The sequence below is a fragment of the Notolabrus celidotus genome, chromosome 9 (assembly GCF_009762535.1).
Source record: "Notolabrus celidotus isolate fNotCel1 chromosome 9, fNotCel1.pri, whole genome shotgun sequence".
Classification (NCBI taxonomy): Eukaryota; Metazoa; Chordata; class Actinopteri; order Labriformes; family Labridae; genus Notolabrus; species Notolabrus celidotus.
The window spans coordinates 299,644-371,732 of record NC_048280.1 but is presented as its reverse complement, the minus strand read 5'-3'; the positions used below and the strand labels follow the sequence as shown (position 1 = coordinate 371,732).

Sequence of the window (72,089 nt, the reverse complement as noted above, 5' to 3'; positions counted from 1 at the left end):
CCTTCCTTCCATCTTTACACCCTGTTCCTCCTCCTCTTCCTCATTGTCCCTCCTCCTCCTCCTCCTCCTCCTCCTCCTCCTCCTCCTCCTCCTCCTCCTCCCTGCAGGCTGTTGATGGAGAGGATTTCGAATGTCAGCCGGGACAGTGGTCATCGCAGGAGGAATTCTGGCTACAGTCATCTTACTGACCATCATCGCTGTACTGTGTTTATGTAGGTTGCAGGTATGAATATTTAAAGGTGGGATGTATCACATTATAAGAAGAACCAGAGCTAGTGACGGCCCTAAAGGTGAAGTGAGTATGTGCCAATTGGACAGGACATTTGACTCAAAGGGTCAAACTTAAAGAACCCAGGGTCATGCAGAGTCAGAGGGATTCCTCCTCTCCTGTCAGGACAAACTTCATGCATGTCCAGAAAGTGAGTGTTTGTTTTGGACGGGGTCTCTGACCCGCTCTCGTCTCTGTCTGTGGTTTCAGTATTACTGCTGTAAGAGGGAGGAGTCTGAGAAGGGGGGAGAGGAGGAACCAGAGCTCTCCAGCATGTCGCCGTCGCGCCCCCTGGCTCTGCCCGCTCCCCCTTCGCCCCCGACACCGGAGCACTACCTTGAAGCGGAGCCATTCCGTGAGCCGTTCCGAGAACCGGAGCCCTACACCCCCACCTTCCTCACCGAGGCCAACGGCCCGACCAGCTACTCCGCCACGCCGCCGCCGCCGCCTCGCAGGTGCCAACGCTCACATGCCTTCTGCCCGTCCTGCGCTCGCTGCACACTGCCCTTCTACCTGCAGCACCCCGAGCGGCTGTGCAACGGCGGGCGCAGGATAAGCTACAGGACTGTGCAGCAGGAGGACCTGGAGCTCCCCATAGATCTGGCCAGCTTCTACCAGAAGCTGAACCTTATCCGCTCCGTCACAATGAGGGAGGTGGTCACACACAGCGTCAGCACCGACGTCTAAGAGCGGACAGAGCGGAGGCAGCGCCGGGACTAAACCTTCATTTATACAAACAGCGCTGTCTCCATTCTGTCTGCAGACACTCTTCTTCACATGTCAGTGCCTGCTGTGCTGTGGGTGCAGCACAGCAGGCACTGACATGAAACACACTGAGGGCTTTTAGCTAATATGGAACTTCTCCTGGCAGCCATATTGGACGTCTACAGCTCTGGAGCAAGTGCTAACGGCTGAATGCACTTCTGTTCAGTCTGATGGACTTGAACGACTCTGACTTGATATTTTCTAACCTAATGTCTGTTTCTATGTGTTTAGAGAATTAGCTTCTTTGCTGTTTAGCTAGTTAAGCTGCTAACCGACGTATGTGTAACAAAATGTAACCAAGATGATTTGAGCTTTGCCTGTAGAGCTAACACAGATTTTGTTTTGATTGCACCAAACTAGAGACAGAGGTCGCTGTTAGAGTCCTGGATGATCAGAAACAAGGCTGATGGCTTATGAGCTACAGACACAAATAATGAGTCTCAAAGAATCCCACATGCTGACCAAAACCAAGACTGATTTGATACATTAAGAATTATCTGTCCTGCAAAAATGGATCAAATGAAGCTTGCTGTATTTAATCCAACTGATGTGCAGTAGCAGTGAGTTGTGGTTGTGTTGTTTGGACATGCTTATCACAGCACAGATGGTCAGAAAGTGCAGAGGAGTGATGGAGGTGTGGTGTGGGACAGCTGGTCAGAAGGTACACAAAGCCACACCCTTATGAAGCAAGGTGCACTTATGAGGGCGCAAGAAGTCAACTGATCTGACTCGAGGTTGTGAGCCTGATGATTGTTACTGGACACAACAATCTGCAGGAGTGTGTCAGTAAAGGTCCCTGTCCCACTGTAGTCCTTCCTTCTCTGGAAACAGAAGACACTCAGTCTTGTACAGGTTGGGCTTCAGGTACTGGGAGATTAGATACTCAGAGATTGTGCTGCACCAGATTGGCCATGTGGGTTTGCAAAAAAAAGCCAAAGTTAGAGGACCCAGACCAGAACCCTGAGGGACGCCAGTAATGGTTCAAACACAGTATCCTCCTTGCTTTTGGTGGGATGAAAGCAGAAAGGGTGCAGCACCTGAAACTTCCAGCTCCAGGAGGATGAAGAAGAGACTCTGATGTGTCATCCTGCGTCATGTTGCTGAACGGTCGGGCGAGCTTGAGGCCTTGTTGAGACTGTCAGCCCTTATCTGTGTTTTGGCATGTCTGCTTTGTATTCAGACTCGTTAGAGAGAGACAGCAAACAAATGAAACCAGCACATTAATTAATAAGTGGTTTGATTTGTGCAGATTCGTCTCAGTGTGATCACTTGTACAGGATTTCAAAGCGTCTTTTGCATCCTTCACAATGCAACACAAAGCAACAACGTCACGTTCAGTTTGATGGAGGGGATCAGGAACATAGATATTGTTGCATCAAGTCTTTCTGGTAGAGATCAGAAGCCTGCACTGAGACACAGCAGTGCACATTTCTTAAAAAATGACTCACATAACCAAATATGGCCTCTGAAAATAGTTCCAGACTAATGCATAATATCCCCCGTTAGAATATAAAACCAGCAGCTGCTTTTTAGGAATCTACAGGTCCTAAATATTCAAACCAAACACGTATTGTCTTTACTATGAACTCATGGTTGTCGGTCTGAAACAGGGACATACAGTGAGAAGGTTCAGAGAGAAGGGGGCGGACACAGGGCTGGTTTTGGTCTTTTCACAGGGTTTGTTATAAAAAAAGAGAAAGAATGAACGTTACATTAAAGCGGTAAAGATGAGTTTGTTTCCTGAGCGTCAGAGAACAATACTTTAGTGTGTTCACATTAACTGTCACTAACTTCACTGTAGTCACTCAGAGGTTTTCAGTTGTAGAGAAGTTACTTGTGCACACAGATCCTCAATAGACCAACACTCTGCTGCAGACTGAAACACTTCTTTTACTCAGTGGACGAGTGTAGAAATTAATATTTACACTGACAAAATGTTCATTATCATTATTATTATTATTTTAATTTGTAACAGTACAGTGTTTAGATAATTATCTGCATCCTTAAGCTGCTGACAGTATATTAAAACACTTCATTAACTGAAGCTAAAGCTCCTGCATACCAGAAGCAACCTGCACAGGTGTTTCCACTTGTCTCCCTGATTCCACCTCCTCTTTGAGTCCTGAGTTTAATCAGTCAGACAAAAAACACCTGTGAGGTTGAGAGCAGCTTGCTGAGCATGTCAGAGATATTTCCACTTTAAAGCTCCCATGTTTTGGTATTTTAAAGCTAGGGTTGGTAGTCTCGGAAAACCAGCATGAATTGGAATGACTCCGTCTAACCCCTCCCCTCCTCCCTTGGAGCTCAATCAATCAATCAATCAATCAATCAATCAATCAATCAATCAATCAATCAATCAATCAATCAATCAATCAATCAATCTTTATTTGTATAGCGCCAAATCACAACAAACGTTATCTCAAGACGCTTTTACAAACAGAGCAGGTCTAGACCACACTATGTCAAATTATGAACAGAGACCCAACACCAAGACAGGGTAAGACTCAGTCTGACCCCACCTTAATCCATCATGAGCATTGCACATCGCAGTATTTAGCTAGTTACAGTGGAGAGGACAAACTTCCTTTAACAGGCAGAAACCTCCAGCAGGACCAGACTCATGTTAGACACACATCATGCCTCGACCGAGTTGGGTCTGGAAAGACAGATAGAGGGGAGTAAAATTATCTCTCCTCCAAAACCACGCCCCCCCGCTCACATCCACGAGCGCCGCTGATTCTCGACCATATGATGGTGACTGATTCCAAACCGGTCCTCACCAAAACATTCTCATAGTGAAAGTTAAAAACACAAACAAACATGGCTGCTGTTAGCACTCACAACTGTCATGCTAGCATTATCCAGTTGTCATGGTGACACGATATCAGGAGAAAAGTTATAACACATATATAACACTGTAACAGCTCTACTGTTTGTTAAACCTGTTCAGTGTAGATGTTCTTAATTCCTACAGTGTTGACAGTCAGTGAAGGCATCAGGAGAGGTGTTGAGTGTGTGAGCGGGAGAGAGGAGAGACAAGAGGAGAAGTTCTTCATTCATTCAAACTTTGATTGTTGTTTTGTTGGTTGGCGTGGTAACGGCTGACAGTGACCGGTTATTAAAACTCAACGTGTTCACCAATCGGACGGACGCTACAGTACATCTACATTTCTGTAGGACTTACTGAACGTCATTAACTCTTCTGCTTGTTGGTGAGAGCTTTTTAGACTCTGATCCGGACTACAGTCCTGAGCAAAGACCCTCATCGGGTCAGAGGGGACAGGCCCGAGGTGGAGCGAGAGGGGCAGTAAATAGAGTCAGGGGAAGCAGAGGCAGGAGATAGGGATGGGCGATACCAGACTTTTTCAATTCGATACGATACCAATACTTTTTGAATAAATTTTACCAATATCGATACCAATACCGATACCTTAATTTCTTGAATGGGTATGCGATTTTTCAAAATAATGGTAATTTTTAGAAAAGAGATCATTACACTTAAAGACAAATTACATGAGACATACCAGCCATTAGTAGCAAATTTATTACAAAAGAAAATAAATCAGTACAATTGAATTTCTCCTTGAGATTAATAAAGTATCTATCTATCTATCTATCTATCTATCTATCTATCTATCTATCTATCTATCTATCTATCTATCTATCTATCTATCTATCTATCTATCTATCTATCTAATATAGTTATACTTTTTTCTCTAAGATTATGATGTATGATTTAAGACAGACAGGGCAAAAATATATCCTCCACCACTTCATTGGCAGAGGTAATAACTACTAATAATGCCCCCTGTACCTGGATAATGTGCTTTGCCTCCCTGAAAACTTTCCTGCAACGTCTTCTGTCGGACAGAGGGTGGCGCAGGAGACTTTGATGAACGGGCTTCTTCTTGCTTTTTTTCTGCCTCCTCAAAACTTTCAGGGTGTGTCGTTTTGAAATGTTTAAAAAGGTTACTGGTATTGCCGCTGTGTGACACTTTCTTGTCACAAATGGTGCACCTTGCTGTGCTCGTGTCCATGGGTGAAAAATAACACCACACCGCGCTACGTTTTCTCTCCATTCTGAGGCTCTCGTTGTTGATGCATGCATGTTGCAGAAGTGTGCACAAGTGTGGCTGTGCGCCGGCCGCTGCGCACAAGGTGCTCAAGTCACCTAGGTCATGTGACACGGGTCACTGGCCTCAGTCACCACAGTCATGTGACACGGGCACGGGCCAGCTAAATATATTGAGGATTTTTTTGGCACAAATTAATGAAAACGTTTGGAGTTGATGCAGCCACCCAAGTTGTATAATATCGATATTTTTTAAAAGGAATCGATACCAAATGAGTAGCTTGTGAATATCGAAGTATCGATCCCGTGGTATCGATCCGCCCATCCCTAGCAGGAGACGGGGACTCGGAGGAGTGCACACCGGGGAAATGTACGCTCTGCAGGAGGCGGGCAGAACGGCTGGACGGGATTTGATTGGTTTAAAATTTGGGGAGCCAAAAAGCGGTGATTGGTTGGTGTTTTCCCAGGTTTACTCCGGCTGTAGATAGCAGCTTTTTTTCACTCTTTTTTAGGAACACATTATGTATTGATTACCATCAGGACATAAAGATCATTTTAACCAGGAGAACAAAAAGTGGATCTAAATCTGAACACCAACCCCAGATTTAAGCTGCTGACAACACGTCCTAGTCTTCTTTAAGGCAAGGTTTTAAATTCAGTTCTATATAAAAACCAGAAGTTCTGAATGGGCGAGGATGCTCTGAAGTTGCTGCTCTGATTGGCTGCCTGAGTTGTCTGGATGGAGAGGTGGAAAAACAAATATTTGGCGAGCGCTCCAGGAGAACTTTAATGAATAAAAACATGTTTTTAATTACAGGGAAACTTTATGAATAAAGTAAAGTTCAGTTCACCTCAGCAGGAAGGTGTCTTTGAGAGAGAAACTGAGTTTGGCAAACCAAGTCAAGGGAATAATTACAACTTTTTGCATACATCACAATTTGAAGTAGAGATTAAACATAAAGTAGATTTAACATTTTACAGACTACATCTGCAGAGTTGTTTACTTAACACGTGATTTGTTGGAGGAAACTAATTAGAATGCACAAATTGATCAATCAAGTACATAAGCTAAACATTTTATACACTTGTTCATTTTTAAATACACATAAATAATTAAAGTCAGCACTCAAAGTAGCATTTGCTGCTTATATGTTAGCATTTCTCCCCACAACATGAGCCACACTCTTTTACATGATGATGTATTTCATTCAGAATTTTTTTATCCTCAGTTTTAGTTTATTAGATATTATAAATGAGATTTTTATAGAATTATCTCTAATAATAATTAATTTAATTATCAGTGGTCGTCAATTTTTCAACCTTTTCTTTCTAGAAATGTCCAAGATTAACTTTAGACCTTCAGCAATGACAGAATAATGTACATTATGATCATTAAATCGTATTTAATACAGACAGAGATGTGATTGTTGTCCATAATTGTAAGTGGTTGATAAAGCGTGTCGTGGTGTTTCAGTTCGGTGTGGATTTGTCGGCACAGTTTCGTTGTATTTGCTAAAAACTCAGACGGTGCAGAGCGGCTGGAGAATCTGTCGGGGGTGTTTTTGCATTTTAAAGGGCTCTTCTGAAGCATTCAGTGACTGTGATGTCTTATAGAAGTCCTCCTGTGCTGTGAGAAGGTCAGGGGTCGAGTATTATATGAAGTCCAGAGCATTTAAGAGGTACCTGTACAGTCACAGTGTTTGGTGTTTGATGAACTTAGTGTTTGAAACAGGTCGGGTCCTGAAGCTGCTGCTGACTCTGTGAACTCTCTGATATCGTCATCAAACTGAAGCTGTAACTTCATGATGACATGTCTGATAAAAGTACGCTGCTCAAAAGAAACAACGCTTCACTCTTCTTTTATAGGATCCCTCAAACACTCAGCTGGGTCTGAAACTCAGACACACTCTGCAGCTGAATCTGAGTATGTGTTCATGCACAGATTCATCCACCCCGAGAGAAGACGTGGAGGAGCTCCTTGATGAATTTTAATTTTAGAATCAAGGCAAAAGAGAAGAGAAAAGCACTTAAAGGCACGTACAGTTTGGTCTGTGGATGTTACGGATTTGGGACATGACTCATGTTTATGCAGAGTCCTCAACAGAGCCTGCGGCTCTCAGCGGTTACAGGTTTAGTCATCCAAGCTGACACGACCTGCGTTCACAGGAAGCTCCTGAAAACTTCCTGAAGTTATCAGGGAAGAGCTGCATGTGTGAACGCACACAGCTGACTTCACCCCGCCTCTCTGCTGCCTCGTGAGCGTGTGCAGGTGATGACGTTTACATCATGCAATCAGCCGTTAAAAACAAGGCTGAAGGAGAGTCATTTTCAAGACGTCTGTTTCACATCCGTCTGTTTCCATGCAGCGCTGATTCAAATGTAAAAACTGTCATCACAGTGTCGGTCTCTGCTGCTTCGTCCTCCATCATGTCCTAAACGTCACACTGAGGCTGGCTTTAAAGGATTGTCCCGCCTCCTGAGACTCATCTACCCCCCCTCCCCTGACAGGGAGGACTTCACGCCGTGTGGGACGTGTGTGAACAAACAACTCTGGGACATTTCAGGGGCAGAGCTCGAGGTCGTGTGTGAGAGGATATGATTTACATGATAAGGAAAGAAACATGTGGATTTGTTCTTCCTGACAATGACAGCGCTCTAAACTCCATGAAGAGATTTCATCTTTGTTGAACCGTTTCCTGGAGATACAAGTGTTAATAATAATAATAAAAATGTTGTGTGTTTGAACTCTGCATGTGTGAATGTTTGTTTCTCAATGCAGGACGTGTAAGTCTGTCACAGTCTGCAGCTCAGTTATTTAGGTACGCAGATAATGAAGAGGTACTTTGGTATGTGAATTTCTTGTTGGATAAGTGTGATCACCTCCTCCAGATCTTTGCTGCTTTCGTCTGAACAGTTCCAATATACAGCATGTCTTTTCAAAGTCTGGATGTTTATAATAATGTGATGACTCTGGGATAACATCAGGAGCATCTCCTTATTGCTGAGTCCAAGTAGGAAGCACAGTTTAATAAGGCTGTCAGTCAATCAATCAATCAATCTTTATTTGTATAGCGCCAAATCACAACAAACGTTATCTCAAGACGCTTTTACAAACAGAGCAGGTCTAGACCACACTATGTCAAATTATGAACAGAGACCCAACACCAAGACAGGGTAAGACTCAGTCTGACCCCACCTTAATCCACCATGAGCATTACACCTCGCAGTATTTAGCTAGTTACAGTGGTGAGGACAAACTTCCTTTTAACAGGCAGAAACCTCCAGCAGGACCAGACTCATGTTAGACAGCCATCATGCCTCGACTGAGTTGGGTCTGGAAAGACAGATAGAGGGGAGTAAGAGAGAGAGGTGATAGTGATGAGACGAGTCGTAGAAGCTGTTGCCGCTGGAGTCCAGCACGTCCGTATCAGCTGGAGTCCAGATCGTCCACAGCAGGAGGACGTCTACGGCAGCTCAGAGGAATCTACGAGACAATGGAGCTCAGGGACTCCAGAAAGGTCTATGGTTAGTAACTTTAATGGGACAGGCAGAGTTAAAGTAAGTGATGAAGGGGTTGGGGGGAAGAAGGTGAGCTAGGATCCCAGTGTGTCAGTGTGCCAGTTCCCCCGGCAGTCTAGGCCTATAGCAGCATGACAAAAGCTGGTCCAAGCCTGATCCAGCTCTAACTATAAGCTTTATCAAAAAGGAAAGTTTGAAGTCTACTCTTAAAAGTGGAGAGGGTGTCTGCCTCCCGGACCCTGACTGGTAGATGACTCCAAAGGAGAGGGGCCTGATAACTGAAGGCTCTACCTCCCATACTACTTTTAGAGATTTTAGGTACAACTAGCAAGCCTGCATGTTGGGAGCGTAGAGTTCTAGAGGGGTAACAGGGCACTATGAGCTCTTTAAGATACGAGGGTGCCTGATTTTTAAGAGCTTTGTAGGTTAAAAGAAGGATTTTAAATTCTATTCTACATTTTATTGGGAGCCAGTGTAGAGAAGCTAACACTGGAGAAATGTGCTCCCTCTTCCTAGTTTTAGTCAATACTCGAGCTGCAGCGTCAGTGGATCCATGAAGCAGTGAACTGGGCAAAGACAGCTTGTGAACAAAATACAAATTCAAAGACTTTATAAACTCTGAGGTTTTTCTCAAACATTTTGAGTTTAATTTCTTGATATTTTTTGTTATTTCTCTGGTGGCCCTAATCCTCTTCTGTAGTTAGGAAACAAAAGTCGTGCTGCTCTTGAATATTTGACCTCTTCTTATAAGAGCCCTGAACTCTGACTGTCAGGCTGTGGTTCCTCTCAGGGAAATCACCGGCAACAACAAGAACATCTTACAGAATATTCTGGGTATGAAACAGGAAGTTTGTCTCTGACCTGACTTAGATAACACAAAAAAATTCCCTACAATTAAGATCCAATTTTATTTCTTTAAATACACATCTTTTATTTTGAAAATCTGTCCTCTCTCTGCCTCAGTAGTTGATGTTTTTTAATCATCCTGCAGGTTCCAGATTAGCAGTTGAATTTTGATGCTGTCATGTTGACCAGCAGGGGGCGTTGGCTGCTAACCTGCATCCACTGCAGCTGCTCTCTGTTTGAAAGTGACTTCATTTACAGTGTGAATACAATTATGTAAAAGTTGGTATCAGAGTGATGCATTCTGGGAGAAAACTGAGGGAACAGCAGAGCAAAGAGAGATTCACAGATAACAGTCATCGATAGGATCAATGAACCGCATTTAGAACATCTCCAGCATCACAACCTCCAACATTAATGTAGTCACCTGAACAGAGACTCACTGGAAAATTCACCCTCAAGACACGTCAGCTGAGTTTACATAGAAAATACTGAAAATGAAACATTAAAGCTCCTGTGAGGTTTTTTTAGCTGACTGTGAAACCGACTGAAATTAAAAGTGATGTTTCCTTATGAGCTACAAAAGCAAAGAAGACCATCAACATAGAGATTTATTCATTCTATAGAGCTTATAATAATAATAATAATAATAATAATAATAATAAAAAAATAATAATAATAATAATAATAATAATAATAATGATGATGATGATGATGATGATGATGATGATGATGATGATGATGATGATAATAATAATAATAATAATATTAATAATAACAATAATGATAATAATAATAATAATAATAATTATAATAATAATAATAATAATAATAATAGTAATAATAATAATAATAATAATAATAATAATAATAATAATAATAATAATAATGATAAAAATAATCCCTGTAAATGCTGCCGGGGGTTAGTGTTAGATGAAGTGAAGCTGAACAACAAGGGAAGCCAGAAACAACCTGATCACATGCATCACATCAAATCAACCTGCAGACATGAGAACTGAACAGAATGGAACTAGATGGAGACAAGCGGCAACCTCCGGTCTAAAAATATGAAGCCAATAAGGAAATGTTAAAAACTGCAGTTCATTGAGGAGCCGCTTGAGGCTGGCTCCGGAAGAACAGGAAACCACATACACACCAATTCAAAAAAGACGATCTTTACAGCAGAAATAAACCTGTTAACATGGGGGGGGCGAAGATTTCCATTAGGAGAGGCAGAGCTGACTTGATTGACAGGCGGGAACACTGTAGCTGTTGGTGAGGAGGCTCAAAGCCCCGCCTCTTTACCTCACACTAGCTCAACAGAAGTTTGGTTGAGTTCAAAATTTCCAATATGGCCTCTATGGATGGATCACATCAAAGCAGAATAGAACACTGACTCATTCTAGACTGAAATAGAGACACCAGGAACGACCTGATCACACGTCATATCAGATCAATCCACAGAAAGTAGTCCGTCACATTCCCCCCTCTGCCTGTTGACACTGTGGTTAAAACGTTGGTGTGGTCTCAGAGTGGGGAAATAATGACATCATTGAAGGGTTTTATTTTTAAGTTGTAAAAATCTTTTTTTTTAAATCTATCAAATCACCTTGAAATCAATATTTTGTGTCGGCTTGTTCCTGTCTTTGGTTGGTCGTTGGGTGATGTACGCATCATTCATGTAAAAAAGACAAAGCGGCTGATTGGTTGGATTGAACTGTTCTTTAATAGAAATACGAGTCAGTACCATAAGGTCTTCAGTTTATTATCAACAGTACACAACTTCCATACTTCTGTTTGTACAAAAAGAGGTATCAGTTATATAAAAACACAGTACTCAAGAGCTAAAAATGAGACATACATGTACACGTCTGAATACACTTCAACCATACTTCAAGTGTCAGGAATCTTCCTCTGTGTTTACATTAACTCCTCCCCCTCCTCCTCCTCCTCCTCCTCTTATGTCACACACAGACCAGGACCGGCGTCATGTGACCCGGTGAGCAACCGTCTGCTGGCGTCAGGAGCGTCGTGATAAATGAAAATGTGCTATGACTAATAAATATGCTTCCATGTCCCGCAGGCGACCCGGCGCGGCGCCAAACAGCAGGGGGTGGAATGGAAATCTGAACCTGTTACCTTCTGTTGGGCCGCGTTAGACGCCGAACTGAGACACAATTAAATAATCTTACATAGACAGTATCTGTATTAAATATCCGACACATGCAGTATAATCTGAGGAGGACTCATTTAACAGAGCTTCTCACTGCAGCGATGAAGAGACCACGGCGTCTGAGACCGTCTGAGTGTTGACTCTGATCAAGATCAGCTGATTCAAGCTCACTTAAAGGGGCCGTTTAAACCCTGGGCTCACTTAAAGGGGCCGTTTAAACCCTGGGCTCGCTTAAAGGGGCTGTTTAAACCCTGGGCTCGCTTAAAGGGGCCGTTTAAACCCTGGGCTCACTTAAAGGGGCCGTTTAAACCCTGGGCTCACTTAAAGGGGCCGTTTAAACCCTGGGCTCGCTTAAAGGGGCCGTTTAAACCCTGGGCTCACTTAAAGGGGCCAATCAAACCCTGGGCTCGCTTAAAGGGGCCGTTTAGACCCTGGGCTCACTTAAAGGGGCCGTTTAAACCCTGGGCTCACTTAAAGGGGCCGTTTAAACCCTGGGCTCACTTAAAGGGGCCGTTTATACCCTGGGCTCACTTAAAGGGGCCGTTTAAAACCCTGGGCTCACTTAAAGGGGCCGTTTAAACCTGGGCTCTCTTAAAGGGGCCGTTTAAACCCTGGGCTCACTTAAAGGGGCCGTTTAAACCCTGGGCTCACTTAAAGGGGCCGTTTAAACCTGGGCTCTCTTAAAGGGGCCGTTTAAACCCTGGGCTCACTTCAAGGGGCCGTTTAAACCCTGGGCTCACTTAAAGGGGCCGTTTAAACCCTGGGCTCACTTAAAGGGGCCAATCAAACCCTGGGCTCGCTTAAAGGGGCCGTTTAAACCCTGGGCTCACTTAAAGGGGCCGTTTAAACCCTGGGCTCGCTTAAAGGGGCCGTTTAGACCCTGGGCTCACTTAAAGGGGCCGTTTAAACCTGGGCTCCCTTAAAGGGGCCGTTTAAACCCTGGTCTCTCTTAAAGGGGCCGTTTAAACCCTGGGCTCACTTAAAGGGTCCGTTTAAACCCTGGGCTCGCTTAAAGGGGCCGTTTAAACCCTGGGCTCACTTAAAGGGGCCGTTTAAACCCTGGGCTCCCTTAAAGGGGCCCTATTAAACCCTGGGCTCACTTAAAGGGGCCGTTTAAACCCTGGGCTTGCTTAAAGGGGCCGTTTAAACCCTGGGCTCACTTAAAGGGGCCGTTTAAACCCTGGGCTCACTTAAAGGGGCCGTTTAAACCCTGGGCTCACTTAAAGGGGCCGTTTAAACCCTGGGCTCACTTAAAGGGGCCTTTTAAACGCTGGGCTCACTTAAAGGGGCCGTTTAGACCCTGGTCTCGCTTAAAGGGGCCCTGTTAAAACCCTGGGCTCACTTAAAGGGGCCCTATCACACCCTGGGCTCGCTTAAAGGGGCCGTTTAAACCCTGGGCTCGCTTAAAAGGGCCGTTTAAACCCTGGGCTCGCTTAAAGGGGCCCTGTTAAAACCCTGGGCTCACTTAAAGGGGCCCTATTAAACCCTGGGCTCGCTTAAAGGGGCCCTGTTAAAACCCTGGGCTCCCTTAAAGGGGGCCGTTTAAACCCTGGGGTCACTTAAAGGGGCCGTTTAAACCCTGGGCTCACTTAAAGGGGCCGTTTAAACTCTGGGCTCGCTTAAAGGGGCCGTGCAGACCCTGGGCTCACTTAAAGGGGCTGTTTAAACCCTGGGCTCACTTAAAGGGGCCGTTTAAACCCTGGGCTTGCTTAAAGGGGCCGTTTAAACCCTGGGCTCACTTAAAGGGGCTGTTTAAACCCTGGGCTCACTTAAAGGGGCCGTTTAAACCCTGGGCTCACTTAAAGGGGCTGTTTAAACCCTGGGCTCACTTAAAGGGGCCGTTTAAACCCTGGGCTTGCTTAAAGGGGCCGTTTAAACCCTGGGCTCACTTAAAGGGGCTGTTTAAACCCTGGGCTCACTTAAAGGGGCTGTTTAAACCCTGGGCTTGCTTAAAGGGGCCGTTTAAACCCTGGGCTCACTTAAAGGGGCCGTTTAAACCCTGGGCTCACTTAAAGGGGCCGTTTAAACCCTGGGCTCACTTAAAGGGGCCCTTTAAACCCTGGGCTCACTTAAAGGGGCCGTTTAAACCCTGGGCTCATTTAAAGGGGCCGTTTAGACCCTGGGCTCATTTAAAGGGGCCGTTTAAACCCTGGGCTCGCTTAAAGGGGGCCGGTTAAACCCTGGGCTCACTTAAAGGGGCCGTTTAAACCCTGGGCTCACTTAAAGGGGCCGTTTACACCCTGGGCTCATTTAAAGGGGCCGTTTACACCCCGGGCTCGCTTAAAGGGGGCCGGTTAAACCCTGGGCTCGCTTAAAGGGGCCTCTTAAACCCTTGGCTCACTTAAAGGGGCTGTTTAAACCCTGGGCTCACTTAAAGGGGCCGTTTAGACCCTGGGCTCGCTTAAAGGGGCCGTTTAAACCCTGGGCTCTCTTAAAGGGGCTGTTTAAACCCTGAGCTCTCTTAAAGGGGCCGTTTAAACTCTGGGATCACTTAGAGGGGCCGTTTAAACCCTGGGCTCGCTTAAAGGGGCCGTTTAAACCCTGGGCTTGCTTAAAGGGGCTGTTTAAACCCTGAGCTCTCTTAAAGGGGCCGTTTAAACTCTGGGATTACTTAGAGGGGCCGTTTAAACCCTGGGCTCACTTAAAGGGGCCGTTTAAACCCTGGGCTCTCTTAAAGGGGCTGTTTAAACCCTGGGCTCTCTTAAAGGGGGCCGTTTAAACCCTGGGCTCTCTTAAAGGGGCCGTTTAAACCCTGGGATCACTTAGAGGGGCCGTTTAAACCCTGGGCTCACTTAGAGGGGCCGTTTAAACCCTGGGCTCGCTTAAAGGGGCCGTTTAAACCCTGGGATCACTTAAAGGGGCCGTTTAAACCCTGGGATCGCTGATGTTTGGGGTCTGGATGACTCACTTCAGTTTTGGAATAGTTTCCTGTATGTTGTAGATTTCTTCAGCCTGCAGCGGGGACTCAGGCTACAACAGATCCTTTAAAGTAAGTTCCTAAAAGTTTGTTGTGTTCACACCAGACATTCATATTTACACCATGTTATTTCAAAATGTCATGTCAACAGTCGTTTTTAAATTTGTGAAGAAGTCAGACAGTGAATATGTTTCTTTACCTGTGAGGTTAAATTGATACTTTTAGGCTGTATTTTTAAATAAATGCAGAATCTGCAGAAATGAGAGTCCCGGCTGTCGGCTGAAGTAGTCGACTCGAGCACCTCTACAACTTTTTAAGATAAGTCAGAGCCGGACATTAAAATCACTGCAGCTTCCTCTTCAGCGCTCAGAGCTCTCAGTCCACCCTGGATGTTCCCATTAGTCTGAGCCGGTTCAGGGATGTACGGTTATTTGATCTGTTACTAAAGGCCTCTGTGGACTCAGCTGATTAATGTTTCAGAGTCAGAGATTATTTCTGGACATTTTTTACACACCGGATGTAACTAAACAAAACTCTGAGTGGTCGAAGAATTTCACTGAAAATAGATTCTATTTTTACTCAAAGAGCAAACCGGGGGAAGACGAGTTTCTTAAAGTTACACTAACAGGAGCGACGGATCCACATGACCGAATCCAGCTAAATTAAAATCTATCAGAGGACGCTCTTCTCTTTAAAAACCTCCCGCTGTCTTCGAGTTCTGCTGGTTTGTAAACGTTCCCATCTCTCTCCCCCCGCTGGAGGTGGAGTCTGCGTGGAGAGAGGCGGTGCCGTCCTGGGTTAGGAGGTCGGAGGTCGTACGGCGCGGCAGGAGTGGCAGCAGGCCTTGCTGTAGTACCAGTGGCTGCACAGGTTCACCTTCAGCGCCAGCAGGCAGTTAGTGGAGGGACGATCCTGACAGCTCTCATCTGAGACACGAGGACACAGAGCGGAGCTCGGGTTAGTATTTAAATACTGAGTCCACATTCAGGACTACAGCTGAGTTTAACATTTACAGGTTATTATGCTTCCAGTCAGAGGAGGAGCCGAGTGATGAGACACTGTGAGACCGACACAGGAACTGAACTCCAACTGCAGAAAATGATCATATAGTTCTATCTTACCGTAAGTCTCTAAAAGTAGTATGGGAGGTAGAGCCTTCAGTTATCAGGCCCCTCTCCTTTGGAATCATCTACCAGTCAGGGTCCGGGAGGCAGACCCCCTCTCTACTTTTAAGAGTAGGCTTCAAACTTTCCTTTTTGATAAAGCTTATAGTTAGAGCTGGATCAGGCTTGGACCAGGTCTTAGTTATGACACTTTTTGGTTGTGAGCTTCAAGTGTTCAGTGACGTTAGTTGATGTCATTATTCCAGGAGGGATGATATGTGCTCAAGGGCCAAATTAAAGCATCAATAGGTGATTTTATCCGTCTATAAAGAGTAAAATCAGGCTTTAAATTCTCATATTTGGTGAGAAGGTAAAACCTCTGACATGTAAAGATCTCATAGTGTCCTGTTACCCCTCTAGAACTCTACGCCCCCAACATGTAGGCCTGCTCATCGTACCTAAAGTCTCTAAAAGTAGTATGGGAGGTAGAGCCTTCAGTTCTCAGGCCCCTCTCCTTTGGAATCATCTACCAGTCAGGGTCCGGGAGGCAGACACCCTCTCTACTTTTAAGAGTAGGCTTCAAACTTTCCTTTTTGATAAAGCTTATAGTTAGAGCTGGATCAGGCTTGGACCAGGTCTTAGTTATGCTGCTATAGGCCTAGACTGACACACTGGGATCCTGTCTTTCCCTCTCTCTCCTCTCTCTGCCTGTCTCTCACTTTAACTCTTCCTGTCCCATTAAAGTTACTAACCATAGACCTTTCTGGAGTCCCTGAGCTCCCTTGTCCCGTAGGTTCCTCTGGATCTCTGCTGTAGATTCCTTTTTTGGGGTCTGTTATTCATCCTTTCTTTCTTTCTTTCTTTCTTTCTTTCTTTCTTTCTTTCTTTCTTTCTTTCTTTCTTTCTTTCTTTCTTTCTTTCTCTCTCTCTTTCTTTCTTTCTTTCTTTCTCTCTTTCTTTCTTGCTTTCTTTACTTCTTTCTTTCTTTCTTTCTTTCTTTACTTCTTTCTTTCTTTCTTTCTTTCTTTCTTTACTTCTTTCTTTCTTTCTTTCTTTCTTTCTTTCTTTCTTTCTTTACTTCTCTCTTTCTTTCTTTCTTTACTTCTTTCTTTCTTTCTTTCTTTCTTTCTTTACTTCTTTACTTCTTTCTTTCTTTCTTTCTTTCTTTCTTTCTTTACTTCTTTCTTTCTTTCTTTCTTTCTTTCTTTCTTTCTTTCTTTACTTCTTTCTTTCTTTCTTTACTTCTTTCTTTCTTTCTTTCTCTCTTTCTCTCTTTCTTTCTTTCTTTCTTTCTTTCTTTACTTCTTTCTTTCTTTCTTTCTTTCTTTACTTCTTTCTTTCTTTCTTTCTTTCTTTCTCTCTTTCTTTCTTTCTTTCTATCTTTCTTTCTTTACTTCTTTCTATCTTTCTTTCTTTACTTCTTTCTTTCTTTACTTCTCTCTTTCTTTCTATCTTTCTTTCTTTACTTCTTTCTTTCTTTCTTTCTTTCTTTCTTTCTTTACTTCTTTCTTTCTTTCTTTCTTTCTTTGTTCTTTCTTTTCTGTTCTTCTTTCATTCTGTCTCTTTCATTCCTTCTTTCCTTCTATCCTTTCCTTCACCAGTTATCCTCCTCTTTTTCTTTCTTCTGGTCTCCCTCTCTTCTCTCTTTTCTTAGACCTTTCTGGAGTCCCTGAGCTCCCTTGTCTCGTAGGTTCCTCTGGATCTCTGCTGCTGTGGACGTGGTCCAGACTCCAGCTGCTACAACTACTACTATCCGTCTCCCCACTATCATCTCTCTCTCTCTCTCTTCATCTCCCTCTATCCCTCTCTCCAACACGGTCTCAGCAGATGTGTGTCTAACATGAGTCTGGTCCTGCTGGAGGTTTCTGCCTGTTAAAGGAAGTGCTCTGCTCATGGTGGATTAAGATGAGATCAGACTGAGTCCTGTCTGTAAGAGGGGAATGGATCTGATCCGGTCTTGATGTTAGGTCTTTGTTAATAATAGAACATAGAGTACGGTCTAGACCTGCTCTGTTTGAAAGAGTCTGAGGAGAACGTTTGTTGGATTTAGTGCTTTTATAAATAAAGATTGATTGATTGAGCCTCTCCTGCAGTTCTCTAAGGATCCACTGGGATATAAATTCTCAGAGATGTAAATGTGGATTTCTAAAACATGAATGTGTGTATATGTGAGTCTTCTGTCAGCAGGTGTTACCTGGCGGCTCAGTGGGGCAGGGCTGCAGGGTGCAGGTCTGTTTGGAGACGGGTTTGGTGAGGGGGTCGCAGCCTCGGACCAGCTCCCTGGCCTGGTAACACTTCACGTCCCTCATCCTGACGCCCACACCGCACGTCTTTGTGCACTGAGGACACACACACACGCACAAACACACACCACACACAGATGTTAGAATAAACTGGATCCTTTCAACGTGAGGTTAGGGAAAGATTTAGCACATGATCCTAATTTAATTGTGTCGTTTTACTCTCTAAAAGCATCGACACATTGCTGAGAATATCACCTCCTCTCTGTTGTTTGTAAAGAGTTCAGGAGTGATATTCAAACACTGAGTACATGTGGGAGATGAATCCTCTGAGTGTTCCTGAGATATAAGTTTACAAAAACACACAAAGAACAGAAGCCAGAAATGCAGAAATGTGATCTCCACACTTATCTCACATCTTTTGTGCAAACATTTTAATATTTGTTCTATATTTTCATAAATCCTGAGTTCAGTCACACAGATCACATTTTAATGGTTTGAAATCATCCCAGAGCAGAGTCAGGTGTGTGTGTGTGTGTGTGTGCGAGTGAGTGTGTGTGTGTGTGTGTGATTGGCTGATTGAGACCAGGTGTGAGGAGCTTATATATACCTGTGAGTGTCAGAGCTCTGTGCTCACTCATTGTCTCACCTTCAGAGGCAGTGAGAGCTTCCCTCTGTGTGCATGAACTATCCAAGAGTCTCTACATAAACTGAAATATTATCTCTCTCAGTGTGTTTGATGAAAGTTCCTAGTTTCTATAAAACAGTAGTTGGTTGTCACTGAGGCTGATTTCACACAAGCCTTTTCTGTTCACCCTTAAAGCCCCTCTGATCCTCTTTGTTTCCTAGAGGAGCGTCTCCCTCAGCATTCAACAAAAATCACACCATAGAAGGAGCCAGACAGGCCGGCATCATCATGAGCGACACAACAGTTAGCCTGTTAGCATGAAGGAGATTACTCTTGTGCTGTTTTTGAACGTGCTTTGAATTAACACTTGAAGAAGACGAGCTCTAAAGACGAAGAGGATTTCAAAACGTCTGAAACTTAATTTAGAAGCCATGTCAGAGATTGACCAGTGTTTTGGTTTAAACAGCGACACTGTTAACTGGAACATTCATCACAGATGGAAAAAACAATGACTGTGAATGGTTTATGGAAAATTTGAAAAAAAAAAATTTGAAAAAAAAATTTGAAAAAAAAAATTTGAAAAAAAAAATTTGAAAAAAAAAATTGAAAAAAAAAAAATTGAATTTTTTTTTTTTTTTGGAAAAAAACATTTTTGAATCAAAAAAAATTACAATAAAATTTGACCAAAAAAATTGACAAAAAAGTTGACCTGTCGAAAAAAAAAAAATTTCCTCAAATTTGAAATTGTGCTCCAAAAGCAGAAAAACATGAAAAAAAGTGAAAACTTTGCGCCTGCGGTTAAAAACATGCAGTGAGAGGAGATAAGCGCGAGTAGCAAAGACGTTTCAACACGGCTTTAAAATCCTTTTGAACTCAAAAGCCGTGATCGCAGAGATCGGCCGGTGTTTTGGTTTAAACGGCGACCCTGTTAACTGGAGACTCTCAGCCGGATGCATCCCTCATAAACGTCTTTAGACCATCATTAAATATCTGATGAGGATATTTTGAAATCTTAATAAAAACTAAACTAGTTTGCATTCCCAGGAACTCCCTCTGTTTTCAACAGCTGTGTAAACTCCACAAACACTGACACGTTCAGCTGAAGGTCTCCAGTTTACAGGGTCACTTTTAAAACCGGAACACCGGGAGGAGAGACGCATTCACGGTGGGCTGAGAGAAGACTACTGTTACAAGCTGCTAAATCAAGAGAATCACAGCTTCTTCTTTTGAAAAGTACACACACATACAAAAAAGATAGAACAAATAAAACTAATGAAGAAAGAGAAATCAAGAGAATCACAGATGGAAAAAACAATGACTGTGAATGGTTTTTGGAAAAAATTGACAAAAAAAAATTGAAAAAAAAAGATATTGATAAAAAGAAATTTGAAAAAAAAAATTGACCTAAAACATTTGAAAAAACAAAATTTCAAAAAGTTTTTGAAAAAAAAAAATTTAATTTTTTTTTGAATAATTAAAATTTTGAAGAAAAAAAATTGAAAAATTTTTTTTTTTGGCAAAAACAAAATGAAAAAAAAAATTGGCAAAAAAGTTGTCACGCAGAATCACAGCTTCTTCTTTTGAAAAGTACACACACATACAAAAAAGATAGAACAAATAAAAACTAATGAAAGAAAGAGAAATCAAGAGAATCACAGATGTGTGTGATGTTATTGTGGACGGAGGGAGGAATAAAAACACTGAGGTTAATCTACCAATCAGACACGTTCAGCATTGCAGGCCCCGCCTTCTGAAAGTCCAGGGACCTTTGAAAAGTACTACCCCCCTAGCAGGGGCTTTTTTAGGGGGAGATTATCTACCCCTGAACTAAATCTAGACCCTGGGTCCACCGGTTGAAAAGCACGTAGTTCGTACGTAGGGGTTCACATCACAATCCTCTCTGCACATCCCACACATGTAGAGGTGCAGCATGTGTGTACTCTGATCTCACCTCAGACCACGGCGTGGTGTACCACTTGAAGCACGGCCTCTCGAAGCAGGTGTTCTCCTCCTCGGGCTTCTCGTTCACGCCACACGCCTCGTCGTCGTAGATCTGAAACTTTCCTGAGCTGATGCCGGCGCACATGACGATCCTTCGCTTCACGCCTCGACCGCAGGTCGTGTTACACTGCGAACGAAAACATGAAGTTACTGGCTTTATGTTTCATGTCTGCAGTTTAATGACAGTTTTAAATTTGAGAGCATTTCAATCAATCAAAAATCAGAAGTCAAGTAACTGAGTAATCGAGGCCTCACCCTCTCCCAGTCTTGGCTCAGCCAGTGTGGAGCACAGTTCCTCTCTCCACACGGGTGGATGGCGAGCGGCTTGTTCTCCGGTGAGCACTGGTTCTCTGGGACCACACGGCCCTCGGGAGCCTTACAGTACACGTGACGCACCATCTTGGCCTGGCCGCAGGACCCCGAGCACTGCAACGGGTCAAAGGTCAAACTGAGTCACATCCTTACACATCAAGGTGGACAGAGAGAGACTCAGACTGTGACTGAGTCCTGACGGCAGGTAAAGGTACATGTAGGGTAAAGACACTCACAGGACCCCACTCGGACACCGTCCAGTGGCGTTCGCAGGGCGGACCGGTGCAGTTCTTGATGTTTGGGGGTTTGGTCATCGGGTCACACGGTCGGCTCTCGTCAGAGCAGCGGACGTCGCGGGACACCTGAGCTTTACGGCCACACTTAGCGGGACACTGCGATCAGACAGAGACAGAAGGAAGCTTGTTATCATTTCAGGACTGTTAAAGGACAAAGTTCCTTTAACAGGCAGAAACCTCCAGCAGGACCAGACTCATGTTAGACACACATCTGCTGAGGCCGTGTTGGAGAGAGGGATAGAGGGAGATGAAGAGAGAGAGAGATGATAGTGGGGAGACGGATAGTAGTAGTTGTAGCAGCTGGAGTCTGGACCACGTCCACAGCAGCAGAGATCCAGAGGAACCTACGAGACAAGGGAGCTCAGGGACTCCAGAAAGGTCTATGGTTAGTAACTTTAATGGGACAGGAAGAGTTAAAGTGAGAGACAGGCAGAGAGAGAAGAGAGAGGGAAAGACAGGATCCCAGTGTGTCAATCTAAGCCTATAGCAGCAGAACTAAGACCTGGTCCAAGCCTGATCCAGCTCTAACTATAAGCTTTATCAAAAAGGAAAGTTTGAAGCCTACTCTTAAAAGTAGAGAGGGTGTCTGCCTCCTGGACCCTGACTGGTAGATGATTCCAAAGGAGAGGGGCCTGATAACTGAAGGTTCTACCTCCATACTACAAATCTGACATGAAATGTGCCGTTTCTGTTTTGGTCCATGTTACGTTTGTGACGTTCTTTTAAGGAGATTTATCGATCAGTGATGTCACGATTTGAGTAAATCTCGTGTCCTACTCACTCAAATCTCACGTGACTTTGTGAACAAGGTATTCAGCTCATCCTGGGATTATTCCAACACACGTTTAATTTTGCTCAGGTTTCGCTCTGACATCCAACATTTCAACTTAACAAAAGGATGATAAAACCGTTTCTTTAAATATCTATTGTTGTCTGATGTTGACTCCTGATAATCAGTTAGATTAGAACTCAAAGAAAGCCTGAAACATTCTTTAAACAAGTCCTCCAGAGCAGCTTCTTCTTCTCTGGGTTTCAAACTCCAGCGGCTAAAGTAACATGGTGGGTTTTGTGTCTGCTAAGTGTCTCTGGAGGATCCATCAGAGACCACAACCAGACCACAAGACTCTGCGTGTAGAGGACAGTTGCTGAACCTGAACCTGAGAGGAGAGAGAGAGAGAGAAAGAGAGAGAGAGAGAGAGAGAGAGGATGAGAGACGAGGAGGAGAGGAGAGAGAGATGAGGAGAGAGAGAGAGAGAGAGACAGTGAGAGAGAGCGAGAGAGAGAGAGAGAGAGAGAGAGAGAGAGAGAGAGAGAGAGAGAGAGAGAGAGAGAGAGCGAGGGAGAGGGAGAGAGAGAGACGTTGAGTGCACACTCGGGGTTAAATCCTACCTCAGTCCACTCGGCGACCTCCCACTGTGGGCCACAGGCGGGGCTCTTGCAGGGCCGCCTCTCCACAGGTCTCTCCAGGTCCGCCATGGTGCAGAGGTCACTGTAGACCGAGCTGTCCAGACCGGGAGAGAGCATCTTCCAACAGCGCACCTGACGGAACTGGAAACCCTCGCCGCAGGTCCTGGAGCACTCGCTCCAGCTGCTGGCCTCCCACCTGTAAGACACCGGGCGCACCTCGTCACCACGGGAGACCACTTCAGGTGTTAACGTGTGTTTGGGTGTGTCGGAGTGTTGTCTGGTGGATTCTACCTGGGCTGACACTCTCTGCCGATGCAGAAGTCGTGGACCGGCTCCGGTCTGGTGAGGGCGTCACAGTACATGTCGTGCACCTCGATGCCGTCGTAGCGGATACACGTGACGAAGGACTTGGACACGCCTGGATGTGAGGAAGAAACACGAAGCTTCATGAACGACAGGAAACATCTGGAAACGTCAGTCAGCGTCTCTGGGGAATCATACGTCCACTCACACCTTTTAGAAAACACCAGGGCCAGTTCTTTTTAAAGTGCAGAGTTTAGTGAGTTTCCCAAAAACCGTGACCCCTCTCCTCCAGATCCTCGTATGCAACGAAACAAACATGGTGGATATTTTCATCATGATGCGTCTGATTTATTTGGGGAGCATGAAACTTTAAATTGTTGTTGTGGTTAAAGGCTGAACAGTTCCCAGGAAACAGATGAAAGAAAAGACATCCAACAAATTGAAGAAAACAAAGAAGAAGTGTTAACAGTAAGAGCTTAGAGTGAGGAGGAACTCTCAAAGTAAAGCTTTTTACAGTTTGTATTTCGAACTGCAGCTTAAAGTACGTATGTAAAGACTTCACCATCGGGACTTTTTATTTTAGCTGTTTGAATAAAGCAAATTTAAATCAATATATTGTGTCCACTTGTTTCTGTTTTTAGTTGTTATCCTTCTCATAAATGGAACAATGTATATAATATATAATATATAATGTATATATAGTGAGCGGGTTGTTTCAGAGGAGAAACACATTCAGGGTGATTTAACAACCCACTCACATTCCATCATCCCTTTCTGTGGCGTTCACACGAAACACAATAAAATCATTCGTACGATTGAACAACATGAATTTGCTTTTGTCAAACTTCCACCACGTCCGTTTCTGTACCCGATCCGCTGTGATCCGGCTCCGTTCTCTCTCGTCCATCAACACCCTTTTGGCTGGAGCAGAGACGGAGCCGCAACATTAAGGAGTGGATCCAGCGGAAGTTAACACATTAACAGACCGGACACGGATCCGGTGGAATTTGGCCGTTATTCACGAGACTTGAAAAATCTGAACTCCAGTACGATGTGGCGTACGATGTGGCGTACGATGTGGCGTACGATGTGGCGTGCGGTGTGACGTGCGGTGTGACGTACGGTGTGACGTACGATGTGACGTACTATGTGACGTCTATGTGATGTACGGTGTGACGTACGGTGTGACGTACGGTGTGACGTACGATGTGACGTACGATGTGACGTACGATGTGACGTTCGATGTGACGTACAAAGTGACGTACGGTGTGACTTACGATGTGACATACGATGTGACTTACAATCTGACGTACGATGTGACGTACGATGTGACGTGCGATGTGACGTGCGATGTGACGTACGATGTGACGTTCGATGTGACGTACAAAGTGACGTACGGTGTGACTTACGATGTGACATACGATGTGACTTACAATCTGACGTACGATGTGACGTTCAATCCGACATACTATGTGACGTACAATCCGACATAATATGTGACGTACGATGTGACGTACAATCCGACATAATATGTGACGTACGATGTGACGTACGGTGTGAGGTACGATGTGACGTACAATCTGACGTACGATCTGACGTACGATGTGACGTACGATGTGACTTACGATGTGACTTACGATGTGACGGACAATCTGACGTACGATGTGACGTACGATGTGACGTACGGTGTGACGTACGGTGTGACGTACGATGTGACGTACAATCTGACGTACAATCTGACGTACAATCTGACGTACAATCTGACGTACGATGTGACGTACAATCTGACGTACGATGTGACTTACGATGTGACGTACGTTGTGACGTACGGTGTGACTTAAGATGTGACTTACGATGTGACGGACAATCTGACGTACGATGTGACGTACGGTGTGACGTACGGTGTGACGTACGGTGTGACGTACGATATGACGTACAATCTGACGTACAATCTGACGTACAATCTGACGTACGATGTGACGTACAATCTGACGTACGATGTGACTTACGATGTGACGTACGTTGTGAGGCACGGTGTGAATTACGTTGTGACGTACGATGTGACGTACAATCTGACGTTCGATGTGATGTACAATCTGGCATACGATGTGACGTACAAAGTGACGTACGGTGTGACTAGCGGTGTGACACATAAGGTGTGACGTACAATCTGACGTACGATGTGATGTACGTTGTGACGTACGATGTGACGTACAATCTGACGTACGATGTGACTTACGTTGTGACGTACGGTGTGACGTACAATCTGATGTACGATGTGACTTACGATGTGACTTACGTTGTGACGTACGGTGTGACGTACAATCTGATGTACGATGTGACTTACGATGTGACTTACGTTGTGACGTACGGTGTGACGTACAATCTGATGTACGATGTGACTTACGATGTGACTTACGTTGTGACGTACTGTGTGACGTACAATCTGATGTACGATGTGACGTACAAAGTGACATACGATGTGACGTACAATCTGACGTACAATCTGACGTACAATCTGACGTACGATGTGACGTACGATGTGACTTACGATGTGACGTACAAAGTGACATACGATGTGACGTACAATCTGACGTACAATCTGACGTACAATCTGACGTACAATCTGACGTACAATCTGACGTGCGATGTGACTTACGATGTGACTTACGATGTGACGTACAATTTGACGTACGATGTGACGTACAATCTGACGTACGATGTGACGTACAATCTGACGTACGATGTGACGTACAATCTGACGTACGATGTGACGTACGATGTGACGTACGATGTGACCTACAATTTGACGTACAATCTGACGTACAATCTGACGTACAATCTGACGTACGATGTGACGTACAATCTGACGTACGATGTGACGTACAATCTGACGTACAATTTGACGTACAATCTGACGTACAATCTGACCTACAATTTGACGTACAATCTGACGTACAATCTGACGTAAAATCTGACGTACAATCTGACGTACAATCTGACGTACGGTGTGACGTACGGTGTGACGTACGGTGTGACGTACAATCTGACGTACAATCTGACGAACGATGTGACGTACAATCTGACGTACGATGTGACGTACAATCTGACGTACAATTTGACGTACAATCTGACGTACAATCTGACCTACAATTTGACGTACAATCTGACGTACAATCTGACGTAAAATCTGACGTACAATCTGACGTACAATCTGACGTACGATGTGACGTACGGTGTGACGTACAGTGAGATGTACACGAATCCCTCACGTCTCACTGAAACTGGTCTTGGTCACTCGCGTACACGAGATTTTAACACCTGAATGAAGCGCTTGTTTGCGTTTGGTGTTTCCTGTGTTGGAGTGTGAGTGCGTACCTATGGAGCAGGTCATGCTGCAGGGCTCCTGAGACGACAGCTTCCAGCGGTACATGTCGGCAGGACTCAGCTTCAGGTTCTTCTGGAAGAGCCTCTGATTCCCCCTTTAATAACACACGAATACAAAAACATATGCATGAAGAGGAAACGCCACAGGAGCAGCTGATACGAGAGTTCAGTCTGAAATATAGCTGCACCATACAGGGACGTGGAGGTAGTTTGAGGGGTTCGTATGGAAGCTTTGGCGAGAACAAGTGAAGTAATACCTTTCAAACAGACACTTCTCCACTTTGTGTGTGTGATATAATACTAAACCAAAGACACTCATGGTTTAGACCCAAAAAAAAGCATTTCTATAGATCTGATTTTGCAGGTTTCGTCTGATTGCAGTCTTACAGCAGCCGTCCTGCACAACATAAACTCTTCACTGCAACGTCTCAGGTATTTGAATCCTTTTCAAACAGAGACATTGAATACATAAAATACATTTAGCAGGACACTAAAGAAAACCCAGAAGCCCAGAGCCTCACACACACACACACACACACACACACGCTCTCGCAGTGTGACAGCTGATTCACGGCCTACATCCCGGCAGACGCACTTTGTTTTTTCATCACATCACATAAAAGTCATGTGCACATTCTTGTCATAACACCGGTCGTCCCCTCGGCCTCCAGACATTTATTTGGGAATCAGACTCGCTTTGAGTTATACCTCGCCGGCGTCCCTCCATGTCAGCCAGACTGACTCCTGCGAGTTATTCTCTCCCAGAGGTGACTACAGTCTGATCGCACACGTTCCCCTTTTGCATCACATTTCTTGAATTATTTGTTTCTAAGCGAGGCCGTAGATCTGCGCTCCTCTGCTCGGCTCGTTTCCTCGCTCTCTGTCTCGCAGAGGAAAGGGCGTGTCGCCGTGTGTTTTATAGCTGCTGGCTGCGGGACACGTGAAGCCGTGTTTGGACACGGAGCAGGAGAACCGACATGAATTATGAATATGATGAATGCAAAACCTGCCAGGTCTACCTGTCTGCCTGTCTGACTGCCATACAGCCTGTATATCTACCTGTCTGTGTTTCTGCCTGCACCGTACGTCTGCAGCACACGTCCACCTGCTTTATGTATAAAACCTTTTAAACCCGCCTTTCTACCAGTAAACATCAGATCACACCGACACCTGTCTCAAGTGATCAATAATCATCCAGAAGAAGTTTGATCTAGGTCAATCTCTTTTCTACTGACAGCTCTAAGAGATACCTAAAGTCTCTAAAAGTAGTATGGGAGGTAGAGCCTTCAGTTATCAGGCCCCTCTCCTTTGGAATCATCTACCAGTCAGGGTCCGGGAGGCAGACACCCTCTCTACTTTTAAGAGTAGGCTTCAAACTTTCCTTTTTGATAAAGCTTATAGTTAGAGCTGGATCAGGCTTGGACCAGGTCTTAGTTATGCTGCTATAGGCTTAGACTGACACACTGGGATCCTGTCTTTCCCTCTCTCTCCTCTCTCTGCCTGTCTCTCACTTTAACTCTTCCTGTCCCATTAAAGTTACTAACCATAGACCTTTCTGGAGTCCCTGAGCTCCCTTGTCTCGTAGGTTCCTCTGGATCTTTCTTTCTTTCTTTCTTTCTTTCTTTCTTTCTTTCTTTCTTTCTTTCTTTCTTTCTTTCTTTCTTTCTTTCTTTCTTTCTTTCTTTCTTTCTTTCTTTCCTTCCTTCCTTCCTTCCTTCCTTCCTACCTGCTTTCTTTCCTTCTTTCTTTCTTTCTTTCTTTCTTTCTTTTATTTCTTTCTTTCTCTCTTTGTTCTTTCCATGTTTCTTCATCCTTTATGTCTCCTTTCTTATCCCATCCTTTCCTTCTATCCTTTCCTTCCCCATGTATCCTCCTCTTTTTCTTTCTTCTGGTCTACCTCTCTTCTCTCTTTTCTTAGACCTTTCTGGAGTCCCTGAGCTCCCTTGTCTCGTAGGTTCCTCTGGATCTCTGCTGCTGTGGACGTGGTCCAGACTCCAGCTGCTACAACTACTACTATCCGTCTCCCCACTATCATCTCTCTCTCTCTCTTCATCTCCCTCTATCCCTCTCTCCAACACGGGCTCAGCAGATGTGTGTCTAACATGAGTCTGGTCCTGCTGGAGGTTTCTGCCTGTTAAAGGAAGTTTGTCCTTGCCACTGTAACTTGCTAAATGCTGCAAAGTGCTCTGCTCATGGTGGATTAAGATGAGATCAGACTGAGTCCTGTGATGTTTGGTCTTTGTTAATAATGGAACATAGAGTACGGTCTAGACCGGCTCTGTTTGGAGAGAGTCTGAGGAGAACTCTTGTTTGGATTTGGACTGTGAATGAGAATAGTTGGTGTTGGTGTAGCTGTGACAGAGGGCGGAGCAGAGACACACAGCGAGCAGGATGATGCTTTTAAAAACATCAGATGTGAAACTGAAGCTGAACTGAGATCTGTTCTCTCCCCCTGTGCTCCTGCTGGATTACCTGGTTCTGTTGCCGCGGCCGGAGCTCCTCCCTCCGCCCTGCACCGTCTTGTTCTGGTAGGACCCGTCCCCGCTGTCGTTGCGTTTGCGTCCCAGAGTAAACTCCAGCGTTTCGTTCAGGCCGAACGCTCCGTCCTGCTCCAGGATGCTCAGGTCGACCTCGACCCCCGGTCCCACCTCCGAGGAGAACAAACTGTCTCCCCCCGTCAGCAACTGATTGGTTGAGATGTTTATGAGCAGCTCGTCTTGGCCTATCCGACCGCCCAGCAGGACCCTCCAGATGAGGTTTTGAGAGTCTTGGCCTGGATCCAGTGGTCCTCCAGCAGGTGCAGGGTTTGCAGTGCCGCCTGTGTGGCTGCTGTTTCCTTCTGATGGGTCAAAATGGAAAACATCAGTAAATGAAAGATACAGAGACATGAAGAAATCCTGCAGGATAAAGAGACCACAAGTCATGCATTTTGCTTTTCATTGGAACAAGTTGGACCCAAACCACCCTGCCTGGATTTGCACAAACCGCCGTTCACTGCACCTCCTCCCTCACTTCACATGAGGGGTGAAACATCATGACCGTGAATGATACGTGTGTAGAAACCAGAGAGATCAGCCGCTTTCATTCAGCTCTCGGTATCTGGCCTCCGCTTTGAGGTCAGTCAGAAACGCTCAACGTTCACTTTCTCCACGACCACCATCTCTCCGTCTCACCTCAGCGACCAGAGTGGCGGTGTAATGGCCTCGGCGGTCAGCTGAGCGAGCTGAGAGCCGAGCAGAGAGGCCATTACCGCTCGTGTTTGTGCCGCGGACGTTTTTTAAAAGAAGAAAAACACCACGGATCTCTGAATTTTTCATCTGCTGCCGATCCTCTTTGTGTGACTGTGACATGAATAATGCAGAGCTGCAAAGGGCCATCTCCACCACACACACACACACACACACACACACACACACACACACACACACACACACACACACACACACACACACACACACACACGCACACACAGAGAGAGTAAAGATTGGATGTAAAATCTGACCTATTTTGTCTTTTCTAATGACGACCACAGAGTCACCGCTCTCTCTCTCTCTCTCTCTCTCTCTCTCTCTCTCTCTCTCTCACTCTACATCACTCTCTTTTATTTCCTTCAGAGCAAGTGAACACACCATAAAGGACAATATTTAATAAGTATTATGCATACATGTCCTGTGTCTCATAAAGATCTGAAGGGATCCTGCTAACTCACTCTCCATGCCTCTGAGGGACACACCTCATCTTTAAACTCGTGTTTGAATCTCTAGGTGCATTTTGACCAAGAGTTTCGGGGTCTTTTAGCCCCCAGAACTTCTTTCCCCTGAACTAAAAGGTTCCTGGTCCCCCATTGTTGTCTGTGTTTGGACCGCGGGCTGAAGTCCCGGGTAGATTGTGTAAATCAGGCCAGTGACGTATGGAGGAAAAGAAAAGTAAATGCACTACACCACCAGACCAGTAGAGGGCAGTAACACAAAGAGGAATGCCATTCATCACAGATGACACCATAGAAGCAGACGGACAGGCAGGTATCATTCTGAGCAACACAACAGTTAGCCTGTTAGCATGAAGAGACTCAGCTGGCGCTGTTTTAGATGGTGCTATATTTCATCACAGATGGATTCACTGAATTTTTTACAAAATATATTGAAAAAAATATATTTCACACAATAAAAAAATGTGACAAAAAAAATGTTTTAAACAAAATTTTGAAAAAAAAAATTTTTGAAAAAAAAATTTTGAAAAAAAAATTTGAAAAAAAAATTTTGAAAAAAGAATTTGTTGAAAAAAAATTAAAAAATGTTTTTGCAAAAATAAAAAAATGTTGACAAAAAATAATTTGACAAAAAGCATTTGACAAATAAGTTGACCCCGGAGCCTGTCGAAAACAGTTAATTTTCCTCAAATTTGAAATTGTGCTCCAAAAACAGAAAAACATGAAAAAAAGTGAAAATTTTGCGCCTGCGGTTAAAAACATGGAAAAAGCAATGAATGAATCAACACAACAGTTAGCCTGTTAGCATGAAGAGACTCAGCTGGCGCTGTTTTAGATGGTGCTATATTTCATCACAGATGGATTCACTGAATTTTTTACAAAATATATTGAAAAAAATATATTTCACACAATAAAAAAAATGTGACAAAAAAATTGTTTTAAACAAAATTTTGAAAAAAAAAATTTTTGAAAAAAAATGTGTTGAAAAAAAAATTTGAAAAAAAAAATTTGAAAAAAGAATTTGTTGAAAAAAATGTTTTTTTGAAAAGAAAATTGGAATTTTTTTTTTGAAAAAAAATTAAAAATCTTTTTTGCAAAAATAAAAAAATGTTGACAAAAAATAATTTGACAAAAAAAATTGACAAATAAGTTGACCCCGGAGCCTGTCGAAAAAAGTTAATTTTCCTCAAATTTGAAATTGTGCTCCAAAAGCAGAAAAACATGAAAAAAAGTGAAAATTTTGCGCCTGCGGTTTAAAAAAAAGAAAAAGCAATGAATGAATCAACACAACAGTTAGCCTGTTAGCATGAAGAGACTCAGCTGGTCTGTTTTAGATGGTGCTATATTTCATCACAGATGGATTCACTGAATCAACACGTGAGAGGAGATAAGCGCGAGTAGCAAAGACATTTCAACACGGCTTTAAAATCCTTTTGAACTCAAAAAGCCGTGATCGCAGAGATCGGCCGGTGTTTTGGTTCAAACAGCGACCCTGTTAACTGGAGACTCTCAGCCGGATGCATCCCTCATAAACATCTTTACTAGCAGGGACTTTTTAGGGGGGAGCTTATCTACCCTGAACTAAATTTAGACCCTGGGTCCACCGGTTGAAACGCACGTAGTTCCATCATTGTGGATCCCTGTCAGATCTCAGGTTCTCAAACAGTCCTCACCTTTAAACTTCGGGGCGGCTGCTCCGTCCTGGTCGCAGTCGATGGCCGCCGTCTCCTCGTACACCTCGTTGGTCTCCTGTCCTTTCTGCACCTCGACTCCTCCCCGCTCTATGTGGCCTTCACGGACCCCCTGGTTGTACATGCTGCCGTTAGGGGCCAGGAGCCCCCCGACCTCCACGGAGATCTCTCCAGCAGAGGTGTCTGATCCGGTGTAGACGGGCGGAGGTGGGACGGGGGGCAGGGAGTCTCGGAGGACCGTGTACTCGTACGTGATGTAAGGTGTACGGCCGTTCTGGTTCCACACCTGAGTGACGAGAGGACAGTCAGGTCGGATCAGAAACAAAGATAACCAGGACTCTCTCTGGACACAACATGCATCTTAGAACACCCCTCATTCAACGAGTCCGGATCAGAGTACCAGAATATTGATGGCCTGGTCGATGGGACCTTTGGCCACGATGTACTCGATCCCCGTCTCGTACACGTCCATGGGCCGACGGTACTTGAAGATGGTTCCTGCTGCGTGGAAGTTCTGGGGACTGTCCACCTTGTAGGCCCCGTTAAAGAAGAAGTTTCCCGCCTGGTCGGTCACAGCTGAAGAAGAAGAAGAAGATCACTTAAGTTAACGATGTGATTCTTAAATCCCTTCACTACGCTGCTTTACAAACCCACCAAGAACATCTGCTGACTTCTTCCTCTCAATGATCTGGATGTCCCATGATCCTTCAGGGATTTGAGTGATGAAGGAGTAACCTTGATGAGAGGACAGGAGAGGCTGTCAGTGTTTCCTTTCCTTATTCATGAACTAGACTTAATCCGGTTGTTGAGACCAGTCTTAACGTAGGCTCACCGAGAGTCGTGGCCCCGCGCCGGAAGTTCCCGTTGACTCTGCTGCAGCTGCTGCCGTCCCCCTGACAGACGCCGCACTTATCCAAGATGTTGGAGGAAAACAGAACGCCGTCACATCCGATTGGCTGAAAAAGAGAGGATAGAAAGTAACTTGAGATCGTCAGCATGAGTTTGTGCAGAAGATCGCTAACATATGTAAAATCATTGGATTAGATTATTCTGTACGGAGAGCAACAACAGGGGTTCTAGAACTCTGACATCAAAGAGAGAAGTCCAGAATTCTGTCTTTGATGATGTCAGAATTCTGTCTTTGATGATGTCAGAATTCTGTCTTTGATGATGTCAGAATTCTGTCTTTGATGATGTCAGAGTTCTGTCTTTGATGATGTCAGAATTCTGTCTTTGATGATGTCAGAGTTCTGTCTTTGATGATGTCAGAATTCTGTCTTTGATGATGTCAGAATTCTGTCTTTGATGATGTCAGAATTCTGTCTTTGATGATGTCAGAATTCAGTCTTTGATGATGTCAGAGTTCTGTCTTTGATGATGTCAGAGTTCTGTCTTTGATGATGTCAGAGTTCTGTCTTTGATGATGTCAGAATTCTGTCTTTGATGATGTCAGAGTTCTGTCTTTGATGATGTCAGAATTCTGTCTTTGATGATGTCAGAGTTCTGTCTTTGATGATGTCAGAATTCTGTCTGATGATGTCAGAATTCTGTCTTTGATGATGTCAGAATTCTGTCTTTGATGATGTCAGAGTTCTGTCTTTGATGATGTCAGAATTCTGTCTTTGATGATGTCAGAATTCTGTCTTTGATGATGTCAGAGTTCTGTCTTTGATGATGTCAGAATTCTGTCTTTGATGATGTCAGAGTTCTGTCTTTGATGATGTCAGAATTCTGTCTTTGATGATGTCAGAATTCTGAGAACAAATGGAACATTCCATGAAGAAGGTCAGAGCTAAAGAAACATCAGTGTCTCTAATCCTCTTTCATAGACCTCCATTCAACAAACAAACATTGTAGACGTAGTTTTCTTCTCCTCTTGAGGACAGACCTGACAAAGCTTGACTTTGGACTTTGGACTAATCTGCATCATGATGTTGTTATTTCAGCAAACTGAAGACCCGTTAATTACAAGAACATCACAAGAACATCAGTTTCTGTTTCAGGTTCATACCGCTGAAGGAAGCCAGAGGGAAGCCTCTGTGGAACTGTTTACAGTGAAGCTGAGACTCAACACAAACAAAGGAACTAAGAAATGAGTCCATCTGTTTTGATGGTGGGTTTGGAGATTGGCATTAAACAAACTGGGTTGCTCCAGCTACCTCTCTGTGTGCAACCAAGGTGTGTTAAAACAGGTACAAAATAAAGGAGACACTGGACTCACCTCACACTTACCGTCCACGCAGACGCCGCGGTAGCTGCTGTACTTGCAGGAAGTGCCGTCTCGTGCGGTCACCATCAGCTGCCTCTGGCCGTCCGTTGTGGTGCAGTGGAGGTCGCAGGGGTTACTGGAGATGTGAACGTAGTCATCTGAAGAGGGTCAAAGGTCAAAGGTTAAAATAACAGGATAGTGCAAAACAGAAATGACTCTGTAGTGGAAGTCACAGCATTAAAAACAGACATGACTCTGTAGTGGAAGTCACTGCATTAAACACAGACATGACTCTGTAGTGGAAGTCACTGCATTAAACACAGACATGGCTCTGTAGTGGAAGTCACTGCATTAAAAACAGACATGACTCTGTAGTGGAAGTCACTGCATTAAACACAGACATGACTCTGTAGTGGAAGTCACTGCATTAAACACAGACATGACTCTGTAGTGGAAGTCACTGCATTAAACACAGACATGACTCTGTAGTGGAAGTCACAGCATTAAAAACAGACATGACTCTGTAGTGGAAGTCACTGCATTAAAAACAGACATGACTCTGTAGTGGAAGTCACTGCATTAAAAACAGACATGCAGGTTAAAACTGAACCCTGCAAAGAGGAAACCATGTATAAACCTGATCCAGAACCACAGAGACTTCTCTGGATCTGAGCCCGTTTAAGATGGACTTAGGGGAAGTGGAAAACTGTCCTGTGGTCTGATGAATCAAAGTCTGACATTCTTTTTGGAAATCCTGGACGCTGTGTCCTCGGCTCTAAAGAGGAGAGGGACCACCCGGCTTGTTATCAGCTCACAGGTCAAAGCCAGCGTCCCTGATGGGATGGGGATCATAAGAGTCCATGGCATGGGGAGCGTCCTCATACGTGAAGTCTCCATTAATGCTGAACTATATCTACAGGTTTAGGAGAAACACATGCTGCCATCCAGACCATGATGTCTTCAGGAAGACCATACAGATTTCAGCAAAACCACATTCTGCACCGACTACAACAGCATGGCTCTGTAGTAGAAGAGTCCACGTGCTGAACTGGCCTGCCTGCAGTCCGGACTCGTCCCCCATTGAAAACATTAATACGACAAAGGAGACCCTGAACTGTTGAGCAGCTGAAATCCTCTACATGTCACTTTAAAGTCCTGGACCTGGTCTCCTGAGTTCACCAACGTTTACAGAGTGTTGTTTAAAGAGGAGCTGATGAACAGGAAACATGTCTCTGTTTGGGACGTGCTGCCTGAGCTGCTGAGCTGCGATGCCAGCAGCCCAGACCTCAGTCACCTCCTCTCTGTTTAATGAGGTAACGAGGGGCTGTGGGTGTGTTTTATGGGAGTAATTACCAGGATACAGAGGTTTCCACTGGTAGTTCCTCCCACTGTAAAGCTGAGAGTTAAAGGACCAGCACTGCTCCTCTCTGAAGCTCCTCCCGGTGGCGGGACATTCCTGCAGAGCACAGACGCAGCACAGTCCGTTAAAGAGCTCAGCTTCACACACTTGTTAAGACTCAGTTTTACAGTATGTTACTCAAATAAATTCTTTGAAGGCGTTTATTTGTGCGGGGATGGTTTTTCTGAGAATGCACGATGGGTCCGAACCCCGCCCGGCTTCACTTTCTAACAGCTACATACAGTCCCGCCTGGAGGCTGCGGCCGCCACGACCACAGTCCACCTTCTGTCGGAGGGTTTGTTTGCGTTAATAAAGATGTGAGAGAGAGGGATGAGAAACGAACGGGAAGTCTTTGACCCACTTTGGTGTTGCAGAGATGATATTTCTTTGGAGTTCCTGTGCAGGTCATGTTGTCCTTCCCAGCAGCAACTTTCTTTCTTTGGACAGAAAACAAACAGGCGCAGGAATAACAGAACGTTAGAAGAAGATGATGAAACACAACATCGGTGTCAGAGTAATCCCGTATACCTCAGACTGAATGAAGAGACGTCTGCGCACACATGCATAATCGTACAAACGTGCATGTGCATGAATTTGTGTTTTTAAATAATTGATGGTGCTTGGTCTAAAGTGCATTTTGGGAATATCCAGCTCCCTTTGCTTCATTAAAGACACAGAGTAATGCACAAGGCACAGAGCGGTCGTGCTGAGTCTTCAGTGCTCGTTCGGGGGCGAAATGAAGCTAATCAATTAGCTTCATCACCCTCTGTCTTCACCCTCAAGGTCCCCACATGCATGCTTTCATAAGAGTCTATGTTAGATAGTGATACACTTTTTATCCTTGGGGTCAATTGGACCCCCTTCAATGTTTAACGTCTCTAAATTAATGACTGGCTTCATATTTCATGACTTTTCCTCATTTAATGGGGACAACTGAGATAAAGTGAAATTAAAATGTTTATGTTCTAATTTCCTGTGAAAAAAAAATGATGCATCAGTGTTCCTGGCTGTTTTAGCTGTGTATAAGAAATAACATTTTACACACTTGTTTTGGATGATTTTGAGGTCACTATAACCAAGGGCACTTTCTGGAGCTGGGGTCGAGCCTTCAACCTTCAGATTGAGATATAATATATCCAGTCACCACGTCTCTAAAGACATTCAATGATGAGTCCTGTGTCATACGTTTAGATAACATAGAAACAAGGCAGGGCCGACGAGAGCATGACAAACTGGCAGCAGTTTGATGTTCAGTTTTACAAGTAAAGTCCTTCTGAATGCTTAAAACTAGTCCATGCATTTGTTCCCTCCAGGTTAGATTACTGTAACTCCCTCTTATCAGGCTGCCCCAATAAGTCTCTAAAGACTCTTCAGCTAGTTCAAAACGCTGCAGCTCGAGTATTGACTAGAACTAGGAAGAGAGAGCACATCTCTCCAGTGTTAGCTTCTCTACACTGACTCCCAATAAAACCTAGACTAGAATTTAAAATCCTTCTTTTAACCTACAAAGCCCTTAAAAATCAGACACCCTCGTATCTTAAAGAGCTCATAGTGACCTATTAGAACCTCTAAGCTCCCAACATGCAGGCCTGCTCATCGTACCTAAAATCTCTAAAAGTAGTATGGGAGGTAGAGCCTTCAGTTATCAGGCCCCTCTCCTTTGGAATCATCTACCAGTCAGGGTCCGGGAGGCAGACACCCTCTCTACTTTTAAGAGTAGGCTTCAAACTTTCCTTTTTGATAAAGCTTATAGTTAGAGCTGGATCAGGCTTGGACCAGGTCTTAGTTATGCTGCTATAGGCCTAGACTGCCGGGGGAACTGGCACACTGACACACTGGGATCCTAGCTCACCCCCTTCCCCCCAACCCCTTCATCACTTACTTTAACTCTGCCTGTCCCATTAAAGTTACTAACCATAGACCTTTCTGGAGTCCCTGAGCTCCCTTGTCTCGTAGATTCCTCTGAGCTGCCGTAGACGTCATCCTGCTGCGGACGATCTGGACTCCAGCTGATACGGACGTGCTGGACTCCAGCGGCAACAGCTTCTACGACTCGTCTCATCACTATCACCTCTCTCTCTCTTACTCCCCTCTATCTGTCTTTCCAGACCCAACTCGGTCGAGGCATGATGGCTGTCTAACATGAGTCTGGTCCTGCTGGAGGTTTCTGCCTGTTAAAGGAAGTTTGTCCTCTCCACTGTAACTAGTTAAATACTGCGATGTGCAATGCTCATGGTGGATTAAGGTGGGGTCAGACTGAGTCTGATCCTGTCTTGGTGTTGGGTCTCTGTTCATAATTTGACATAGAGTGGTCTAGACCTGCTCTGTTTGTAAAAGAGTCCTGAGATAACGTTTGTTGTGATTTGGCGCGATACAAATAAAGATTGATTGATTGATTGATTGATTGATTGATTAAAATTGTGTTTATGCTTGAAATATATTTTATTTAAAGGCTATGTAGGTAGTCAACAAAGAAACATAAAGTACCAGACACATAAACCTGGGTAACAATCAGTTTCTGGAGGATTAAAATTGGATAAAAAGATGTTTGTTAATTTGAGGGTAACAGGAGGGTTAAGGTGAAGACAGCAAGGGAGGAGGTAGCAGCGAGGAACTCAGCACCGTTCTACCATCTATCTGCAGAAACAGATATTTAACTGAAGAGTTGGAGCCTTTCTGCACGTCTCTGTAAATGTTTAAAAGATGTCCTCACTAAATAGCACAGAAAAAAAGCGCACCACGGACTTAAGACCAGGGCTTTGTTGAGAAGTCACTTTCTGGTCCACCACTTCCCAAACGTAGCTTAGAGTTGACCTGAATGTAGAGACGTGAAACTCTGACTGACTGACTGACCTCTGTTTGAGGCAGTGTCTCTCCTGTGACATCACTCCCCCTCCACAGGTACGTGTGCAGGCGGTCCACTTCGCCCACTCCCCCCACCAGTAAGTGGTCACCTCCAGCTCCTCCTCCAGACTGTTGGACGCAGCGCCATCCTCCTAAAACACACACACACACAAGTGTTAGATTAACCTCAGTGTTTTTATTCCTCCCTCCGTCCACAATAACATCACACACATCTGTGATTCTCTTGATTTCTCTTTCTTTCATTAGTTTTTATTTGTTCTATCTTGTTTGTATGTGTGTGTACTTTTCAAAAGAAGAAGCTGTGATTCTCTTGATTTAGCAGCTTGTAACAGTAGTCTCCTCTCAGCCCACCGTGAATGCGTCTCTCCTCCCGGTGTTCCGCTTTTAAAAGTGACCCTGTAAACTGGAGACCTTCAGCTGAACGTGTCAGTGTTTGTGGAGTTTACACAGCTGTTGAAACACAGAGGGAGTTCCTGGGAATGCAAACTAGTTTAGTTTTTATTAAGATTTCAAAATATCCTCATCAGATATTTAATGATGGTCTAAAGACGTTTATGAGGGATGCATCCGGCTGAGAGTCTCCAGTTAACAGGGTCGCTGTTTAAACCAAAACACCGTCCAATCTCTGCGATCACGGCTTTTTGAGTTCAAAAGGATTTTAAAGCCGTGTTGAAACGTCTTTGCTACTCGCGCTTATCTCCTCTCACTCCATGTTTTTAACTGCCGGTGCAAAATTTTCACTTTTATTCATGTTTTTCTGCTTTTGGAGCACAATTTCAAATTTGAGGAAAATACATTATTTCGACAGGCTCCAGGTCAACTTTTTTGTCTTTTTTTTTTTCTCAAATTGTTTTTGCCAAATTTTTATTGTCAAATTTTTATTGTCAAATTTTTATTGTCAAATTTTTATTGTCAAATTTTTATTTTTTCAAAAAAAAAAATTCAAAAAAAAAAATTCAATTTTTTTTTTCAAAATTTCTTTTCAAAAAATTTTTTCAAAAATTTTTTCAATTTTTTTTTCAAAATTTCTTTTTCAAAATTTCTTTTTCAAAATTTCTTTTTCAAAATTTCTTTTTCAAAATTTCTTTTTCAAAATTTCTTTTTCAAAATTTTTTTTTCAAAATTTTCCAAAAACCATTCACAATCATTGTTTTTTCCATCTGTGATGAATGGCATTCGTCTTTGTTTTACTGCCCTCTACTGGTCTGGTGGTGTAGTGTCAAAGGATTTTAAAGCCGTGTTGAAACGTCTTTGCTACTCGCGCCTATCTCCTCTCACGTGTTGATTCAGTGAATCCATCTGTGATGAAATATAGCACCATCTAAAACAGACCAGCTGAGTCTCTTCATGCTAACAGGCTAACTGTTATGTTGCTCATAATGATACCTGCCTGTCCGTCTGCTTCTATGGTGTCATCTGTGATGAATGGCACTCCTCTTTGTGTTACTGCCCTCTACTGGTCTGGTGGTGTAGTGCATTTACTTTTTTTCCTCCATACGTCACTGGCCTGATTTACACAATCTACCCGGGACTTCAGCCCGCGGTCGAAACGCAGACAACAATGGGGGACCAGGAACCTTTTAGTTCAGGGGAAAGTAGTTCTGGGGGCTAAAAGACCCCGGGACCCTTGGCCCAAATGCATCTAAAGATCTACCTCTGTGGACATGCTTTGACTGAATGCACTTGCAGCAACTCTCAAACTTTGGTAACTTTTAGTCCTTCTCTCTCCAAAATCAGAAAGTGTGTTTTGGTTTTGGTCCTCGTAACGTTGATGTAGCGCTTGTTGCAGCTGTGGTGGCATTCTGAGCAGAAACAGCAGCCTCAGGGGTTTGTTAAAGTCCTGCAGGCCCTCTGATACCTCTGTGTTAAACTGCTGTGCACACAGTTGGACTGTCAGAAGAACAAAGTGCGTCAGAGTGACAGTCCGCGTTTCGTGCTACGGCTCGGACGTGTGAAGACGGTCAGCATTTCACACATTCCTGACGCTCAGCGGCATTAATTCAGGCCGATGGCTGCGTCCCTTCATTCAGACAGATTCATCAGAGTGACCGCTGGAATGTGCGCTGAGCTCCTTGTAAAGGTGTGAGACAGAGCAGCTGTGAGATAGGGCGAGAGACACTGGAAATACCAGACAGAGAGCGTAAGTGAGAGAGAGAGAGAGAGAGACGGGGGGAGAGAGATGTGTATACAGTGAGAGGGAGAGGAGAGAGAGGAGAGAGAAGAGAGAGGGGAGAGAGTAGAGAGAGGAGAGAGAGGAGAGAGAGAAGAGAGAGGAGAGAGAGGAGTCGATGGATCTGATCATCACAGATTTCACAGAGTACTTTTTAAAGTTGTGAATTGAACTTCTTTAGTTATTTCACGTCAGACTTTTATTGTTCTCTTGAACTGAGCTGCAGATAAAAGTCTCCCTCACTCCGGAGCAAGTACACAAGTCCTCCCAGAAGTCCTCTCAGGCGGCTCCTCTTGGGTGATCCAAAGGTGCTTCCAGACCAGATGAGATCTCCACTCTTCTGTATCACCTCCAAAGAGAGGCCCAACCAAGAAAAGCCTCCCAGTCAGACACCCAAACCCCCTTAACTGGATCTCAATACCTTTTAACTCCTCACATGATCTCTACGGATGATCCCCGCCACCCTGCAGACACATCTCATTTGACGGTATCTGTGCTCCCTTTCTTTGGGCGATGACCCAAAGATCACCTCATCAATGGAAAACTTTGCCCTCCAGAAGGAGCATGATCCTGGGAGATGAGCTAGAGAGTAGAGTCTACGCAGTGCAGGCCTTGGTGAGGTTCATAAGAGGCCTTCAAAGACCCTGCTGCACGAGCACGCTCGGAAAAGGTACACCAGGGTTCCCACCAAAGCAAGACTTGTGCAGGAAGCTCCCTCACTAGCTTCCTGCTGTCAATCTGCAGGGACAGACAAGGTAGTCAGGTGCAGTGCAAGCCAAGGACCTCTGCATGCTCATCCCTGTGACCAAAGACTGATGATGCATCTTCTTCTCCTCCTGTTCTTCAAAAGTGACACCAAAATACCGATCTAGAGGCAGAGTCTGTGCAGCAGGGATCGGCTGGTGGCGGCATTGACGTCACTCTGCTTCTGCTAACCACAGCGCTGCAGGAGCCTCATTGGTCAACAGACCTGTCAATCACTGTGTTTTATCTCTCTTTATATCATTAAGTAACAAATGAAAACACTCTGACATAAATCAGTGTGATGATAACTAACTATAACCACAGAAACCATGTTTGACAAACATTTGTTTAACCTGTGTTTGGAATTTAGAGTTTGACCCATGTCCCATCTGTTAATATGGAGGAGGCGGAGCTTATGAGGGAGCTTCAAATGTTTTGGCTTCACTCTTATAAAGTTAAACCCAAAGGAACTCTTGGTGGTGTTGTTTAGTTTCATGTGCAGATTATCTCTGTGTGTGTGTGTGTGTGTGTGTGGCGTGTACCTGGAGCCCCCTGGTGGACAGGTTCCCTACAGACACTGCGAGCGTCAGGAAACCAAGCAGGACCACGCCTGTCTCCCCGCACTGTTCCAGTGACCACACCTTCATCCTGGTTCATCAGAGAGAGACAGAGAGAGAGAGAGAGAGAGAGAGAGGGGGGAACACAGAGGAGACATTTCATTGGATCTGTAAGTCCAGGGCCCGTCTGCACGTCCAACCATCAGCGGTGAAAACGGGTTGTTTGTACTAATGGTGAAAAACAAATGGATTAGCGGTCTGCATGAGCCAGGTTAACGCCCCAACAAAGCAGGTAGGATGCTGGAGGTGCTAACGGCAGGATGACCTCACCTGTTAGGCTGTTTAAAGGACGGAGGACATCGTGTTCATGTGTTAACATTTAAGACCAAATATGAGAAGACAACTGATATTTAGGGATTAAATGAATCCTTTGGAAAAGTCTGACGATGTGGAAATATACAGCAAATTTAGATTTAGGAGACGCCACATAATTCTGAGCTAACCTACCAGCAACACCCTGAAGTGAATCCTTCCCAAACAACTCCTTTAACAAGTCCTCATCCTTCAATGGGGGGACAGGTTGGTCCTCCACCTGGACCACGTTGGGGGCGGTGCTTGTTGCTCAAAGCCGCTTTCATGTTGCTGATTTTATTTTGTAGGTCTTCTACTGAGCGCGCTCAGAAACACCACAATCATTGACCCGGTTCAAGGTCTGAAGCCAGACTTTCCCTTTCTCCTTGTTTGTTCTCTTTGAGGATTGACTTCCTGATAACAGCTGTTTGTTCATTCCATCCATCCATCTTCTTCCACTTATCCGGGTCCGGGTCGCGGGGGCAGCAGTCTCAGCAGGGAAGCCCAGACACTCCTCTCCCCGGCCACTTCCACCAGCTCTTCTGGGAGGATACCGAGGCGCTCCCAGGCCAGCTGAGAGACATAATCTCGCCAGCGTGTCCTGGGCCTTCCCCGTGGCCTCCTCCCAGTCGGACATGCCCGAAACACCTCCCCAGGGAGACGCCCGGGAGGCATCCTAACCAGATGCCCGAACCACCTCATCTGGCTCCTCTCGATCCGGAGGAGCAGCGGCTCTACTTTGAGCCTCTCCTGGATGTCTGAGCTCCTGACCCTCTCTCTAAGGCTGAGCCCAGCCACCCTGAGGAGAAAGCTCATTTCGGCCGCTTGTATTCGCGATCTCGTTCTTTCGGTCACTACCCACAGCTCGTGACCATAGGTGAGGGTCGGAACGTAGATTGACCGGTAAATTGAGAGCTTTGCCTTCTGGCTCAGCTCTCTCTTCACCACGACAGACCGGTACAGCGCCCGCATCACTGCAGACGCCGCCCCGATCCGTTTGTTCATTCTAGATTCTAAAAATCAAATGTCCATTTCTTCTTGATCTCCTCTCAGTCACAGCGGGACCGCTCGCCATGTTTGTTGTTGTTTATGTGTAGTAGGCATGCTCAGGTTGAATTTGTTGGATCAGGGTTTTCCAGGAGGTTCCCTGGATATGTGACGTTTTGCACCAGCCTCTCTTTCATGGCGTGATTAGTTCATTAGCCAAATATTTGTAGTCGTGCATGCGGCTAACGCTACGTTCAAATGGGCCGTTCCATGACGGTATGGCTAATGGTCCCATTTGTGTAACGGCTGGACGTGCAGACGGGCCCTGGTGAGTAAATCTTGGAGACCACTCCAGTGGACCCTCAAGGAACTGCAGTTTTTGGCACACTCATGTATAAATGAGAGCAACGTACCCATGACTGTTTTTTGTACCAGGATGTAAACACGTTTAATTCTGCGTTTTAACATAGGACCTAATAGGGAGTCCTTAGCTTTTGGAGTCCGCCCCAGTGGACACTCAAGGAACTGCATTTTTTTTTTGCCAACTATGCACACCCATTGTTGCTGATTCCCTCGTGGAATCATCTTATTCCTCATTGTTGAATCAGTTTGTGCCTCCCAGGCTTCATACGTCCAAGTCTCCAGTTATTTCTGCAGCAGGCTGAGGTGTGAAGAATTTAAGAAATGCAACATTTAAAGCATGAGATATAATTAAAGCTGCTCTTTAATCTAGATTTATACCTGCTGTTCAGTTTGTGATAAGAGATGATCATCTCTCCAACACTCAGCCGAGCAGACACACACTCGACTCTCTTCACAGATATAGAGCAGCCAGAGTTTTGATTTATGGAGCGAGTTACAGCCGCAGATCTGTCTGAGTTTCTGGACTGAAGCTCCCAGTGACGCTTCAACAAAGGCTGAAGGGTATAAAGGAAATATCACGACCACTAATGAGTTCTCGGGGCGTTAAAAACCCACGTCCAGGCACTTAAGTGAGCAGTGGATGAAAGCAGGCTGCAGAGACGTGTGGGTGTTATTTCATGTCTTTTCCCCTCTCCCAAATTAAGGCTTCTCAGCTTCCAAACCCGCAGAAGGGCCTGAAGTTGGATTTCTGTTACGCCAAGAGAACACATTTGTGGTCGTAATATTTCCTCTCCGACTCTCCGTCGGAATCCCTCGCTTCCAAGAACATCTGTTGGGGTTTTTTTTCAGGAGGGGAGATACCTGAAGCTGTGCTGCTGACTTTCACACAGTGAGGAGGGCGTCCGACCGTAACTCAGTGGATCCAAGAACCACGAGCACAGGTTTGGGAGCAGAAAGAAGACACCTACTTCAACATTCAGGATTAAAAATTAACTCCTGAGAATAAAAAATGAAAGCCTGAATATCTTTCAGGGTTTCTGTAAAACACGGCCTGGGCTGGTTAGTTTTTATGTTATTGTAGAATTCACAAATATTGCATTGGATACATTTTCTTGCATGTATCCAGCGTTGGGTCGCAGCAAGTTGACCCAGACATCCCTCTCCCCAGGAACACTTCCCAGCTCCTCCTGAGGCATTCCAGGCTGGATGGGATTTATAATCCCTCCAACAAGCCCTGGGTCTACCTCAGCGTCTGTTCCCAGTCAGACCTCCAAAGACAGGCACCCAGGAAACAACCTGATCAGACGGCCGAGCCACGTCGGCTGGAGCCTTTGGATGTGAAGGAGTAACAGCTCTACTCCAAGCTCACACCAGATGTATTAACTAAAGAAGATGCAGGACTTTAAGTTCTGACATACTGTCACTTTAAAGGTGACATATCAGGCTTTTTCATTAACATATATTGGTCTAAGAGGTCCCCAAAACATGTCTTTAAAGTTTATGCTCAAAAAAACACTTTGAAATCAGATTCTGGTCTGCCTGAAAACCCCTCTTCTTCAGCCCTGCTCAGAACAGGCTGTTTTCTCTCTGACCACGCCCCCTCATGAAGTGGGTGTGGCCTCGGCTGTCCAGCACGTTGATCTAATGTTTACATGTTGGCTGAATATACACAGCTGCTCACAGACCCGCGTTACTTCAACCCTCTGAATCTGATCCAGAATCTGATCCTGACGGAGAGGCGCCTGCAGCAGGACCTTTCTGAAGGATTGGTCACAGATTTAGTGTTTCTTATTGTTTTATTTGTCTGTATGTAGACGTATGTCTTGGTACACAGCTACAGCTATGAACATGAAGCTATATGGCTATGCTAATTAGCGCTAGCACTTATCCATGATAAATAAAAATCCTCCACTAGATCTTCAAATCTGCAGACGTGGGGAGTCAAAGCGACCTTTGTGTTTATTAAGACAGCCTACAACTAGCATGCCTCCCTCCTAAGCTCCTTGTTAGCACACCTGTGTGCAGGGAATGAAAAACGGAGGGGTTGAGTTGTATTTTATACAGTCTATGGGCTGAACAAGCTCCGAGCTCTGACTTCCTGTTACAGACCGGATATTGTTGTTACGTAACAAAAACACTGAAAACTGAAACGGCTGGTTTCAGCACACATTTACAGAAAGGTGGAGAAATCAGAACAGGGGCAGAATGGATTCTTTTCATTCTCGGGGGGTTTGTAGACAGGGACACATATTTCAGGGAGAGAACAATTAAAAAGTCCATTTTGCATGATATGTCACCTTTAAGGTAGGACATTTATAATCCTTGTCTGTGAGGTATGATGGTGTAATGGTGGGGCAAAGTTGTTCCCATGCAAAAGAAAACACATGCCAAAGGCTGAAGCTAACGCAAGTGTGGGAATGCACTGCAAATTAAAAAAAACATGCTGCAAAAATGTGCATTAAATGGAAGTGCTCCTGGCCTGAATCAATGGAAAAATCATCAAGAGATGACTGAAATCATCTCTTGATGATTCCAGCCTCCTCTGGTGAAATCGCCTTCATCCTTAATTGAAAGGATTCTGCTAGGACAACGGCCTATGTCAAGAGGGGGACTGAGGCCTTTTTATTCTTCTCCTAAGTCAACATGTTTGATTCTTTAGGATAAAATGTCTGATGGCAGCTGCTTCAAGAAGCAACAGAATCTAAAGTGCAGAAGAAGAAGCTCTAAACATGATTCCTGCTCTGCCAATCAAAGAGAGGAAGTTCCAGGACCTTCAGTCCATGAAACATGTGATGCCCGTCGAGTGTCGCCACTTCTTTGACAGTTTGCCACACAGTCAGTCAAATCAAGATGACCGAGAATGAAGAGTCAGGGGATAACCTGAAGGGTCCTGGGATAGGTACAAAAACCAGCAAAGAAGAGCTGGACGAGTGAGGAGAGGGACACGCCTCCTGACATATTTGATGCACCTGACGTGTGTTTAATTTAACTCAGGGTCATTTCAGTTTGGAGTTTGCACTATGGAATGAAAGGGCAGTTTAAGCCAGGTTTAAAGTTAAGCCTAAGTCACTTTATTCTTTCATGTCACATAATTGACACACAGCGTTCTATGCATGTCAACAGTCATCCACTGTCGAGGCCTTTTTGATTGAAATGATTCATAAATATCATGCTCTGCATTTGGTAAGGTTTTTTGAGTGAAAGGGACTTCGGCCTTTATTGTAATACAGTGACGAAATGTGAAAACAGCTAGCTCAGTCCGTGCAAAGTTTAAATGACAACCAACATCCAACAACCTTATTTGCTTCCTTCTTACTGTACCCCTCTCCTCCACGTCCTCAGGCCTCCTCCTCCTTCCTATCCTCACATAAACAGAGTTATGTGTTTATAGAGCTCCTGCCTCACTAACATCATTGCCCAAATTACATTAGCTGTACCTTGTGAGTGAAAGGCTGGTAGCAGAAAGATGTTCTGGATTACAGCATCAGGTGATCTCTGATTTAAATGCAACCCAGTCTGCGCTGTCCGCTTTCCAAACAACGTCAGCAGAACAACGGCATGAGACGGACAATACGCCAGCGCCGGTGTATATGAGTGTGCTGGCAGCCGGTGGCAGGCTGGCGCTGGCAGGTGGAGGGTGACACAGACAGGCTGCTGAGAGGCCTCAGGTGTTGGAGAGGGGAGCTGGAGAGCGGAGGGGCCCGTGTGAAAGTTAAACAAGCCCCAATGTGCTGGAAGGACCAAGGTAAGTTTCCTATAACTTAACACAGGTAGGCCTTTGTTAGGCGCTTCAGACGCTGAGGAAATGTAGATGTCTGCATGTACAGGCTAACGTGAACAGGAACGGACACACAGGAAAAGGAGGGTACCCGAAGAGCTGGAGCAGCCTCCTGTATGTGGAGGGTTGCTGTATACATGAGTTTAAAGGCACAATGAAGCCTTTGACTTACAGGAACACCGGACTGAAAACCTCCAAAGATGGAACTCATGTCCTGAAGAGTTTGCAGAAGTGTCCAGGACCAGAAGAGTCTGAGTCAGTCTCTCTAAACCACTTCATATGGTCAGGAGTTTGAAGTCTGGGCCGATGTAAAGAGTAAAACTTAATCAGCAGGACTTTAGCTTTAGGCTTTAGGTGTGTCGTAGGGTCCCTTTTACAGCCTGGTACGCACAAACTGATTCAAAAATGAGGAACAAGATGATTCCTGCAGCCCATGGGTGCAATTCCTTGAGTGTCCACTGGGGCTGTCTCCAAAAGCAAAGGAATCCCCATCAGGTTCTATGACAAAACCAAGCGGCAATCCCAGTCTCAAAATATGAAGCCCATGTGGAAGTGTTCTACACTGCAATTCATCGAGCGTCCTCTAGAGGCTGGCTGCAGAAACACCGGAAACCACATACACACCCATTCAAAAAAGACGATCTTTGCAGCAGAAATAAACATGTTTACAGCCTGGTTCAAAAAATGGCTTGGCCCTACGTAGCTAATCTCTCTATCGGCACACACTGTACAGGGAGGGATTTATTTCTAACGTGACGGTTCAGAAGATATTAAGATTATGAGTTTTGCCCAAATAAGGAAATGACTGACCTCATTGACAGGCTGAAACACATAGCTGTTGGCTAAGAGGCTCAAACTCCGCCTCTTTACGTCACACTCTTTTGGTTGAGTCCAACATTTCCAATATGGCTGCCGCCGTCGATTGGCTTCAAAACAGCTCTCAGGAACAGATGGGTGACGTCACGGATACTACGTCTATTATTTATACAGTCTATCTTGAAAACGCAGCTTTTTAACAGCAGAATTCAACATATTTACAGCCTGGTTCTAAAAACAGTGATGGGTACATGGCTTATTTATTCTTGGGGGTGAATATTTCATAACACAGCCATTCAGATCAAATGTAATAAAGGAGTTGTTCTTAAATTTGAATGATAAGAGGCACGGCTGAGTTGACGGGCAGGTGGCCTGTTATAGCAGCTTGCCATGAATCTGAAGGCCCGCCTCATCTCTACCGGTTTGACTGAAAGTGAGGTTGAGTCGGCATTTCCAATATGGCAGCCGCCATCTCTGGGCTTCCAAATGTCCCTCTGGACACCAATGAGTGACGTCACTGTTACCTTTTTTTGACAGCTCCGAACCGGGTTGTATTTCCAGGCTGATGCTCGCACTGGTTTGGAGCTGGTTGAGCTCGTGAACCAACATGGCACCCGTTTGTTTCTCCGCCCACTCGAGCCCATGGAAGAGGCACGCCATGACGACAGATTTACGTGACCGCTTTTCCCAGCGGCGCTAGCGCTAACTTTCCCTCACAACAACAACGATGGAGGACAACGGCAGCTCGTCTCCTCGGCCAACCGCTGCTCTGCCTTGGAATCCATGAGTCTCTTTGATTTGTTCTCTGCAGGACGATGGAGGAAACACGTTTAGTTTGTGTTTTTGATCACGCCAACCCCGCCCCTCGCCCATGACGTAAGCTGTTCGCGGTTCTAGACCAGCAAAGAGTTGGAGCCGCTCTGGAACTGGTTCACTCGCAGTCAAAACACGAAAAACTGGTTCTCAATTGAGCACCGGCTCCGAACCGGGCCTTAAAGGTGACATATCACGCTTTTTTCATCAACATATATTGGTCTAAGAGGTCCCCAAAACATGCCTTTAAAGTTTATGCTCAAAAAAACACTTTGAAATCAGATTCTGGTCTGCCTGAAAAACCCCTCTTCTTCAGTCCTCCTCAGAACAGTCTGTTTTCTCTCTGACCACGCCCCCTCAGGAAGTGGGTGTGGCCTCCTCTGCTGTCCAGCACGTTGATCTAATGTTTACATGTTGTCTGAATATACACGGCTGCTCACAGACCCGCGTTACTTCAACCCTCTGAATCTGATCCAGAATCTGATCCTGACGGAGAGGCGCCTGCAGCAGGACCTTTCTGAACCATTGGTCACAGATTTAGTGTTTCTTGTTGTTTTATTTGTCAGCATGTCGACGTGTGTCTTGGTACACAGCTACCAACATGTAGCTATGTGGCTATGCTAACTAGCGCTAGCACTTTTCCATGATAAATAAAAATCATCCACTAGATCTTCAAATCTGCAGACGTGGGGAGTCAAAGCGACCTTTGTGTTTATTAAGACAGCCTACAACTAGCATGCCTCCCTCCTAAGCTCCTTGTTAGCACACATGTGTGCAGGGAATGAAAAACGGAGGAGGGGTTGAGTTGTATTTTATACAGTCTATGGGCTGAACAAGCTCCGAGCTCTGACTTCCTGTTACAGACCGGATGGCGTTGTGACGTATGAAAAACACTGAAAACTGAAACGGCTGGTTTCAGCACACATTTACAGAAAGGTGGAGAAATCAGAACAGGGGCAGAATGGACTCTTTGACTTTTCAGGGGGTTTGTAGACAGGGACACAGATTTCAGGGAGAGAACCATTAAAAAGAACATTTTGCATGATATGACACCTTTAAACTGCCTCAGTCAGAAAGGGGTAACAGTGAACCAATGCCACATTGTTTACCTGCAGACTCTGTGATCCTGTGTTTAGCTATGTTAGAGAAACTCAGTGTATCCTGAGTGATCTCTCATCTTACCTCAGTCGGTTTATAAGAATCAAAATGTCCATTTAATCAACCTGAGACCATCCTTACTCCAGATGCTGAATAAACACATACTTCAAGGTGATTTAATATATTTTAAAGTGCATTTTTTTCTACAAATAAAAGTTATTTAAAGACTGAAATCAGAGAAATTGTTTCCTGAGGTTCGTTTGATGCCAGTGTTTGTGATCTTTAACAGTGAAGACATAAATATGCATCAAAATACCAAGAAACTGATGTTTGAATGAGCTGAGTCAGACGCTGCCGGAGAGAAGATGAACATTAAACTGTCACGCCTGCATGTATATTAATGCACACACACACACACACACACACACATACAGTCTCTGTATGACGGTCTCCTCTGAGTGTATTCAGTCACTCATGTGTAAAAGTCAGACTGATGAATTTGGATTATTGCACTTCTGCCTGAATGAGAGATAACAGATAAAGAGGAATCACTGAATCTCTTTGGACGAACTTTCTGCCAAATTTGTGCAAATTGTACAGCAAAAATCGGTTAAAAAATTCGACCCTCGAGCGACAACTTCAGGGAAACATTCTTGGCTGCAATGTCTGAATCAGCAAAAGTCGGGAGGCTCTGTGCCGCACACACACACACACATATTCTTACACACATACTTGCACACGGAGAGAGACACACACAAAGACACACAGACAGACAGAGCTTCTAGGAAAAGCTTCATAGTACATCCCGTGTCCTCAGGTCCAGTTAGGCTGCCTTGTTAAAATAAGCAAACAGCTCGTCTCGCCCTGTTTGCAGTCTGGCTTTCTCTGGCACTAAATATTGGTGACAGGTGTCTTAAAGCAGGCGAGGCAGCACCTGGACTTCATTATCCAACCAGACACAGCTGGAGCCCGGCCAGCTGCCAAACACACACACACACACACACACACACACACACACACACACACACAGAGCAGACGGACACTCAGTCAGACACAGCTGCACGTGTGTATACACTCAGCCAGTGGCGTGACTGCACACTCAAACACACATAGATGTTTCCCAGCGTGCACACTCATGCTAAAGCTTCAGACACTCATGCTAAAGCTTCAGACACTCATGCTAAAGCTTCAGACACTCATGCTAAAGCTTCAGACACTCATGCTAAAGCTTCAGACACTCATGCTGAAGCTTCAGACACTCATGCTGAAGCTTCAGACACTCATGCTAAAGCTTCAGACACTCATGCTAAAGCTTCAGACATTCATGCTGAAGCTTCAGACACTCATGCTAAAGCTTCAGACACTCATGCTAAAGCCTAGACACTCATGCTAAAGCTTCAGACACTCATGCTAAAGCTTCAGACACTCATGCTAAAGCTTCAGACACTCATGCTAAAGCTTCAGACACGCATGCTAAAGCTTCAGACACGCATGCTAAAGCTTCAGACATTCATGCTAAAGCTTCAGACACGCATGCTAAAGCTTCAGACATTCATGCTAAAGCTTCAGACACTAAAGCTTCAGACACTCATGCTAAAGCTTCAGACATTCATGCTAAAGCTTCAGACACTCATGCTAAAGCTTCAGACACTCATGCTGAAGCTTCAGACACTCATGCTAAAGCTTCAGACACTCATGCTGAAGCTTCAGACACTCATGCTAAAGCTTCAGACACTCATGCTAAAGCTTCAGACACTCATGCTAAAGCTTCAGACACTCATGTTAAAGCTTCAGACACTAAAGCTTCAGACACTCATGCTGAAGCTTCAGACACTCATGCTGAAGCTTCAGACACTCATGCTAAAGCTTCAGACACTCATGCTAAAGCTTCAGACACTCATGCTGAAGCTTCAGACACTCATGCTAAAGCTTCAGACACTCATGCTAAAGCTTCAGACACTCATGCTGAAGCTTCAGACACTCATGCTAAAGCTTCAGACACTCATGCTGAAGCTTCAGACACTCATGCTGAAGCTTCAGACACTCATGCTGAAGCTTCAGACACTCATGCTAAAGCTTCAGACATTCATGCTAAAGCTTCAGACACTCATGCTAAAGCTTCAGACACTCATGCTGAAGCTTCAGACACTCATACTAAAGCTTCAGACACTCATGCTAAAGCTTCAGACACTAAAGCTTCAGACACTCATGCTAAAGCTTCAGACACTCATGCTAAAGCTTCAGACACTCATGCTAAAGCTTCAGACACTCATGCTAAAGCTTCAGACACTCATGCTAAAGCCTAGACACTCATGCTAAAGCTTCAGACACTCATGCTAAAGCTTCAGACATTCATGCTAAAGCTTCAGACACTCATGCTAAAGCTTCAGACACTAAAGCTTCAGACACTCATGCTAAAGCTTCAGACACTCATGCTAAAGCTTCAGACACTCATGCTGAAGCTTCAGACACTCATGCTAAAGCTTCAGACACTCATGCTAAAGCTTCAGACACTCATGCTAAAGCTTCAGACATTCATGCTAAAGCTTCAGACACTAAAGCTTCAGACACTCATGCTAAAGCTTCAGACACTCATGCTAAAGCTTCAGACACTCATGCTAAAGCTTCAGACACTCATGCTAAAGCTTCAGACACTAAAGCTTCAGACACTCATGCTAAAGCTTCAGACACTCATGCTAAAGCTTCAGACACTCATGCTGAAGCTTCAGACACTCATGCTAAAGCTTCAGACACTCATGCTAAAGCTTCAGACACTCATGCTGAAGCTTCAGACACTCATGCTGAAGCTTCAGACACTCATGCTAAAGCTTCAGACACTAAAGCTTCAGACACTCATGCTAAAGCTTCAGACACTCATGCTAAAGCTTCAGACACTCATGCTAAAGCTTCAGCCGTGTGCACATACAGGTATGCTAACGCTCCTTCATGATGAATGTTCGTACTCTCCACGTTGGAAACTCGCTCCCTCTCTCCGCTGCTAACCCGATAGAATATTCATAAGACTGAACCAGAACCTGAATCTGAGCCTGGGCTTCAAAATGAATCCAGACCCCTGCCCCCGATTGGCTCCCGAACAGCCTGAGAACCCTTCAGCGCTCCATCACAGTCCGATGACGCTGAGATGTACGCCTCTGGAGACGGAGGCCAACCGTTCAGTAATTCCATTTAGCGAGCGGTTAGCATTAAACGACTTCCAGCCGGGACTTTCTTTTCCGTGCAACATTTACGTCTGCAACGTTAACGTCATGTTTTGGTTTACTGCATCCTCTGGGGTCGCGCCCGTTCGTCTGTTTCAAGTCCTGTTAGGTCTCAGTTCAACGGCAGACACCAGGTGAGTTTACAGGACCGCGTTCTGCTGTTAAAAACCTTCAGATTAAAGGCTCTGTCTTTTGTTTGCATACGGTCTGATCTCTGCTGATGTGGTGTTTACATACTGGAGACGCAAATCGTACCCTTGGTAACGTGACATCATAGCAGCGACACAGTAAAGGAGATGGAGGATAGAGTCTCCATCTCTCTGTGCTCAGCTGGTATCTGTGTTCCTGAGGACAGACCCCTGATACCTGCAAACACCCAAAAGCTTCCCTGATATGAATAAAATTTACATGCATGGAGTTGTAATCGAGGTTAATAATTTTACTGAACAAAACAACATCAGGTTAGGAGAGATCTACCCCCCCCCCCCCCCCCCCCCCCCCCCCCCCCCCCCCCCCACCCCCCCCCCCCCCCCCCCCCCCCCCCCCCCCCCCCCCCCCCCCCCCCCTCCTCTCTCTCAGTAAGCAGTCTGCATTGTGCAGTGTGTAGTTCCATTGTTTAGGTGTTGTGTCCACTTCAGCGTCCCGTTAGTCCATCCATCCATCCATCTTCTTCTGCTTATCCGGGTCCGGGTCGCGGGGGCAGCAGCCTCAGCAGGGAAGCCCAGACACTCCTCTCCCCGGCCACTTCCACCAGCTCTTCTGGGAGGATACCGAGGCGCTCCCAGGCCAGCTGAGAGACATAGTCTCGCCAGCGTGTCCTGGGCCTTCCCCGTGGCCTCCTCCCAGTCGGACATGCCCGAAACACCTCCCCAGGGAGACGCCCGGGAGGCATCCTAACCAGATGCCCGAACCACCTCATCTGGCTCCTCTCGATCCGGAGGAGCAGCGGCTCTACTTTGAGCCTCTCCCGGATGTCTGAGCTCCTGACCCTCTCTCTAAGGCTGAGCCCAGCCACCCTGCGGAGAAAGCTCATTTCGGCCGCTTGTATTCGCGATCTCGTTCTTTCGGTCACTACCCACAGCTCGTGACCACAGGTGAGGGTCTGAACGTAGATTGACCGGTAAATTGAGAGCTTTGCCTTCTGGCTCAGCTCTCTCTTCACCACGACAGACCGGTACAGCGCCCGCATCACTGCAGACGCCGCCCCGATCCGTCTGTCAATCTCCCGCTCCCTTTTCCCCTCACTCGTGAACAAGACCCCGAGATACTTGAACTCCTCCGCCTGGGGCAAAGACTCCCCTCCGACCCGGAGAGGGCAGGCCACCCTTTTCCGACTGAGCACCATGGCCTCAGACTTGGAGGTGCTGATCCCCATCCCCGCTGCTTCACACCGTTAGGTCTGTTTTAGCTGCTCTGTATGCTAACGGTAACAGCATTTTAACATGAAGCTGTAGAAAAGATAGAAATCATGTCAGAGCCTCAGCAGCGGCTCTAAACCAGGAAATCAGATCTCCAAAAGACGAGTGTGAAGACTGTTCTCCTCCGCATGAAGCTCTGCCATTGTGTCGCCATTTTTGTTCCTGTGTGTGTCCGGAGATCCTGCATGTAACCATGGTAACATTGTTTACATATGAGATTAGCCCGTAGCATGTCGATGCTAAACGATGCTAGGCTGAGGTGCAAGCTAAGAAAAGACCACATGGACCTGTCCTTCCACCCACCGTTATGGGGACTGTAAGATCTATCTACGATAAGGTGGACCAGCTAACCCAGCACCAGAGTAGCATCATGCTAACAGAGCTAACACCAACGCCACATTGGAAGGATTTCACCTGCTGTGGGCGGACAGGATACAGGAGAGCCAGACTGAACACACTGGGGAAGAAGGCCAGCTCATTATGTCCAAGCTGTCGTCTCTGATGGACATTTCTTTTCTTTATATATTCTTGTTAAATTCTTGTTCTGTACACCTTCTTGTTTGCTTCTGGAACTCCATGAATTTCCCCGTTGGGGGACGAATAAAGGAGGATCTTATCTTATCTTATGCTGAGACGTCAAAGTGTCTTCAACTGAGAGGATGATCAACCTACTGATATTTTACTAAACTAAATATGGAGTTTATTTATGAGATACGAAGAGAAACACACACACACACACACACACACACACACACACACACACACACACACACACACACACCCTCTCTCTCTCTGAATCAGCCTGTTGCTTCTCTCTCATCCAGACATGATCTTCTTGCTCCTCCTTCCTCCTCCCTCTCGCTGTAGTTTCCCAGCCAGTCAAGCAGGGAAGGCACGGAGGGCAAAAGTAAACACCGTCCCCTCACACACTCCCTCTCTCCCCCTCCCTCAGCCTTGTGCCGTCCCTACCATGACGGCCCCCTGGGGCCCCTCGCCTCACTGTGTTGTTTTTGTAGCGCTGGCAGGCAGCCTCAGACAGACAGACAGACAGACAGACAGACAGACAGACAGACAGACAGACAGCAGTGGTCTGTCTGTCTCCGGGAGGCTGGACCGGAGCAGAGAAGACAGACCGAATCATCAGACTGATACTGAGCGTCTGTTATCTAACACTGAGTTTCATCAGCCACCTGCAGCATTCATATCCTGCACTACAATGACATGTTAAAGATTTAAAATAAGGGCTGTGAATGAACACAAAGTTCATTCCACAGATAAACTTTGATGATCAATTATTGGAGTCATTTATCCAGTCAGGAAAAATACAAAACATCGGCTACAAACTCTGGAAGTTTGTAAAAACTGTGTCTTGAAACCAACGAGGTGTCTGCAGGAAAAAACAGTCTGTATGGAGAGCAACAGCAGGAGGAACACATCCAGCGTCATGACAGCTCCCATGGTTATTAATGTGAGGAGGATTTCTGTCTCTCTATAAACAGATCTCTGCATGAAGAGCAGCTAACAATCTGTTCTACATCAAACATTTACACTGAGACACTAATCTGCTTGATGCTGTGTCACTAAAGACAATCAGCGTTTAGATTTCCTGACTTCCTGGAACGCATCACAATTCATTCTAGAATTCTGACATCAGAGATTCTGATGATGTCATAGTTCTGTCTTTGATGATGTCAGAATTCTGTCTTTGATGTCAGAATTCTGTCTTTGATGATGTCAGAGTTCTGTCTTTGATGTCAGAATTCTGTCTTTGATGATGTCAGAATTCTGTCTTTGATGATGTCAGAATTCTGTGATGTCAGAGTTCTGTCTTTGATGTCAGAATTCTGTCTTTGATGATGTCAGAATTCTGTCTTTGATGTCAGAGTTCTGTCTTTGATGATGTCAGAGTTCTGTCTTTGATGATGTCAGAATTCTGTGATGTCAGAATTCTGTCTTTGATGATGTCAGAGTTCTGTCTTTGATGTCAGAATTCTGTCTTTGATGATGTCAGAGTTCTGAGAACAAATGGAACATTCCGTGAAGAAGGTCAGAGCTAAAAGAACATCAGTGTCTCTAATCCTCTTTCATAGACCTCCATTCAACAAACAAACATTGTAGACGTAGTTTTCTTCTCCTCTTGAGGACAGACCTGACAAAGACAGAATTCCAGATCTAGCTTTGGGTCCTCTCTGATGAACTTTCTGCAGCTCTTAAATCGGCACTACAACACTCCACTTTTATATTTGGCGCTAACACTAGCTGCTACGTAATTCTTTTGTACGTGTTTTTCACGATGAACACTAAACTGGAGGACTTCTCCGTTCCTCTTTGGACACGTTTGCAGGTTGCACTCATGTCCTCTTTTGAAACTGAAAAACATGTGTCCTCTCTCGTTAGCTTGTTGCAGCTGCGCTTGTTCTTCTTCTCTGCGTGTATCGGTGGATTGCACAGCGCCCCCTACTGTGTCAGATAATGACGGCTAGTTAAAAAGCTACTTTAATAGGTTGTTTCTATTAGATTAAATTGTATTACACATACTAATAAATGTCTGATCATTTATCAGACCATAACTATCATACCTTTTTATCTCTTATCATTACCTCATGATTTTATGACCTGCTGGGTTTATTTTGCAGCGTTTTTAAACACTTTTGATTTTAAAAAGATGATTTCTAACTGTGCAAAATGTGAAAAACATTATGTAATAGTTTATTTTCTAAACAGATAACTTCCAAACCGTGCAAAGGACAGAAAATGTTCCAGACTTCCTGCTCACACGGCGGTGATCTAACATTTCTCTTCTAGTTTGCATAATTCAGACGAGAGATTGATGGTTTAAAGGTTTAGACAATTTTGGTGATTAGATTTGAACAAAACCGCTGCATACTCTTCATGTCTTAAATATTTAAGACATGAAGAAGTGGTTTGACCGTGGGTGATTAGTGTTGCTGTCTGCCCTCTGATCCCACATGGGTCAGACTGCGGGGAGGGGAGGATGGTGCGGTCGTAGAAAAACTCATCCCCTCTGCTTTTTACTCCCCGAGCCAAACTCCGCTTCCCTCTGGAGAACACGTGCGAACGGGGGAAAGGAGCGGGGAATGGATCGGGGGTTTTATTGCCCTCTTGTACGCACAGAAAACTCTGAAGGGAGCCAACAGACAGACAGATGGGCAGACAGATGAAGAGATGGGAGGGAGGATGACGGGGAAGAGACGGACTGAGAAAGAGAAATAAGCAAAGGCTTAAAGGACGGGTGAGGGAGCCGCTCGGAGGAGCTGAGGAGGGGTCAGAGGAGTTGAGTTGCCCCTCGAGGCAAATAGAAGCCGGGGTAGACGGCTCACACTTGAACTCTGACCTATTTATTGACTCACTTTTCAGGCCTGAGGTTCCCAGAAATACTACCAGGCTCAGATGGTCTGCGTTCGATCCCCGAGCAGGTTTTGCAAAGTCAAGTGAGTCCATTAGTGGTTTGTCTGACCACGGCTTCTTGGAACGAGACGGCACTTTGAAAGCACGCTGGTTTTAAAAGCACCCAGCAGACGGCAGAGACTCAGACTTCACAGTGACTGCAGTCTTTGTGTTTGTATCTAATATTAAAACTGTGTTTGCATATAAAACAAAGAGTAATCCTGCATCAGTCAACGCAGGAGAGAAGAACCACCTGCTTTCATACCATCAAACAGTTCAGGTCTAGATCTCTCACTCCTCTGTCCACACACACCGTACAGGGAGGGAGTTTCTTTATAAGTCATTAGTTGTGAGGAAATTAAAGGCACAATTTTCTCATAATTGAGGGCACGGCTGACTTGACTGACTGTAGCTGTTAAGCCTGGTTCATTCTTCAGCGCCGAATAGCGACAAAGACGCTAAGTTGGGAACACTGCCTCTGAGCCCGTCAGTGGCAAACTATACATCTTGCATTGAACAAACTTCAGTCTGATGGATTTGCCTCACAAGATTGAACACTGGGATCCTATCTCACCCCCTCATCACTTACTTTAACTCTCCTTGTCCCATTAAAGTTACTAACCATAGACCTCTCTGGAGTCCCTGAGCTCCCTTGTCTCGTAGGTTCCTCTGAGCTGCCGTAGACGTCTTCCTGCTGTGGATGTTCCAGACTCCAGCGGCAACAGCTTCTACTACTCGTCTCATCGCTATCACCGCTCCCTCTCTCTCTTATTCTCCTCTATCCCTCTTTCAAGACCCAACTCGGTCTCAGCAGATGGCTGTCTAACATGAGTCTGGTCCTGCTGGAGGTTTCTGCCTGTTAAAGGAAGTTTGTCCTCTCCACTGTAACTAGCTAAATACTGAGAGGTGCAATGCTCATGGTGGATTAAGGTGGGTCTAGACCTGCTCTGTTTGTAAAAGAGTCTTGAGATAACGTTTGTTGTGATTTGAAGTGATACAAATAAAGATTGATCGATTGTGTTTCAACCATTAAAGCCTGTTTCACAGCTGCAGGCTGAACGGCTGCACTCGAGCTAACTTAGTGCTCATCGTACCTTTAAAGCTAGCATGAATTTGAATGTAGCATTTCCTCAGGACTCTGTCTAACCCCTCCCCCCCCTCTCCTCGGAGCTCCTCCTAAACAACCCCCCCCCCCCCGCTCACATGCAGGAGCGCCGCTGATTCACGACCATATGATGGTGACTGATTCCAAACCGGTCCTCACCAAAACATTCTCACAGTGGAAGTTCAAAACACAAACAAACATGATGCTCTGCAGGAGGCGGGCAGAACGGCAGGACGGGATCTGATTGGTTTGATCATTTGGCTCCTGATGGCAGGGATTGGTTGGTGTTTTCCCAGGTTTACTGCGGCTGTAGATAGCAGCTTTTTTTCCCCTCTTCTTTAAGAACACATTATGTATTAATTACCATCAGGACATAAAGATCATTTTAACCAGTAGAACAAAAAGAGGATCTAAACCTGACCACCAACCCCAGATTTAAGTCACGTAGACCCCTGACAACCCAAAGAATACATATATAAACTCTTCCTGAGTACCTTTGGGGCTCGATGCTGGCACCAGAGACCCTTTTGTGCAAGAAGAAACCACTTTCCCCCGCTCACAGAGCGAGCTCAGAAGGATTTGAAAGTGAAACTACGCAGGCAACACGCTGGAAGACTTTATCCTGAAGCTCTCTGCAACAGTAAAAACCAGAACTCACAGTTTGACAACTAACACTGGCACCAGAGTTAGCCTCTACCTCACCACTCTACACACACACACACACACACACACACACTGGAGCAAACACACACACACATCTCCCTACAGCTGACAAGTTTCCAGACAGACTCTGGCCTCTGCTGGCACACACACTCACACACACACACACACACACACTCACACACACACACACACACAGGAGTAAGCGCACATGCATACCTGCACAAAAACACACACTTCTGAAAGAGAGTCAGCATTATTTTGTGGATTTGTTTTGGTCTGGTGCAAAACAAAAGTCTAATTGGCACTCCTGTACCTTGTAAACACACACACACACACACACACACACACACACACACACACACACACACACACACACACACACACACACACACATATACAGGGAGAGAGAGAGCAGTTACAAACCACAGCAGCACATGCAGGTATGTAAAAAGCCACACACACACTTCATCACAAAACACACAATGTAACACACAAACTGAACACAACTCACATACAAAAGGTGCACACGCTCCAAAATACTTGCACACACACACACACACAAACATTCACACACACTCTCACACACACACACACAGACAGGAGGTTTCAAATATTGACTCACTCACCTCGCCTGCAGCAGTCCAAGGGCGTCTCAGTCTGTGTTGAGGATGCTGCTCAGTGTGTGTTTGTGTGTGAGTGTGTGTGTGTTAGTGTGAATGTGTGTGTGAGTGTGTTGGCGTGCCAGCGACAGTGGTGGTGTGTTGTGGTGTGTTGGTGAGCGCTGCTGTCGCTCTGGAGTGAAGAGGGAGAGACAGACAGAGGGAGGAAGAAAGAGGGGAAGGGAGGGAGGTAAGGTGTGCTCTCCCTGCATCCCTCTTCCTCCTCCTCCTCCTCCTCCTCCTCCTCCTCCTCCTCCCCGGTCGGTCGGCAGGAGCAGCAGAGTGGCAGTGGAGGGAGAGGGTGGGAGGATCACAGGAGGAAAAAAAACAGGAGCAACCCTCGCTGGCCGCTCTCAGAGTTTTGTTCTCAGCTTTTCAGCATCTCACGTCCATGAAAACACCAACACACGTTTAAACCCAAACTCTGCATGCTTCCTTCATATCTACATGTACCTCACACACCAGCTGTCTGCCCTCATCTCTGTGTGTGAATGTGCTGCCGGGCGAGGAGGTGTCTTTCTGAGAAAGTGGATGGAAACAGACAGAAGGGCTGGAGACGGAGGGAAACTCCCCATTTCCCACAGAGCTCTCCTCCCCTGGGTCCTCTCCTCATAATCAGCTCAAACACTCGCTTCCGGAAGATACTCTCATTCATTTTTCTTCTGTTGCTCTGACCGTGTTTGTGTGTGAGCCGACGAAAGCTCACCAAACACAGAAACCAGGGTACGATGAGGGCGACGTCTGCACCGTCGTGACAGAGAATTAAACATCTTTATAAACCAGAGACGGATCAGCAGAGACCTGCAGACCGATGTGTCTACGCTGTGTTGGTGAAAGGGACTCCTAATGAAGGTTTCATATGAAACAGGATCATGCAAGTTCCTCTGGTTGATAAGAGTTAAAGAAGTTCAAAAGGTGGGACTCTCAGATTTAAAAAGATTCATATGTCAGAAATAGAAGTGGTGTAAACTCTCTCTGGGTCCCGCTGAAGGCCTGAACACTGATTGATAAGCACTTAGGAGAAAACTGCCCCTTTAAAAACAGAGAAGTCTTTCTTTTGCTTGCGTTCACATGAACACATCGTGAAAATGTTCCACCCGCACACAGACTCAGATCAGCAGCTCAGAGATGCTCCCTCCAGCTCTGGATCTCAGGACAGGATGTTGCTCCACTCTTCCCTCTCAGAGATGGTTGATGGTTGGGGTCCAGTAGCTCCTCAGGCTGCTCTCACATCTGAGCCCGCTAACTGTCCTTATTTCCCCACGACCAAGACCAGCCTGAGACCACACTACGGTTTTTACCACAGTATCAACAGGCGGAGGGCCAGTGGCGGTTCTAGACCAATTTTCTAGATTCTAGACCACCCTTGGCCCCAGCCTGGGGGGTGTTGTCAGAGGGACACATTCAACATCAACAACATCAGTGCATCCCTTTATACCAGACATATATACTACTGTGTACTAGATCAACATGCAGACTGACAGCAGCTGATTGGCTGTTTACCCTCAACATGAGTCCCTTAGTGCTCTAAGGGACTGGAACCAAGTACCACTTGCATGTGTTCTGCCTGTAACATCGGCGTGATACTGAAGCTTTTTTTATTGTATAATATTATTTTGGTGTGGAGGGAGGGCCACAGGGGGGTCCAGGTTCAGTTTTAAAGGAGCACTGGCCCCTGTTGGCCCCTCCCCAGAACCGCCACTGCAGAGGGGGAATGAGACGGACTACTTTCTGTGGAGTGATACATCGGAACATTCTATTCTGCCTTTATGTGTTCCATTCCACACTAAGGTTTTGACCACAGTGTCAACAGGCAGAGGGGGAATGAGACGGACTACTTTCTGTGGAGTGATTTGATATGACGTGTGATCAGGTTGTGCCAGACCAATCAGAATGAAGTATTTAACACAGTAACAGTTTGTATGAGCGCTGATGTCTCGCTGCTGTATACGATCCTAACCCTTCAGAGCAGTCTGTACGGTGTGATGTACCCGCCTCACTGCAGGTTCTGGATTCGGTTCTTTAGATTCAACAGAAGAGGTTCTTTGTGAAGCTCTGTATAAATGGACTCTTCACTCGGGTGCAGATGGAGGTTCTTTGTGAAGCTCTGTATAAATGGACTCTTCACTCAGGTGCAGATGGAGGTTCTTTGTGGAGCTCTGTATAAATGGACTCTTCACTCAGGTGCAGATGGAGGTTCTCTGTGGAGCTCTGTATAAACGGACTCTTCACTCAGGTACAGATGGAGGTTCTTTGTGGAGCTCTGTATAAACGGACTCTTCACTCAGGTGCAGATGGAGGTTCTTTGTGAAGCTCTGTATAAATGGACTCTTCACTCAGGTGCAGATGGAGGTTCTTTGTGAAGCTCTGTATAAATGGACTCTTCACTCAGGTGCAGATGGAGGTTCTTTGTGAAGCTCTGTATAAACGGACTCTTCACTCGTGTTCAGATGGAGGTTCTTTGTGGAGCTCTGTATAAATGGACTCTTCACTTGGTGTGGAATGATTTGATAAGCGGGTTAAATACCTTGAAGTGAGGGTGAACTGTGATTCTTCCTTCTCTTAAACACACTGAGAACCTCGGAGGAAGCCAAGAGCAGCTGTGAGGACTGGGACTCAGACTCAGGAATGAGAGCTGAGAAGAGTGAATGATGAGAGGAGGACGAGCAGACGTCTGAGGACCACCGTGTCTGCCCACCATGTCGTCTTCCCCTCTTTTTTCTGTCTCCCTCCCTCCTGCTTTATTTCAATGTCTCTTTTTCCCTCTGGTGTTTTTCTCTATCTTTTTCTGCTGTTATTTCTCACCCCTCCCTCTCTCCCTCTCTCCCTCTCTCCCTCTCTTCCTCTCTCTCGCTTCTTCTGGTCACACTTTTTTCCTGCCTGCTCTCTGTTTCCACAGCTGTCTCTTTGCAGCTTTAAAGCTCTGCACTTGTTCTGTGGATTACTCTTGTCTCTCTTTTTAATCTGTCATCTTTTGAAGCTGGATTTATCCTCCATACATTTGGAGTTATATCACATGTAAGTCATGAACCTCTCAGAGCGTGCAGCAGTCACACTGAGAGGTGTGTACCTGTGCAGAGCTGATGCATGCATGACCTCTCACCCTGGCATCCCCCTCTTTATACGCTTCTCCTGTGACTTTCTGTCATTCCCCTCGTTCCCATGTCTCAAAGTCTGCAGCCCGTGTGTCTGTTGGCTGCATTAGTTTCAGCTCTGCTCCTTTGCCAGATTCATAAGCTGATACATAAAGTTCAGAGAGGCTGGCAGACCAGGAACAACACCGCCCCCCCAACACCACTCACAACAATGAAAGCCCCCCGACCTCAACACGGCGAGAAAGAATAAAAGCCGTGGAGATAAAGTTGTTGCACGAGAGCTTTCAAAACTTCTCTGCCGTGTTTTTTTTGTTCTGTTTTTGCAGCGTGCCAAACAGTCTGGAGTCATTAGGGTTGGCGCACGCAGACAAAGGAGCAATTAAAGGAGTTATAAACACAACCACAGAGAGTTGCCCACTTTAACTTCACTCTGAAATGTGTGAAACAAAACATACTTACTCCTCCAAACATGAGCATGGAAAAATTAATAAAAACACTTAAAAAATAAGGAAACCTCCCACAGGAGCTGCTCTTAGTTTTAGCTTTTAACTTCATGTTAGAGTTGACCCTGTCTGATGATTGTTGATGTTGGTTTCACACACTTTTAGTGAAAGGAACAAAAGTGGACAGTCAATATAAAGGTCCCGTCTCCAGTGACTTTGAGGTATTCAGTGTTGTCTGTTTGTAATCTGATGATCTAAAACAGAGTTGGAAAAATGAGACTGTAAAATAGAAAAGATTCAAAGTGGACGTTCAGGATCCACAGTGATGTTTCTATCAGGTATAAAGCATCAAGATCTGCATTTTAACTTCCTCCATCCTGGTTACCGGTGGTGCAGAAGAGCCCACGACCATAGACTGTATATAAAATGGACTTCGTCTCGCTCGGCTCAAATGAGGCCGCCACAAAAACTGCTCCCCCTGGTGGCTGGCTGCAGTATAGGTCAAAAACTCAGTCTCCTCCATTCATTTGAATGGGGCTGAGGTCAAACTTAAAATAATAAATCCATGTGGTACGAATGTTTCTCCCATCCGTATGCTGTGGTGATATGTAGTTATTATCAGTGTGTGTGTGTGTGTGTGTGTGTGTGTGTGTGTGTGTGTGTGTGGTGATATGCAGTTCTTATTTGACTGTTTTGTCTTCAAGGCCTCTTTTTTCTGAACAGTTTCTTCTTCGTTAGTTATTAGAGTTTAAAAACGGGGTTTTACTTCCTGTTTACTTTGATTGACAGCTGCCGTAGAGAGAAACTCTGTAGGACCTTGGGACGGTACGCTGTAGGGCGGAGCTTGTTACCGTGGAAACACACAAATACAAATTCCCTACTGCGCAGACTCTGGCTGCAGAAACAAGATGTCAGTGTTCTGGAATGGGATATTTTGGCTTCAAAACTGTAAGATGGGAAAAGGCGGCGCGATGCTGTCCATCATATATACAGTCTACTGCCATGATGGGTCAAATAGGACAAATATTTAAAAATAAGTTTAATTCTCCTCTTAAGGAAATACCTGAGGAAGTTTTACTTTTGACTTTAACATAAAAATGTGGAATAAACATTCTGTATGGAGAGCAACAACAGGTGTTCTAGAATTCTGACATCATCAAAGACAGAATTCTAGAATTCTGTCTTTGATGATGTCAGAATTCTGTCTTTGATGATGTCAGAATTCTGTCTTTGATGATGTCATAGTTCGTGTTTGATGATGTCAGAATTCTGTCTTTGATGATGTCAGAATTCTGTCTTTGATGATGTCATAGTTCGTGTTTGATGATGTCAGAATTCTGTCTTTGATGTCAGAATTCTGTCTTTGATGATGTCAGAATTCTGTCTTTGATGATGTCAGAATTCTGTCTTTGATGATGTCAGAATTCTGTCTTTGATGATGTCAGAATTCTGAATTCTGTCTTTGAAGATGTCAGAATTCTGTCTTTGATGATGTCAGAGTTCTGAGAACAAATGGAACATTCTGTGAAGAAGGTCAGAGCTAAAGAAACATCAGTGTCTCTAATCCTCTTTCATAGACCTCCATTCAACAAACAAACATTGTAGACGTAGTTTTCTTCTCCTCTTGAGGACAGACCTGACAAAGCTTGACTTTGGACTTTGGACTAATCTGCATCATGATGTTGTTATTTCAGCAAACTGAAGACCCGTTAATTACAAGAACATCACAAGAACATCAGTTTCTGTTTCAGGTTCATACCGCTGAAGGAAGCCAGAGTGATTCCTCTGGTTGTAATCACGGCGTGACGTACATCCCACGAAGAAGAACCAACCCACTGTTGTGGAGCAGAGAACCATGGCCTCAGACTTGGAGATGCTGACTCTCATCCCAACTGAAAACTGTGACATCTGCAAAGAGTAGGGAGGCAATCCAGAGGTCCCTGAAGTGGACACTCCCTGATCTCTGACTGAACTTTGAGTTCCCATTCACGAACATCACGGAGAGAATCAGTGACAACGTGCAACCCAAGCTGAAGCCAACACCCACTAGAGACGCGCTTGAGTTTACACCAAAGATAAGGAGGCAGCTCCGAGCAAATCCCCTGGTACCTATTCCCCCTTAGTGCTCTGAGAGGACCCTCTTAGAGTAGAGAACTGCTATGTCTGCTATAATAAGCCCCGCCTGTTATCGGCTCATGAGATTAAAAAGAGTCATGTTCTGTATGAAGTAGAAATTGAGTTTTCTGCAGGAGCCCTGAGGTTCTCCACACTCTGGCTGCTTAAGTATCTTTTTTTCACTTTCTGAAATCCAGTCCAAACAACCAGCAGGGTTTTCTCTCCGGCTCCAAGAAAGATGAAACCCATCAGTTCCTGCACGGCTCAGAAATGTTCCTGGGAACCTGGGAGCTTCTCAAAAGTATTTACAGTGGAAGTCGTGATGAAGCCAGGCCAGGATGAGTCACTGCAGAGCGGGATCAGATCCGTCTTTGGTGACGCTGTTGAATTCGTCACACTTTTAATGTGCTGATGCAATTTAGAGGAAAGTTTCTGATGTGAGTAACAATTACTGGATGTTCCTGTGGTCACACGTTCAACTGAAAACAAAAGGTCAGTCAGTACGGCTAAGAAGAGCTACGGTAACTGGACTACCTGTCCCATTAAAGTCCCTAACCATAGACCTTTCTGGAGTCCCTGAGCTCCCTTGTCTCGTAGGTTCCTCTGAGCTGCCGTAGACGACCTCCATACTGTGAGGTGCAATGCTCATGGTGGATTAAGGTGGGGTCAGACTGAGTCTGATCCTGTCTTGGTGTTGGGTCTCTGTTCATAATTTGACATAGAGTGGTCTAGACCATACACTGTAAATAAAAATGGACAGCGTTGCTCCGCCTCTTCCTGTTGTACAGTTCTGAAGCCAAAAAATCCCTCTCCTGGGCGCCGCCATTGTGCAGCCAGAGCCTGGGAAGCCACTGTAATAAGCTCCGCCCTACAGCGTGACGTCACAAGACGCTGTGTGTCCTTTGTTTCCCTCCCCGGCGGCTGTGAATCAAACAGGAAGTAAAACCCTGTTTTTTAAACTCTAATATCTAACGAAAAAGAAACTTTTCAGGAAAAGAGGCCTTGAACACAAAACACTCAGATACTAACTACATATCACCACAGCATACAGATGTGAGAAACATTCGTACCACATGTATTTATTTTTTAAAGTTTGACTGCTCCTCCATTCAAATGAATGGGGGAGACAGATTTTTTGACCTATACTGCAGCCAGCCACCAGGGGGCAGTCACACTGCTGAAAGCTTCACCACCAGCCACTGGAACCTCTCCCTTGGTCTAGACCTGCTCTGTTGTAAAGAGTCTGCAGATAACGTTTGTTGTGATTTGACGAAGCAGTCTTTGTACAAGTATACAAGACAGAAATACGTCTGCCTCCTCTCCAGTAGGTGGCGATACGTCCCTTTCTTGCTAGTTGCTATTGGACCTTCGCCTGGTTGTCCTGTTACATCACGAATTGATTCAATCGGCAAACAAGGTTAGCAAGAGGCTAACTGGTTGTATGTCGCAGGTAGATGCGTTTTGTTTTGATTTGGCGCCCCCTGTGGACAAAGTACTGCATCCTATATGCTCTCTTCAAACTTTACTTCAAAGGAATGAATCCAGAGAAAGTGTAGTTTTAATTAAAGTTTGATGAAAGAGAAGAAAGGCCTGAACTTATAATAATATAATATAACTTCCTGTTTTTAATAATCACGGTTAGTGAGAGTAAAATCAACATCTTCAGAATCCCAGTCAACTATGAGCGTTACAGAGCAGGTACAACAGCAGAGCTGAGGTGAAGCGCTCCACAACACACACACACACACTGCTCCCGTTTGTCCTGAGTGACTGTCTGGCTCAAAACATAAGCACTGCCCTCCAATTATTTTTGAAAGAAGGCCCGGGGGTCAGAGGTCACCACTATTTATACTGAATCAAAAGGAAGCCTGGTGTTTTTTCAGATGCGTCCAGGAAGTCTGCTCCACATTCCCACACTTACCCGCGTTGTTTAGGACTGAGGGGTCCTGAGGTGAAAGTCACCACGGGCCACAGACTCTCCTGGATTAGAGGATCTGGGGTTTCCTCCTTACAATCTACCAGCACAAAAATCGGATTAAGAAGAGGAATACATGAGTTTAAAGGTTGCTCTAGATGTTTCCTAGAGGCCGAGCTTTTCATTTAGAGTTTTTAATAAAAGCTGTCAGAGAGGAAGATAAATAAAACCAAAGTAACCTCCAACAGTCAGAACAACAGGTTTACACGAGCAGGATATTCTCTGTTCTCCAGAATTTTAATAATTATTGAGCAAACTAAATTAAAGACAGTTAGGCAAGGCAAGGCAAGGCAAGGCAAGGCAAGGCAAGGCAAGGCAAGGCAAGGCAAGGCAAGGCAAGGCAAGGCAAGGCAAGGCAAGGCAAGGCAAGGCAAGGCAAGGCAAGGCAAGGCAAGGCAAGGCAAGGCAGCTTTATTTGTATAGCGCATTTCATACACGAGGGCAACTCAATGTGCTTTACATTAACACATTAAAAGCATTGGAGACATTCAGACAGGCATAAAAGAACATAATTAAAATGACAAATATGATAAAACAGAAAAGAAAGGAAACTTAGAATATATTAAAATTACATTAAAATTTTAATTTAAAGTGGGTTAAAATAATCTAAGATAGGAAGGCAGAGAGGTACATAAAAGGTCTTAATCTTGATTTTTAAAGAGGTGAGAGTTGGAGCAGACCTGCAGCTTTCAGGGAGTGTGTTCCAGATATGTGGAGCATAATGACTAAACGCGCTTCATCATGTTTCCTTCTGACTCTAGGAACTGAAAGCAGACCAGTACCTGATGACCTCAGAGGTCGAGGTGGTTCATAAAGTAGTAGCAGATCAGCAATGTATTTTGGGCCTAAACCATTCAGTGCTTTATAAACCATCAGCAGGATTTTAAAGTCTATTCTCTGACAGACAGGAAGCCAGTGTAGAGATCTAAGAACTGGAGTGATGTGGTCTACTTTGTTGGTCCTTGTTAGGACTCGAGCAGCAGCATTCTGTATGAGCTGCAGCCGTCTGATGGACTTTTTAGGGTCCTGTAAAGACCCCGTACAGTAGTCTAGTCTGCTAAAGATAAATGCATGGAGGAGTTTTTCTGCATCCTGCTGAGACATGAGTCCTTTAATCCTTGATATATTCTTAAGGTGATAGTAGGCGGACTTTGTAATTGTCTTAATGTGGCTGCTGAAATTAAGGTCTGAGTCTATGACTACACCAAGGTTTCTGGCTTGGTTGAACATTTCATCTGTGCAGATTGGAGCTGAGCAGTAACCTTTAACCTTTCTTCCTCCAAAAACAATCATTTCAGTTTCTTCTTTGTTTAACTGAAGAAAGTTCTGTCTCGTCCAGTCATTGATTGTTCAATGCATTTACTCAGTGGTTTGTATGGGACTATAATCCCCTGGTGATATGGTGATGTAAATGTGTGTGTCATCTGCATAGCTATGGTATTTTATTTGGTTGTTTCTTATTATCTGATTAAGGGGAGCATGTAGATGTTGAATAGTAGAGGCCCCAGAATGGATCCTTGAGGTACTCCACTACGATTTTCATCCGCTCAGATGTGTATTTACCTATAGACACAAAATAGTCCCGGTCATTTAAATAGGACTTAAGCCAATTAGTACTGCACCAGAGTTAGTTGAAGGTTTGTAACAAGGATCATTTTCAATCTTATTTCCTACATGAACAGTTGCACTCAAATTTATTCAACCCACATTGCAAATCAAGTTTATTCACAAAATGTACAAACCTTCAGCCGTTAGAAAAAACAAATCAACAACAACATTTTAAAAAGCTCAACACGACTCTTTGTAAGTGTTTCAACAAAAATACCATTTTTATGACTACAGCAGTCTCAAATGAATAAGTCTTATACAACAAGTATTTACCATAAATATAAATAAATTCAAAAAAAAATTAAATAAAGTTAAAAAAAGAAATAATTACGAAGGGATGTAATCATATGAAGTAGAATTGGAGCTACATTAAAAAAAGATTTTAAGTAATAAAATGGTATCATTTTTGATCAGTCACTTAACTTTCAACAAACACATTAACAATATTTCAAAAAACTCTTTCTTCTACCTCAAAAACATCGCCCGTCCCCGCCCCTCCCTGAAACTCTCATCCACGCCTTCATCACCTCAAGACTCCATTACTGCAATAGCATCCTCTACGGTTCACCCAACACCCTCAACAAACTACAATACATACAAAACTCAGCTGCACGCCTCCTCACTCACTCCCACTCCAGAGACCACATCACCCCCAGTCCTCCAGAACCTCCATTGGCTTCCCATCAATCAATCAATCTTTATTGTATCGCGCCAAATCACAACAAACGTTATCTCAAGACGCTTTTACAAACATAGGAGGTCTAGACCACTCTATGTTAAATTATGAACAGAGACCCAACACCAAGACAGGGTAAGACTCAGTCTGACCCCACCTTAATCCATCATGAGCATTACACATCGCAGTATTTAGCTAGTTACAGTGGTGAGGAAAAACTTCCTTTAACAGCAGAAACCTCCAGCAGGACCAGACTCATGTTAGACACACATCTGCTGAGACTGTGTGGGGTCTGGAAAGACAGATCGAGGGGAGTAAGAGAGAGAGAGGTGATAGTGATGAGACGAGTCGTAGAAGCTGTTGCCGCTGGAGTCCAGCACGTCCGTATCAGCTGGAGTCCAGATCGTCCACAGCAGGAGGACGTCAACGGCAGCTCAGAGGAATCTACGAGACAAGGGAGCTCAGGGACTCCAGAAAGGTCTATGGTTAGTAACTTTAATGGGACAGGCAGAGTTAAAGTAAGTGATGAAGGAGTTGGGGGGAAGGGGTGAGCTAGGATCCCAGTGTGTCAGTGTGCCAGTTCCCCCGGCAGTTAGGCCTATAGCAGCATGACAAAAACTGGTCCAAGCTGATCAGCTCTAACTATAAGCTTTATCTACAAAAAAAAATCCTCCTCATCACTACAAAAGCCCTGCCACAATCTAGCTCCCTCCTACCTCACCGACCTTCTGCAGCCATACATCCCTCCGCAACCTCCGCCCACCAACGCCAACCTCCTCACCCCCTCTCACCAAACCCAAGCACTGAACCTGGGGGGACAGGGCCTTCTCTGTCGCTGCCCCCACCCTCTGGAACTCTCTCCCCCACACACCTCAGATCTCTCCCTCACTCACCCAAAATTCAAATCCGGACTCAAACACCCCTTTTTCAAAGGCTTTAAACTAGAATTGATTTGTTTTTTTTTCTTGTTTTGTTTTATTTTGCTGCCTTGCTCTTCTTTGCTTTTTTTTTGCACTATTTTCCTTTTGCTTTCTATTGTATAATTTTATCTTATTTTCCTGTAAAGCGCTTGGAGAATCTTTTAAAATGTATTATTATTATTATTAATATTAGAGAATAAAGTGGTTAATATTCTGATATTGAAGTGTCCTAAGATTACAAATTCATTCTCAGACATTTTCTTCTAAATGTATGATTATTCCCTTAAGTTTATGAGAATAAACTCCTACATTTTCAACTTATTTTCTTGCAACTTTTTTCTCATAATTTAATGATTTTATTCTCAAAATCATATTTTTTTTCCTTCTGCAATACGGCGCTAACTTCCATCATAATATCAGAATTGTTTGTTTCCATAGAAAATATTTAATTTGGGAAATTACATTTTAAAGGGAAAAAAGGACACACCAAATACACCTGGAATAATAATTATAATTGCTCAATCCTTTTAATTCTCAAAAATACAGAAGATTTTTCTTCTCCTGAAAGCATGCGAGAAGTAATTTTATCCTGACTCTTTCTATTTTAAATAAATAAATTATTCAGAATGTAATTATCATATTTAAAGCTGCTGTGAGGAACTTTTGTTATGTATCAGTTCTGGCGCCCCCTTGTGGACAAAGTGATACCTCTTATCTCTTGTCCTATACATGCAAAAGTAGTGTTTTCAACAAAAACCTCATCCTGTTGTCTTGTAACAGTCAACCTTATCAGGCAATGTAATTGTTTTCCATGAAACATTAAAATAAAGGCTGTTTCTGAAGTGAGATGTCCATCATCTGGTCTGAAACCTACCCCCTCAGGGCGGTTTCAGGGATTAAAAATGACAACAGAGAAGGTGTCAGTGTTGCTGCTGATGGTCTTGTTTGCTATTAAAGGTCATAAAGAGGCATCAGTATCATTTTCAGTCTGTTTCTCAGCC

The 72,089-nt window shown here is 44.8% G+C and overlaps 2 protein-coding genes across 2 annotated transcripts; one reads left to right on the top strand and one right to left on the bottom strand.

The window, feature by feature from the left end:
* Nucleotides 1-113: 113 nt before the first annotated feature.
* Nucleotides 114-1,228, top strand: LOC117819527 (protein FAM163B). Its single transcript, XM_034692940.1, has 2 exons — nt 114-223; nt 479-1,228. The coding sequence occupies exons 1-2, from the start codon at nt 131-133 to the stop codon at nt 953-955; spliced, it is 570 nt and encodes a 189-aa protein (XP_034548831.1). The 5' UTR covers nt 114-130; the 3' UTR covers nt 956-1,228.
* A 13,044-nt stretch (nt 1,229-14,272) lies between these two features.
* On the bottom strand, nt 14,273-41,669 carry adamtsl2 (ADAMTS-like 2). Its single transcript, XM_034692116.1, has 18 exons — nt 41,565-41,669; nt 38,097-38,239; nt 35,605-35,680; nt 35,197-35,299; nt 33,856-34,001; nt 32,467-32,590; nt 32,289-32,369; nt 32,035-32,210; nt 31,617-31,920; nt 28,707-29,073; nt 26,226-26,329; nt 22,836-22,962; nt 22,527-22,740; nt 21,078-21,233; nt 20,785-20,955; nt 20,480-20,656; nt 17,855-17,999; nt 14,273-15,483 (listed from the first exon to the last, which is right to left on the bottom strand). The coding sequence occupies exons 1-18, from the start codon at nt 41,667-41,669 to the stop codon at nt 15,356-15,358; spliced, it is 2,847 nt and encodes a 948-aa protein (XP_034548007.1). The 3' UTR covers nt 14,273-15,355.
* Nucleotides 41,670-72,089: the final 30,420 nt, after the last annotated feature.

Bases quoted from the DNA above. Each gene is read 5' to 3' on its own strand.
- LOC117819527 (XM_034692940.1), top strand. From the start codon at position 131: ATGTCAGCCGGGACAGTGGTCATCGCAGGAGGAATTCTGGCTACAGTC. The intron at 224-478 runs GTATGAATATTT...CTGTGGTTTCAG, and splicing joins TGTGTTTATGTAGGTTGCAG to TATTACTGCTGTAAGAGGGA.
- adamtsl2 (XM_034692116.1), bottom strand. From the start codon at position 41,669: ATGAAGGTGTGGTCACTGGAACAGTGCGGGGAGACAGGCGTGGTCCTG. The intron at 35,681-38,096 runs GTCAGTCAGTCA...TTCTGTCCAAAG, and splicing joins AGACACTGCCTCAAACAGAG to AAAGAAAGTTGCTGCTGGGA. The intron at 20,956-21,077 runs GTGAGTGTCTTT...GACCCGTTGCAG, and splicing joins CGGTGTCCGAGTGGGGTCCT to TGCTCGGGGTCCTGCGGCCA.